General features: G+C 31.4%; 6 protein-coding genes and 1 pseudogene across 6 annotated transcripts; 6 read left to right on the top strand and 1 right to left on the bottom strand.

The window, feature by feature from the left end:
- Positions 1–4642: 4642 nt before the first annotated feature.
- LOC114188788 (uncharacterized) lies at positions 4643–8225 on the top strand. The gene is made up of 4 exons (XM_028077433.2): positions 4643–4906; positions 5209–5339; positions 7033–7137; positions 7458–8225. The coding sequence occupies exons 1-4, from the start codon at positions 4826–4828 to the stop codon at positions 7894–7896; spliced, it is 756 nt and encodes a 251-aa protein (XP_027933234.1). The 5' UTR covers positions 4643–4825; the 3' UTR covers positions 7897–8225.
- An 11295-nt stretch (positions 8226–19520) lies between these two features.
- LOC114187028 (uncharacterized) lies at positions 19521–21815 on the top strand. Its single transcript, XM_028075132.2, has 2 exons — positions 19521–20039; positions 20127–21815. The coding sequence occupies exons 1-2, from the start codon at positions 19999–20001 to the stop codon at positions 21361–21363; spliced, it is 1278 nt and encodes a 425-aa protein (XP_027930933.1). The 5' UTR covers positions 19521–19998; the 3' UTR covers positions 21364–21815.
- A 1744-nt stretch (positions 21816–23559) lies between these two features.
- Positions 23560–24765, bottom strand: LOC146885710 (zinc finger BED domain-containing protein RICESLEEPER 1-like; annotated as a pseudogene).
- A 19751-nt stretch (positions 24766–44516) lies between these two features.
- On the top strand, positions 44517–46461 carry LOC146885709 (uncharacterized). Its single transcript, XM_085675059.1, has 5 exons — positions 44517–45027; positions 45499–45565; positions 45661–45900; positions 45989–46112; positions 46216–46461. The coding sequence occupies exons 1-5, from the start codon at positions 44517–44519 to the stop codon at positions 46459–46461; spliced, it is 1188 nt and encodes a 395-aa protein (XP_085531185.1).
- Positions 46462–52283: 5822 nt separating this feature from the next.
- On the top strand, positions 52284–54096 carry LOC146885708 (uncharacterized). The gene is made up of 2 exons (XM_085675058.1): positions 52284–53130; positions 53492–54096. The coding sequence occupies exons 1-2, from the start codon at positions 52284–52286 to the stop codon at positions 54094–54096; spliced, it is 1452 nt and encodes a 483-aa protein (XP_085531184.1).
- A 3729-nt stretch (positions 54097–57825) lies between these two features.
- Positions 57826–58290, top strand: LOC146885707 (uncharacterized). Its single transcript, XM_085675057.1, has one exon. It carries the CDS (start codon positions 57826–57828, stop codon positions 58288–58290), a length of 465 nt encoding a protein of 154 aa, XP_085531183.1.
- A 9976-nt stretch (positions 58291–68266) lies between these two features.
- LOC114188423 (AT-hook motif nuclear-localized protein 17-like) lies at positions 68267–68806 on the top strand. Its single transcript, XM_028077010.2, has one exon. It carries the CDS (start codon positions 68267–68269, stop codon positions 68804–68806), a length of 540 nt encoding a protein of 179 aa, XP_027932811.1.
- The last annotated feature ends 3283 nt before the right edge of the window (positions 68807–72089 follow it).

Genomic DNA, 72089 nt, shown 5'->3' with positions numbered 1-72089 from the left:
TATTAGGTCTTGTTCGTACAAAAACAACATAAATAATAGAATCTGCCGGTAATGGGCCCCACAGTGGGCCCAACACCTGTCCAATGCGTCAAGCTGCAGCATCCCTATTACCATCACCACTGCCAGGAGTTCTCACATCTGCTTACATCAACAAAGTTGATGATCATCGCAAGGGTAGAGTCCACACATAACACACAAGCAAGTAAAAGGGTAAGCTAGCGAAAAGGTCATCATATCATGCATACAACATACCATTAACATTCAAACATACAAAGCAAACTCCCACATGTGAAGTACTCGTCCATATCAAAACCTAAGACTTGACTATCCGGATATGTATCTGAGGCACCACCACGTGGCAGTGGAATTACGTCCTAGCATTGAGGCGTCACCGTGAGGCCTTCACGAAATTATACCCTTACAGGAGGCACCACCACATGGCCTTCGTGGAATTACGCCCTGGCCCTAAGGCACCACCACGCCCCCCCCCCCCCCCCACGTGAAATTACGTCCGTTTGTCGAGGCACCACCAGGGGCTCCCCTTAAGGGGATCCATGGAATTACGTCCAACCGATGAGGCGCCACCAATATCTCTCATTACAAAAGACATGGAATTATGCCCTACCCATACTTTAAACATGTTCCACCCACCAACCAATAATTTCTCATAACAATAATATCATGTAAAATTAACAGTTCATACAACCCGTGCTTTTCAATTCATACCAAATCAACTAACATGCCCTTTCCATTTCGAATGGAACATATTAATCATGCCATCATCACACAACCCATCTCGTAAAGCATACGCGATCATATAATAAACCACACATCAGCGAAACACTCAACAACAACATCAAAACCTGTCCGCTGTCTCGCCCAAGCTAGTAGGGCTCGCTCAGGCGAGGGGGACCTTCTCGCTCAGGCGGATCCCATCTCGCCTAGGCGAGAACACCCCTCGCTCAAAAAGATCGTAAGTCGCCCAGGCGACAATTCGAGTGACAAAAGCCTAGACGAGCCTCTGATAATCTCGCCTAGGCGAGACTAGCTCGCTTGGGCGAGAAAACCAGCACCCGCCACTGTTTTCGCATACAGTAGCCAAACCTCAAACCAAAACATGCTTAAACTCGAACCAAAACGGACACAACACCAAACAATCCATACAGACACGAAAAGACGTCCAAAACAGCGGAAAAACACAAATAACAGAAGGTCCTAACTTCCCTTACCTGGGAAAAGACTAGCACGAGACCTTGATCTTAACAGCGGTGAATGGCAATACCAAGAGCGACCCTGGGTGTTGGAAAAGGATGAGAGACAGGGGGAAAAATGGGTTATCCAGCGAAACTGTAACAAAACTACGAGCGAGGTTGGAAAGAGACTTACGTAGAATACGGGAACGGGGTTGAGCGCTGTTCGATCGGGAAAATGTAACCCTAGCAGAGCTCCTTACGACAGCGGAGTGTGACGACACAACTCTAGGTCTGTTTCTGAAAATGAGACGAAAGTGGATTAGGGCAACACGAATTTGGTATTTATCCAATGGGCCAGCCTCTAGGCCCAACTGTTGTAGGGCAGCCCCTTCTTTTTAGGGCAGAAAAAGGAACCAGAAATTAATGGGCCTTACATATCTCAATTACTTGTCATTTTTATTTGTTTTGTTGTTAATGTATATCTTTATAAATAATTATAGATTATTATAGTTGACATTAGCCTTAGTGTTAACATTAATATTTATAGCATAAATATTATTATTATTGGTATCATTGGTATAATTATTATTATTTTTTATTATTATTACTATTCATAATGGTGTTATTATTATAAGTGTGTACGCACAGGTCGGTATACTAATTAAACCAAAAAGAAAATACAAACAACTTGGAAGAAGGAGTGTTGGAAAGAGAACAAATATAAGAGATAGAACAAGAGATGTTTAGATTCTTCTTAAGAAGGACTACACACGTGTCCTTAGGTTTTAGTCTCCAGATGGCAAGTGTTCAGAAGTCTCAGGTTTTCTACACAATTCAAGACAAATCAAGCTTAACTTTGTCTTTTTGTTTTCCAAATCAAATAAAATAACTAATTTTACACCCCTTATAACCACTGCATCTCTTAGGAAATTTGTTTAATATCTTATTAATGGAGTGATTTATGAAGAATGGTTGAAAATAAAGAATTTTTTGATTCAAAGAGTTACATTAAAGATTGAATACTTGGATTCAAGAGTTGCATTAACCCAAACAACATAGCATTGAGAACTAAGAGAGTTTTATTTTTGCAATACTCACCAGAATAATCGATTGATATCAAGTACTCCCTCTTTCATGGTCATATAAAATTAATTAGATTTCTCTTAAAGAAATTCGAATTAACTTAATCACATGCCCTTCTTTGTATCTAATGTAATAATTAGTTAATACCATTTGGATCCTTCCTAATGTTAATATCCTTTATTTCTTTTCTTGAAATAAAATTTCCTTAAAAAGAATCAATAATACAGGTTTAAGTATAGTCTTATTAACACCTTCTTTATAATCTTTATAAGCCACATTATTGAAGGCAAAAGTTCCTTGAATGTAGTAGGGTAATCCATTGTATTATTGTATTATTATGATGAGAGTCTCCAAAATTCTTAAATATACCATTTTATTATTAAATGCCTCTAATACCTAAAGATCATTAATATCCAAGACACGTATATTTTTAGTTAAAAAAGGTTCTTATAATACATTGAAGTTTATCACGTAGAACTTATGAGATAGTACATTATGATTCTTATTTCAAAAACACATCATAATTTCCTTTTTCTTTCTATTTTATAAAAGTTTCGTCAATGTTGTTTGTATTATATTTTCGCTTTATTTTCAAGAAAAAGAAAGGTTTAATTACTCGGATGGTACCCACTTTGGTATAAGTGTGTCAATCTGGTACCCGTTTTTAAAAAAGTGTCAATTGCATCCCAACCTTTGAAAAAGTGCTTCAATTAGGTCCCTTTCAGACGGAGTTGACTAACGTCGTTAGTCAACGTGCCACGTGTTAGTCTATGATTTTTTTGATTTTTTTTATTTTCTTTTTGATTTTTTCTGATTTTTTTTAAAAATTTTATTTAATTTGTTTTTTAAATATATTGAAAAAATAAAAATAAAAATGCCACGTGTCAGGTCCCTTTGTGACACTTGGCATTGCCATGCCACGTGTCAGTGTCATTATCAGATGTCATTGTGTTGATCTCGATTTAGTCCCCGTATATGTCTTTTGGTTTCAATTTAGTACCTACTTATATGTATTTGATTCAATCTTGACCTAATTTTTTTAATAATTAAAATACATTTTTTATAAAATTAAAAGTAATTAGGTATAAAATTTTTACAAAAATTAAGTATTTGATATTTATATTAAAATTTAGTGGTAAAAGTCATTTTTAATAAAAAAAATTAGTTTAACATTCAGATAAATAAAAATTTTGGTTTAAAATTAGTAAGAGACAATATTATTCTATTTTGGACAAAAAAAATAATTAACAGAACATGATTACTTAATAAAAAAGTAATTAATAAAGCAATATGTTAAAAAGTCATTTTTAATAAAAAATATTAGTAAAACATTTATACAAATAATAAATTTGGTCTGAAATTGAGAGAAACAATATAAATATTAGTACTTAATTTTTGTAAAAATATTTATACTTAATTAGTTTTAATCTTATTAAAAAATGGATTACAAAAATATTTTACTTATTAAAAAAATGGGACAAAATTGAATTAAATACATATAAGTAGGTACTAAATTAAAATAAAAAGACATATATAAAATAACTTTGTCAAGCAGTTTCTACACAATTCAAGACAAATCAAGCTTAACTTTGTCTTTTTATTTTCCAAATCAAATAAAATAACTAATTATATAAGTAGTTGTAGGATGATAAGAAAATAACATAAAAAAATAAAGATATTCTACATATTCAAATCAAATAAAATAACTAATTATATAAGTAGTTGTAGGATGATAAGAAGATATTCTACAAATCAAATCAAATAACTAATTATATATATATATATATATATATATATATATATATATATATATATATATATATATATGAAAATATATTAACATTTTACTCCATATTCTTTTAAAGCAAATAACATGTATACTACAAAGACAAATTAGTAAAGCTATATATGATTTCTTAAAGATACGTAAATAGATCAAGATAGAGTTTAACTTTCCTTAACTCTGATTATTAAACTTTTTCAAATTTATTCTATGCGAGATGGATAATTGAAAAAGTCAAATTCCGTCACCGACCTACTTATTGTTGCTTTTAAATATAATGTTAAAAGAAAATTGGTTTTATCATTTTTTTTCTCCCCTAAATGTTTTGTGAAATAAACTATTTAAACATGATTTTAGTAAAAAAAATTGTCTTTTATACAATTTGTTGGGGTGTTTGAATCTTAAAACAAAGATTGGGTTCAATTTTGTAACTGGAAAAAAATATGATTAATTACAACTGAGAAATGATTAAAACGAGTCAACTAGATTAATTGTAAAATATTATATAAAATTATTTCAATTGCGTGTTGTGTTCAAAACTTGGAGTTTTTGGTATTGAGATTTTCGTGTAAAATTTCAATCTTTTTACTGTTTTCTTTATCCCTTTGGAATCACAGAATCATTCCTCAGCATATTTTTTTTACCTTCTCTCTCCTCCTTCTATTCTATTACTCTTGATTTCCCTTTTTCAGGTTTCTCTATTGTATGGTTCTGCGTTTTAGCACACACCACTATATTCTCTTCTATACCTTGTGGATCTGTCACTATGACTTCCTCACTCGTGAAGATCATCCAAGGCGAACAGGTCCTCACCAACGATTTTCAGGACCTTACAATCAAAGATCTGGTATTTTCCCCTTCTTTCTAGCTAATGGGTATGCATATTTCTTCCTTCTTTCTAATGGGTATGTCTTATTTTGATTCAATTCATGTGTTTAATTTCTGTTTTGGTTGGGTGATTTTGGGATACCCAATTAGGTTTTCATGTTAAATTTTCAGAATTTGTTATTTGTGGGTCTTATTTGTTTTTAATCTATTGCTGATATTTTGTCGATGTTGTAATTTCCGGGGTTGGAAATGTCAGCATGAAATTTGTTTGATGATTTCTTGCTTCTTCTTTTTTTCTTTTTTTGTGTTGTTGATGTTCAGAGTGAGAAAGGGAGCGAGACAGTGATTCACGAGGTGGGTAATGGAAGTCATGGGGGAATCTGTGCTATTTGTCTGGATGAAATAGTGCTGCAGGAAACTGCTCTTGTAAAAGGTTGCGAACACGCTTACTGGTTTGTCTGAACGATCTCTTGCTGTTGCTTTAATAGTTGAGTTTGTGGAAAATGTGCATTCTTGAATCTTTATGTATGGTGTGTTCATTGTTCCAATTGCTTTGAATTGGTTGGAATTTTCAGTTCTCATTGTTGTTCAATGACATGGATTAGTGCCACTTTCCAAATGATGGTGGCGTCTATCTTCCTTGAACTAAATAGGAAAAAACAAAAATCCTCTAAAATGTTTGTACTTTGGATGTTATTTGTGTTTAACCTGATCATGTAGGACCGATTCATTTAAGTGGGGGTGGATTATGTCTGAGCTACAGAGATCATTTAATTCATGCGTGGACATTTTTTCTAATATCTTTTATGCTTTGGATTTGAGAATTGAAGTCAAGGGCAAGTTTGTGGCTGCATTACAGTTGATATATACTTTCGGTTGGTATGTAAATTGAGGGTGTGGAAAGATCCACAAATCCAATCCATAATCATATTGGTTCAAATCACTTTTAAGTCCATTTTAGTTGATTCGTTTTAATTTCAAATCCATAGGTTTGAATTTTAAATCCAATCCAACTAATTGGATTTGGAAATTAGTTGGATTTGGATTGGATGTTCGAATGCATATCTTTTTGCATCTTCATCCTATGAAATCAATTGGTCTAGAATTTTTTTTTGTTGGTTTTGTCTAAAACATTTTATTACTCTATCTGCAAAGTGCCTCTTTGGTTTGCACAACCTTGGGGAAATGTTAGTTCGGCCTTGCATAGTCAGTCATCTGTTACTTGGCTTTGGTTAACATGTCCCCAACTCTGCCTTGATTGGATTATCATCAACACGACTTTGGCCAATGCATTATCAAGTATGTCTTGATCAAATGCTGCTGATGTTTTGCTTCAGCAGCCTTATCAGCAGCTTCCCTTTTCTGTGCCCTCTTTGCCCTTCTGCCTGTGCTACTTTTCCCAATCTCTTTCTTCTTTGGCTCTCGTGATTAACTTGCTCCCGAATTCTGGAAGTTCGATCGGTTAACCGGCCGAGTTGGCCGGTTAATCGACCGAACTTCTGGGATTCAGAACCAAGTTCATCGCGAGAGTCGAAGAAGAAAAAGGTTGGGAAAAGTAGCATTGTAGAAAATTTTTGGCTATTTTGTTCTAAATGCTCCTTTTGGCTAATTACGGGTGCATTGTAGAAAATTTTGTTCTATTTTGATTTGGTAGTATTTCCTTTTCGTTCCATGCATTTTCTTTCACAGCAATGGAAACTAAGTGCACACTTGGAAATTATTGGCTGCCCCGTCAAGCTTCTGTTAATGATTGGGGAAAGCATCTCATAAAAAAGATGCTGTTTCTGGTGGAAATCTTTTTATGAAGTAACTCTTTATTGGACTTGAAATCATCACTGTTGTTTAATTATCTCTGGTCTAAATTCTTTGACATGACTGTTACCCATCATAGTTAATCATATGCGGTATGTAATTGCCTTTTTTAATACCCTGAAAGAAAATTAGAAACTTGGTATATCTTCATATAAAATAAGCGATGTTTTGTAAATTTGTTGAGTTTGCTGGTAAATGTTTTTGCTGACTAATATTGTATCAGTTGTTCTAGCTTGTGAAATTTAGATAACCATTATTTTTATCATCATCGTCATCATTTTGTCATGTTTGTTCTGCATATTTTGTTTATGGTTTTACTTTATTTTTGTGCAGTGTAACATGCATTCTTCGATGGGCTACGTACCGTGAGAAAGTTACTTGTCCTCAATGTAAACATCCATTCGAGTTTCTCAATATTCATCGCATGCTTGATGGCAGGTAATTATGGTACCTTTTTTCTTTTATTCCTTTTCTAATATAGAAAGAATTCATTCAAGTTTTGTATGGGAGTGGATACTCTCAACTATTGTTCAAGACTAGTATAACAAAATGCTAATATGGTTAAAAATTACTACCATCTCTTACTACATGAACCTAAATTACTCAAGATTATTGTAAAAAATTGTAAAAATAATGTAGCTTCCGCAACTACTTAATCTTTTAACATTGTAATTGTGAATTGTTGAATATTTACAATTTCTGTTTGACAATCATTCCTAGCCAAGCTGTTTCATGTTCTTACACTTGCACACTTGCAGCATTCAAGATTACATGTTTGAGGAGAGTGTTTGTCTGCTACTCCGGGCCTCATGGTTCAAACCTTTATCAGTTGAAGAACACGTGGTTCACGAAGATGCATACGAGGAACTAGGAGATTACTATCAGTACGAGTATGAGGACGAGGATGTGGACGATGATATGGATGAAGCTTATTATGGTGGTTCGTCTAGTTTTCGTATCGGCAACCGTCGATGGGGAGATAACGGCTACGTGAGGGCTGGCCGACAAGAAGCTCGGCCGGCTAACAGATCGAACTTCCAGGATTCAGGAGCAAGCTCTTCGAGAGAGCCAAAGAAGAAAGAGGTTGGGAAAAGTAGCACAGGCAGAAGGGCAAAGAGGGCACAGAAAAGGGAAGCTGCTGATAAGGCTGCTGAAGCAAAACATCAGCAGCATTTGGTAAGGCTGGGTAGGAAGTGATTTTATTTGTTATGTCAGGTTTACTTTGAACTCTCCTTCCCAGAACCTACATATTTTCTTTGTCATTAATTTATTTTCCTTGTACATTCTGTGTTCTGTACCATGAATATTGTACTAGATATTGGGAAGAAGGTGTTTTAGAATAATGGTTTGGTGGGGTGGTTGGATCATCAGTTCCAACCTCACTAAAACACTGAACAATTTAGGTTGTAGTTAATTGCTGCTATGCTTTCAATCCATGTCTAAATTGTACATAAATTCCCTCAACAATGTTTAATGTGTATCTTACCTCAAGGTTAAGAATGGGGTAAATGATCAAGTTGTTAAAATGTTTGGATTTGTACGATAAATTATTTCATAATTTGTACCACATTCAAAGCTTGAATTTAAAATGATCTTATTTTGAAGTATTTAATTTGATCTTTTAAATTTAAATTAATTTAACTTTTTAGATAAAACTTTTACTATTATTTAATGTAAAAAATTATTTAAATATTAAATAATTGTTAATAATTTAGAAATATAATGTCTTTTTAATTGATCTTCTTTTGTCAAAAAATTTCAATTAATATCAGTGAAGCCTTTTTTATTAATTATTATTTAGGTTGGTATTTCAATAGTCGTCATAGGTTAACATTTGAAAGCTTTTTAATAATTATCAGAAAATCTTTACATCGAAAAAAGTGTTAATAATTTCTAACAATAAAATAATTCTAATAATTTATATAAAAAGTTTATTGATATTAATAAAAAATTTCTAGTTGATACCAGAGTATTAATTTTTATAATGTTTCGATTACGTATTAAAATGAGAAGAAAATGTAAAGATACTGTTGATGAATTTGAATATAAGAAAAAATTTAATTATTATACAATTTCAAATAATTTAATTGATAAAAAAATTCTAGAATTTAGTTGCTTTTCAAATATTTTATTAAAATAATATATTTTATCGTAAAATATTTTAAATTATTTTAAAAATAAATTATTTTCTTAAATTTATATATATATATATATATATATATATAAATATAAATATAAATAGATAGAAAGAATAAATTTAAATTAATGATAATGGTTATACAAATGTCACAATTATATTCTTCTATTAAATTTCACATGATCATTGTCTTTAAAATATAATTATAAAAAATCAAATTTACACTAAATGAGGGAATACTTTATCACGTTTTACCAATTTACGGACTAAATTAAAACTTTTGTTCTTTTAAAAAGTTGATACGTAATTTACTGTGAATTGTATTTTACATATTTGTCCTCCTATATATGACAAATTATAAAGTGTATAGTCGAATTGAATTTGATTAAGATATATACAAATGTAATATGCATAATTGATTAATTGATTACTAATGCATGCATTATCTCATGAAATTAATTGATTATGCGTATATGCAAAATCAATCATACACCTATATTTATTACTATTAATACAATTTCGTTATTTAATGCAATTAATTTTTTATTACAACAATTTAAAACATTATAAATATTAAAATTTTAAATTAAATTATTCATTTCATAAATTTAAATATTGTAACATAATTTTTTTATTAAAAATTAATTACATTAGTTACATACAAATTAGTTATGTTTGAGGTATGTATTAGTCAATACTAAAAGTATTTTATTTAATTCTTAATTTAAACTAACCTTAAAACCTTTAATACTTTATTGATGATATTAAAAAAATAAATTAAAATTATATTGAAGTATAAACTTATAATAAAAGTTTAATCATTCTTTAAATTTATTTATCTTTATGAAATTTTACCTAACAAAATAAATTTAAATATTATTTTCACTTGGATAAATTAGTTACATTTTATAATTAATGATTCTAAAATTTTAATTAATGTTTCCTCTTAATAAAATTAAATAAAAAATATTTTTTTATAATTTACTGTATAGTTAATTAATTTAGACATTGTAACTTGTTATAGGCCAGTTTTAGGAAAATTTCAATATCTATTTATAAAATAAAATGAATTAAAAATAAAATTGGATTAAAAATTCTTTTGATGTTTTTTATCGAATGTGAGAAATTTTGTTTATTTACTATTGGTTTAACTCTGAAAGTGTTTGTTAAGAAAAGAATTGTATTTAAATTGGTTATTTATTTAGCCACCAATTAATGTGGTCAATGATTCCACATGCGAAAGATTTGACCGCATTAAAATAAGTGATGAATAGTACAAATTCTTGAGGTCAATTTTTTCTTGTGACAGAAGTAACATGGTCAATAATCAACAACATATCTTGTTATTCAAGTATCCCTTGTCGACTTCTCCTTAAACACCTTACATGTAAGAAGTGTTTTTTCAAGAAGAAAATTAAATTAAGATCAAGTTAATTTGCTTCCTGTAATTTTAAAAACAGAAATAAATTAATAATAACTCAATTTATTTTTTGTGACTTTCAAGACCATGATGAGAGTTTAATTCATTAATTTTCGAGAAAAAGTGTGGGTCGAGCTGATTTACTTTTCACAATAAATTCTTATAATTTGTATGTAACTTATTACTAAATGAATAGATATATACAATTAAGTTAATTGTGGTATGGATCGGTTCTCATTCTAGTTGTTTAAATTGCATAATGATAATAATTTAAGGGCAAATTTTCACATTAAAATTTAGCTCAATTTTTAATTGTTTCATTTCATTTTTCTTACATTTGTACTATTTTAAATTGTCAAAATAAATTTAAAAAAACACTTTCAAAAATAAAAAAAAATTAATAAAATAATAAAAACAAATTAAAACATGAGAAAAACTATAAAAAGAAAGAAATAAAATAAAAGAGTCCAAACGTGATTTTACACAACGTTCATGAGTTGATTATTTTTACAGGTTTAATCTTTGGTTGAGATTTGAATTTTCTAACATTACGTTTAACCTAACAATAATAATTGTGATTATATATACACACAATAAAATAGTAGTATACAGTATATGTAACAAATTATTGAAACTTGAAGTTCTCGTGAAGTAGGTAGGTATAATAATACTCTTAAAATGTAAGGAGAATTAAAACATGTATCTAACTCTATTATTACATGTAATATTATATACTAGTAAATAATAATTATATAACATGATATATATAATAAAAAATACATATATTTATTATGTCACAAAGCATACATAACAATTACATTATAATATAGCAATCTTGAATTACATCTTAATGAAATAATGTAATTTGTGCGGTTTAACATATTCTAGAAGACTTATATTAAGAATTTTCTAACAAAGATTAATACCTAACTCATTATAAACATATTGAAAAATTTATTTTCAATTTTTTGTTAAGAGTAATTCATACATTTATTATTATTATTTTTCTTATCTAAAGTTCACGTAGAATGTTTTTAATATATTAGCTATGTTGACACCTTAAAACATATTTATCATTTATTATTATATGAAAAATATTATTAAAAAATAAAAAATATAAACAATCATATGAGACCCAAGCCAAATTCATGAACGTGAAATATAACTCCAACTAAAAACATTTATTTTTATAGTGTTTTATTAAATAATTTAAAATTTAAATTACTTCTCTCATTCTGAATTATAATAATCGTTAGAGAGCCAAAGAAAATTTGAAAGAAGCACATGAAATATACCCCATAACAAATTATAAGTTGGTGTTAACATTCTAAAAAAGTTCAAGAAATTGAATGTTTTGTGATAAACTGATGACGTAATATTAGGGTTCCTAATATCTAAAAGACAAAATATGTAAAAGATGATTGTATTTTTCCTCCTTCTCATTATAGGTTAAGTCATACATGGCTCTTCTGAAAGGGTCTTTTAGGGAAAACACTAGTTTTATTGAAACCCTAAATTACTGGATATGAAAATCCTTTAACCAAGTTGGTCTGTTTACCTTTCTCTTGGGCCTAGATGTGTGTGGCCCAATATAATTCGCTCTTTCTCATTTAAGTGTGTGATCTTTGTAATACTTCATTTTGTTTCTGTATGTATTAATTAAGAACTCATTAATAGATATATATATAATTTTTTTTTTCTTTTGTGTGCTTTTGTTCTTTTAGTACTAAATCGCTCAGTGCTCTTACATTTTTATACTTGAACTTCTTGATTTGATACCAACATGCATCGAAGAATCTTCTTTTAGGTCAACAAGAAGTACATTTAAAAGGTTTTTGGACCATTTTATTAGAGTGGTGACAAGTCAATTGCTACTTCATGAGCCAACCAATTGGGCTTCCGAATTAGTAAGCTACATGAATTACGACCAAACCAAGGCAAGGAGGGAACCAATGATGCTTCGAAAGACACCAACTAATGAAGAGTGGGAGACAAGATTCATATGTGTGTTTCATTTGACAAAAATTAGCTTCATGTGTGAGTGTAATTTCGATGTTAGAACCTTACCTTGGAAGCTACATTAGAAGTGAAGTACCTTGTATGCTTCATTTACATTTCATATAAGAAACATTAGAATTTCATATAAGAAACCATATAACAAATATATATATCAATTTTTTATATGGTTATAAATAAACCATAGCACAATTTGTTATTTTATTTTATTAAAAAAGTAAACAAAATGGTGATATAATGAGATTTTGAAGCTTTTTTGAGAATTACTATTTTTAAAATAACACTTTACTTTATCTAGTTTAGCAAAAACCATGAGTAACACGTTCTTGATAAATTATGTACTTGTGATAATAACAATTATAAGTAATATGTCTTACAAGGATGGTAAACTCTAATCTAATGCTAAAATATACTCCCATAAATCCAATTCTTTTAATGGTAACTTGGTAGGTAAGTGTGACATTTCTATCACCACTTTACATCATTAAAAAGAGTTAATTAGAAATGAAGAAAAAAAAGAGATTTGATTGGTGTAACTTTTTTGTGGAGAAAAGAAAACTCCTCCGAGACACGACATTCGGACACTGTCGTTTTCATTTAGTATGGAATTTCAATTCACAAGAACATGTAAGTTGTGTGATTACGTAAAGTGATTGGTGTTCCCATTGAATTTTCAACAAAGTAGTTGGAATTGCTTTATTGCGACTTTTATCGAGACCTTATGCCTCGTGCTCCTTTTTCTCAACAAATTGAAATGGATAATAAAAATAAAAGAGAAAAGACCTTCACTCAAGAAATCTAAATGACTTACAAAATTTGAGCTTTATTTAAATATCAGGACCTTTTTTCATTTAAAAATATATACAATATCAACTTATATTATAAAATTTGACATTATATAATGTTTGTCATTTTCTTGTGACATTTCAAGTTATTTTACTTTTATTTTTTACATTATCAAATTATTAATTATACAAAAAAATTTAATTTGCATTGAGATTTTTTTTTTTAATTTCTCCATTCAATAATATTTAATGTAAAGTTTAATAAAACAATATTTTGTATATTTTGAAGCATTTATTTATTATACATTTTAATTACATAAAATAAATTTTTATTAATACCTTATACAAACTAGACTACTAGTTTGTTCTTTTAATTTTTTTTATATCAAATTTGATGACGTTGAGTCTGTTTAATAAGTTACCCACTTTACTAATGTATAAATTAATTTAATAATTTATAAAAATTGATTAGATCAAATTAAGTTTATTTCGCATACGAGATTATTTTAATTGTTTATTTAATTAATTTCAGCAGTTTCTTTAGCTTGTTTTCAACTTACAAGCTGTTTTATCATTTTTATTTAAGTTAATTATATTGTGTCTTTTATTTGTAATATTTTAACGATAATATTTAATTTAATTAATACCATATTGAATACACATTATAAAAAAAACATTAAAAGAGAGACTAAAATAATGTTAATTACACTCAACAAACAAAATAATTTAATTAATAACTCCACTCACATCTTTATTACACAGTGACAGCTCATCTGTAATCAAACACGTTAACTAAAATATAGCCGAAGATACTAAATTGAACCATTTAAAAAAATAAGGATATTAAATTGCACATTTCAACAACTCGGAGATCAAATTGAACATTCCAAAAATTCAGGACTAAATTGAACCAATTTAAAAAATTGAGGGACCAAATTAATAATTATACCTAAAATAAGAAAATAATGTAATCATTTTGCTTTTAAAACACTAATATTACTTTTATATAATACAAATTCATTTAATTGAATTATATTTTCGGTGAAAAAGAAAGAAATGCATAATAGAAAACGAAACAACAGTGATCGTTCTTTCCTTTCAAAACACTAGAATCGCTTTACTTGAAGAACATTAACCAAAACTGTCAAATCTTTTATCAGTATAATCATATATAAACTGTAAAAACTATTGTTTCATTACAATAATAATAATAATAATGACTTATTAATTATAAATAAATTTAAAATAAGTATATATATATATATAAATATGTACGTCAATTTTTATAGTAAATTTAAAACTATTATATTAATTTGATCTAAAAAATTTATTGATTCAAAACTATTATATTAATTTTCGAATTTTTGAATGTTCTCTATCTCTAGATTTTGAGTGATTCGCCTGTTTGAGTTAGAATTTTCGTTAACAAAGAATTATAGATAACTATTTATGTTTTCGATAATATCTTATAGGATAAATGATCTTGAGGGTAACTTATTCACAAGATATAGAATTCTATGCAGATATATATTATGTTTTGGTTAGAAAACAAATTGAATTTTGCTTGAGTGTTTGATTAATAGAGAACTGTTTTAAACGCTCTGAATGTCATACTCTGAACCATAGGTCTGTGTTGGTTTTGTTTCTTTTCATGGTGGCAGTTCTATTATGCGTTGCGTTATGCAAGGGTTGTTGCACATTGGTGCACCTGATGGCTATCAAGAGTGTGTTGATTATGACCGGATGAGTATGATTGATAATATGAATTGTGTGTTGCATGTTTGGGGTTCATTAGAACCTATTTCAAAATGTCAAAAATCAGTAGCATTGCGTTACTCGTATGACACCACGCGGGACAAGCCGAAAGGTGGCAGGGACCCAAAACAGTGGCAGAGGCCACTGGAATCACGTGGCACTTGGAGGAAGGGATGGTCTTACCAGGCGAAATTGGATAGACAGAGGTACTGTAAGACGCTTGTTGCCTGGCGGCATGTGGGTTCCGCCAGGCGGTCTGGATCGAGTGGAGGATTTTACACCACTTTGGATGAAACGATGCTTTGATGGGGCCCAGTTACAAGTGCAACTTGTATTGGGGTAACACGTGGCCACTCAAGGTTGTAGCTTGGTGGTTTTGGAAGCCTAGTGGAGTGTGCGAGATCGTGACTCATACGGATGGATTTTGAAAGATTTCCCTTCTTGGTGTTATCTGACGAGTTTGGTAATCTTGAGACAAATACGGATTGCGGATTGTAGCCATGACAAGTTTATTTCTGTGTGTGGACTATAGGTGCTAGCTTGTAGTCGAAGGGGCGAGTAGACACTCATGACAGCAATGATCAATCAATGTAATCATGCAAAGGTGTAGAATCAAGAGGTGTCTAGAGGAAGATGGGAATGTTGGGTTGACGGTTGGGTTTTGGTTAGAGTATTGGGTTTAAAATCATTATTTTATTGTGTATTGTATTCCTTTTTATTTGAGCTCACCCTATCTGTGTGTGTTTGGTGATGATCATGTAACTCGTTACATGAGAGTAGATGTTGATGCAGGTAAGCCCATGGATACTTAGAGCCGGAGAGGGGTCAACTTGAGGACTTTTTCATGGATTTATTTTCCTATGGATTTTCTTACTTACTTTGTAATCATTTTAAATTAACTGTTTGGATAATTGTAAGCGTTGAACGCATTCGTGGATTTGATCTTTTGGCGCATATAAACTAAAGTTTTAAATTTTCTCACGTTTTTGGGAAAGTACTTTATTAATAAATGTAGAATAATAGTATTTCTATTTTTTATTTTAAATAAGTAATATCTGGCTAATACGTAACAAAAGGTATACTAAATGGCACAAATCGATGTGTTATGTGTGGCATCATTGAGGAAAGTATTAGTCATTTGTTCTTTACTTGTAAAACTACATGGATTGTTTGGAATGAATGCCATAGATGGGTTGAAAATACTAGGGCTAGCAACAAAGATCCACGAAAACACTTCCGACAGTTTTACCTTATGGAATTAAATAGTAAACAAAACAATATATGAGGCATATGTGGATGACAATTGTGTGGATCCTATGGAGACAAAGAAACAAAGTTATTTTCAAGAACGAATTGGTAGACACCTTAGACACCTGTCGTGAAGGCTTCTTCATGTGTAGCTCAACAACAATAATGTTGCTCAACTGCAAATCTCATATTTTGAATCTTCACAGACTGAGTTAATGTGGCTTAGCATCAATTATGGGGCTCAACACCAACTTCTTAATTTCCTTTATTATACTTGCAAAAATAGCTCAAACATGTTAATTACCACTTTTTGTAACTTCTCTACTCTTCATTCTGTAACTAAAGGCAAATGGGTTTATTTTACTAAGTTTTATATCAAATTAATGCAAAATAGGTGTCTAAAAGATAAACAATTTTACTAAAACCAGACACTTGTCAATGAGACTAAGTTTGAATAGGTTTTGATGATAAAAAAATAAATGATGAAATAGACAAATATAATTAAATATATATGTTACATATAAGCTTAGATTGGTTAGAACAATATCTTAGATAAAGCTATGTGTACATGGAAAGGGTTAGTTAAGTGATAGACTTCACTAGACAAATGAACATGACCCCTAGACTACCCAAAAATGTGTGCATTATCTCATTGTGAATGTGAATGCATGAATGTATGTGTATTGTTCAGCTTTGCTAAGTACCACGCAACAAAGAACAAATTCATGCTTAGTGAAAGAAGCAAACATATGAAACGACAATGCTTAGAAGAATTTAGTTGAAAGCACTAATTAGAGAAGTGAAAGGCTAGATCAAATGACTAAGCCATCAGACGACTTAGGTCCTACACAAGTGTTAGATGACTTAGGTGAAGTTGAATGTGTTAGATGACTCAAGACAACTAGTCATAACATAAGGACTAGATGACTCAAATAGTGCAAGAGCAAGACGCACTATCAAACTACAAAGTTGAACAAATGAGTCAACCTAGAATAGCAAAATATTGGACTTTTATGAGGGAGTATATGATTCAAACCAAGCATCAGATGAGAAAAGAGATGAAGAATTAATAGTCAGATAAGAACATTAGACTCAACCATTAACCAGACTAAACAAATCTGATTGAACAAAGTGTTGGTCTCACAAGAGCATACAAAGACATCAAACGAGTATATGTGTCAAACGAGTATATGTGTTAAACGAGTCAAAGCAAACAAAAAACAAATAAAGATTCAATTGAGTTCTTATTTTTGAAAAAAAAAAAAACTCAATATGACCACCCCTTTCACTAAATTAGGGTTAACGTTGTTTAAAAATATTATGTGTCAAAATCTAGATCATTTTCTACTTGAGAGGTGTCACGTGTCAAAATTAAAAGGGTTTCAAGGTAAAAGTGGATCCATATTTTGATACGTGACAAACCTAAATTTTGACATATGACACTTGTAAATTTGATGTTCATGTCAATTTAACAAAAATGTGTTATGTTGAGTTTTTTATTTTTACAAAAATAAAGACTTAATAGAGTCAATAATAAATGTAAGAAATAAAAATGAATTAAAGATATAAATAATAAAAAAATTTATTAAGCATAATTTTAAACACCCTTATTAAACACTACATTTTGTTATCTCTCTTATTCTATAAATCTATAACTTTTTTTCTCTCAAGTTACAAATGAATGTTCATTAATTTTTCTTACACTCACTGAGCATTTGATGGATTCCTTTGTTTCCCTTACTACTTTGAAATGATTAGCTATGATTGAGGCTTTCTAGAGTTGGTCCAACGGTTCTTTGTGTTTTAGCTTTTGTTCTGTAATAACTCTACCATAACACTCTTCAATGTCTATCATAGATTTCATTTACACACTATTTCATAAAGGGAACCAAGAAAAAAAAGTGCCTAATTGAAAAGACATTATAGAAGCAATGAGAAGACATTTTTCTATGTTTTGATAATGGAAATTAGACCGGTTGGGTTTTGTGGGTCCTCAATGCCAATACTTAGTGAGTGGAGTCACTGAAATTGGAAGTTGCATTGTCAAGCAAAGGAAAAAAACACAAACCCTTCTGTCTCCCACCCCAAAAGAAAGATTAATAGCTCACAACAAAAAATCTTATTCCATTAAGGAAGGTTGACAACAAATATCACACATAAATCACACCATTCATTTTTCTATTAAATATAAAATCTTTAACGAATTTATATTTTCTCCAATGGTGGCCTTGATGGAAATAAGTTGAAAAGAAGACTTTTTTTTTTAAATAGTAGAATAAAATGTATTATTGTCTTCCGTTTATTTTTATCTGTCTTTTCATCTTGTTTCTCATTCTTTTTTACTTGAACATTTTTCACTTTCGTTATATTCTCACATGTTTTCAATCATTTCACTATTTTACTCTATCCCTACATTTCTTCCCTTTGTAACAAATACAACTTAATATTTTTTGTTAACCAATCTAGTAACTTCTTTGGTTAATTAGAAATATGAGAGATGAAAATATACAGTGATACTTGAGAGAATTGGATTAAATGAAATTTTAGAAGTATATTTTTAACTCTATTTCTTAATCATATTTATTTATGTCTTTTTTTTATAATTAAATACTTTTATTTTCTTTAACTTTTCATTCTAATTATTTATTTTTTATTGTGAAATTCGGAATAAAATTTATCTTTGTGTCTTTTTCTTTTTGTTTCTTCAAGTTTGTATTACGTCAATTAAATAAAGTAAAAATTATTAGAAAACAGAAAAGAAGGCACAAAAAATTAATATATAATTTTAGTTTTACTCGGTGAACCCTAGCATATAATAAAATTATCTTATTAGCATTCAATTTCATTTAGGGGTTCAAATATCCATGGTGATTTACTATTGTATTCATACCCAATTGTTGGTTAGTTAGGTAATATATCTTTCTGGAAGGTAATATTTCAACTTTCAATATATTTTTATATCCACTATTTAATTTTTCATTTTTTACTTTTCTACAGATATAAAATTTATTTTTTAATAATTATATTTTCTTTAAAATAAAGTTATCAAGTAATTGAGTAGAGATGTGTAACTCACCGAACAATAAACTAAATAAAACTTACTCATTTTTTAATTTAACCCATCAATGACATCCGTAGGTAGGTGGATGCAATAAGAAACCTTATTTTATCGGAGGGTGATAATTTGATACTAATACTCTCATTTTGATATTTATATAAATTAATATTTTATTTAAATAATAATATTTTATTAAAAAAATTGATATTAAATGATAGTTATTTGGAAACGATGGTGTCAAATAACTTTTTCCTATTTTATTTTATTTTTATCCTTTTATATAATTACTTCATGCCACTGTAGCAAGAACAGAATCAATGGAAGAAAAAGGGTGGTATCCAACCAACCCATTACGTCATCATAATTTTCCCTATTCATTTTCATGCTTTCATCCTTCATTTTTTCACCTACTACCACAACATGTCCATCAAAACAACACACTTCATTACAACACCTTAACTCTTTCTTTCTCTTACACTTTTCTTGCTGCTTTCTGTCTGAATTCTTGGATTCATATGACAAACATCTTCACCCTACAAGAACATCATCTTCCAGTGTATATTTAGAATCAGGTTTTAACAACTCTCTGTTGTTACTCGTTCAACTAGGTTAGAAAACTCTGTTCTAGTTCGGTTTAACCCTTTTTACATGCTTTCTCTCTTGCCGTGATTGGAAGCTTGTTATTGTAATGGAAAAGGTGTTTTGAATTTTGAAAACTCATTCAAAAGAGTAGTGGGAAATTGGATTAAGTACCCTTGTTGTAGGATCATTGATGAACTAAAATATCTATCTAAATTCTGCTTGTGTTATAGTTCATTGTTCTTGAGCCTTTTTCTGGCAAGTTATAGAACAAAGTTTGAAGTGGTACCAGCAGGTTAGAATGAATTCATTTGATCAGAGTCATCAAACTACCAGCTTCAGGTACAATCCAAACTCGAACACAATGAATCATGCAGATGATGATGCTGAGTTCTCAGGGATTCTTGATATCTATGTTCATCATGCTAGGAACATACATAACATATGCATCTATGATAATCAGGATGTGTATGCCAAGTTCTCTCTTACGTACAACCCAGATGACACTCTCTCCACTAGAATCATTAATGGAGGTGGAGAAAACCCAATTTTCAATGAAAACTTGAGGATGAAGATTACCCAGATGGATGCTGTTCTCAAGTGTGAGATTTGGATGTTTAGCAGGTCAAGAAATCATTTGGAAGACCAGCTTTTAGGATTTGCTTTGGTCCAGATTTCGCAAGTTGTTGGCAAAGGAAAGGTGACTGAAGATTATAGTCTTTCCTCCACTGATCTTTTCCATTGTCCTGCTGGAACTGTCCAATTAACAGTGTCTTTGGACACATGTTTTCCGACCAGTTCCAAGGTGAATTCTTTATCACAATCAGCTACTAATTCATCCATATCCTCAGAAGTTGTCTTGCTTGATTCAAAAATCTCTCAAGATATTGCAGACCCAGTTGAGTATTCAAGAATTGAATTTCCAGATGTAGGTGTTATGAAGGACAACCAGAAATTGGTTTCTGAGTACTTCAATTTGGACTCTTACGGTTCTTCTGCGTCAAGGCCTAATTCAGTAGGATTTCTACCATTTCTTCAACTTGGTGATTCTCCTCAAGGTAATGATTATGAAATGACTGTTACAGATTCAGATGAGAATCATGAGTCCATTCCTCCAAACGTGAGCACTCAGAATTCTGTGTTCCCAAGCTCTACTACTACAAGCTTAAGTGATGATAGAAACTCATCTGATTCAGTTGAGGACAAGAGTAACTTGAGGGGTGAGTCAAGAAATTCTTTCAATGTTTCAGTCAAGGTTGAAGGCTATCAGAACTCTGGTGCTAGTCCAGATACTCCAACTTCCAAGAAAGAAAGTGGAGCCAGAGATGATAAGGAATCAAAATTCCCATCAAGCAAGGAGAAAGAGATCAATAGTGAAAGGAATACAGAACCAGCAAGGTTTGGTCAGGTTTTTTCTGCTCCACTGAGGAACATCAATATGGAGGCTGAGCAATCAGTTATGCAGCAGCAAATAGTTGACATGTATATGAGAAGCATGCAACAATTCACAGAGTCTTTGGCAAAAATGAAGATCCCAATGGACCTTGATAAACCTGAAAGTGAAGGCCATGGTGACGTGATTCAAAATCATAACAACAGCAAGTTAGAAATAGATAAGAAAATGGATGGATCACGTGTATTTTATGGTAGCCGAGCTTTTTTCTAGTTATATCTTGAAGCAATGTATGCTTGACAGATAAGTATGACCTTTAAGTAAGGAAGAAAATCTATTTAGAGATCTCAATCAATTCATGAAGAGATTTCAGTATCTTAATATATTAGTTTCTGGTTTTTGACACCCCAAATTCACAGATCAACTTATATCTTGATGCAACAGCCACATGAATAGTTTTCTCATAGGAAGACACGAGATTTTAGTTTATTGTAACATGGGGTACCCCATTTTCTCTAAATTCTTACTTTGAGTTAATCCTGTGTTGTTTAACCACCCCTTTACATTCTTCTATTTCAGTTCATCACTGTACTGCATAAAAGTGATTTCTTTTTCTGTAATGTATTATTCATAGGAATGCTTTTGTCAATTTCCTGTGATATTGAAATGGTGCAGAATCTTGAGATGTGTGGTTTCACCATATAGTAAAAGTTAGCAATTCATTATGAGATGATAGCAGTAGTAAATTTTTAGCTGAAGTGAAATGCAAGAAATCCTCCATTGTCATAACTAATAATGGTTTAGAGTTGAAACTAAGTTCATCATTTTATTTCCTTCATGCATAATTAACATTTTGAGTGAATTGAAAGGCTTTGATAAAAATGTACATTAGTGGTTGATATTAATTAGAACTAAATTGGCACGCATGCATGGTATTCTACATGTCTCAATCTCCTTTCTGTCATGAGGCTGGCATCACCATGCTCAAGTCATATATATAGCTACAAAAATCGTACCTGCTTTTTGAAAGTTTTGTTGGGAAGGGTTTGAACCTTATTTTGCAATGGTTGGTATACCTTGTTAGAGAAAACCTTGTTGTAACCCATAACCAATCTGATAATGGCAGCTATTATTAAGCTCTTTTTTTTTTTTTCTCAGCAAATTCTAGAATTGAACAATTTCAAGTGTTATTTTATCGACAGCCTCAAATACGGGTCCCAAGTGCTTGAGAAATTAGAGCCGAAAACTTATATATTACATTGTAGTTCTGGTGGGTGGTGGTGGGGCAATTTAGGCCAATTTTGTCAACATATTATGCAACAAATCCGAAAGGTGTGAAAGAAATGCATTTGAGGAAAGGATGACCAGAGAAAGGGAACCAATATGAGGAATTCCAAGAGTAAAGTTTCTGGAAAAAGTTATTCTATGACACAGAAGAATACCAAAAATGAAATTGAATGGATTTTCTATATATTAAAGTTAACTTTATATATACAAATTATTCTTTTTATAGGGAAAGTATGATGTCTAAAACTACATCATAAGTCTTTTATTGAAGGAGAAAAGGGACTAAAGATTTATGCAGCTGGACCCTGGTTCCTTGTGGAAAGCATCATCAGTATTACATTTATGCAGTGCGTAATGAGTGGATGATAGTTAACTTCATTAATAGCAGTTTGAAAAAGATTTTGAGTGGATTCAACTTCCTGACCACATATAAGCTACAAACAAATAAACCAAACTGAGATTACCATCAGTTGAAATTGTCATATGAAAAAGTCTACAGTTTATAAATGGCTTGGTGAGGTATAACATTGGACCGATGGGAAGGGAATTCGCATTAAGGTGAGATGAGGCATTGCAAACATCAGAATAGGCTTTTTGAAGGAAAGGACACCGTCGATAACATGAATCCAAAATAGTAGGGATGGCAAACTGGCCAGCCCTGCCTGTTTTGACCCGTCCCGCCTCGCGGATTGACCCAAATTTGTGATGAGTAAAATATTTTTTTTTTGTTGAGTAAAGTAAATTTTTTTTTATTTTTTCATAATAATTTATATTCATTTTCCATCGAAATAATACCAATTAGTTTATCTAATCAAAGACAAGAAAAATAACAACGAAGATTATAGCTAAAGTACAATAGCAACATGTAGAGTTGTCAAAACGGGTCACCCGATCCAACCCGGTTCGGCCCACGACAGGTTGGCCACTTAGTGGGTCAACCCAACCCACCTTACTTATTAGCGAGCCAAAAAAATTAGAACCCGACCCGACCCACCACGGGTTGGCTCACTGACTCACTTAACTAAAAAAAAGCATACAATTTTTTTTTTCTTGAATCCCAAGAAAACTAAATTATAATTCCAATTAAAATCTAAATAAACTTCAATACAATCCAAATAAAATCCCAAATTATGTTAAACTCCAAATACAAACCAAAATTACAAAAATATAAACTACTATCTAACATCAAATCATTCTTGTCACTTATCAAACTATAGTATTAGAGTCTTGAATGGATAAATCCACAACATTTTCATCTCTTGAAGCATCTTCTTTATCCCCATCTACAATAAAACAAGAAAAAAGAATGTTAACTAATAATATTAAAAGATTAAGTATTAAATAATTAAATTAATTTTATAGTACTAACAATAATGTTACCTGTTAGTTCAAAACCATGCAACCAATTTTGTGTTAAAATGAGTGTCTCAACATTCTCTAGAAGAATGGAAGAATGATATTTGGTTAGCACACGAGAACTAAGACTAAAGGCAGACTCACTAGTAACGATAGTGATTGAAATGCTAAGCATGTCACAAGCCATCTTAGACAAGTTTGGATAACGATCTCGACGATCCCTCCAATAGCTCAATACATCCAACTTATCAAAAAAATTTGGATCAAGATTACCTTCATCTAAATAAAGATCCAATTCAGACCTTCTAATGTCATTAACATGTTGGCTCAAATAATCAACATATTCCTAAGACAATATGAAAAATATTTAATATGTCATTCATAAGTAAGAAATAAAATAAAGCATGTTGTGTTTAAGGAGAAATTTAAGAATTAAAAAGTCACATCAAATGCATCCATCACTCGCTCATCATTCGTAAAAGAAGAAAGTTGTGGTCGAGGAGAAACTTGAGAACTTGAACTCTTTAACTCCTTTGGATTTAAATTAACCTATTCTTTAGACAACTTATACATATTATCCTTTAAAACATTAATCTTTTCTTCACAAGTAGAAGGATCAATCTTTAAATAACAAAATCAAATTGCTTTAAACTTCATCCATGGATCAAGAATAGCCCCAATAGAAAAAAATATCACAATAATGATCCCAATACTTACTAAACTTGTTCATCATACTCAATGACATATCTTTAATCGTCAAATCATCACTTTTTGCATTTTCCTGCAACAAACATTCAATTTTCCAAACTTGCATGAAGTAACAATTTAAAGTTGGATAAGAAGAACCTGAAATCAAATTAATCATTACATAAAATGGCTTCAAGAACTAACATTTTTCAGCCCTTTTCCACTCATCATTTGATGGACGATGAATATAATTTCTATCACGGATAGCCAAGCTTGCAAAGGCACGCCGATATCTAATTGCATTCTCAAGCATAAGGTAGGTAGAATTCCATCTAGTAGCAACATCCATTCTCAAACCTACTTTGGTATCAATACCCCTCACTTGAATAACACATTCTTTAAATGCAATTTTTCTTGCCTTTGATCCTCTTACATACTTGATACTCTATCTAATCTTATGTAAAGCATCAGAAGCCACCCTTAATCCCTCTTGCACAATAATATTCAAGACATGTGCACTACACCTTACATGAAAGTAATCACCATTACATATCAAACTATTTTGCAAATTCATTTGCTCACATAAAATTTTTTGCAACACCTCATTGGCACTAGCATTGTCTAATATGATAGAAAAAATCTTCCTATCTATTCCCCAATCAAGCAACAAAGCAAAATTTTTTTGTGCCAAATCATGACCAGTATGTGAGGTTCCATTTTACAAAAGGCAATAATCTTACTCTTCAACCTCCAACTCAGATAAAAAAAATGAGCAGTCAAACAAATAAACCCTTCTTGATTTATAAAAGTCCAACAATCAGATGTCAAACAATTTCGGCTATGAGATTTACGCATTGCGAGTTTCACCCTCTCTTTGTGTTCATAAAATTTCTTTGAAATATTAGACACAATTGTATTCCTACTTGGAACTCTTACTTTTGGATTTAGATATACAAGCAATTCTTTAATCCACTTATATTCAACAAAATTATATGGAAGCCCATGTTGAATAATAGCCATTGAAATAAGGTCATCTAGAACTTTTTGGTCAATTTCCCTAGATCTTAATTTCCCAGTATGATCAATTATCATTTTCCCCACGTCATTGTGTTTTAATTTCTTTAGGACCATACACTTTGACAAATGACATAACATTGTTGAGGTCCCTATATTTGAACCACCAGAAACATACTCTGCACCACATGCATTATATTTTGCTTTTTCTTTACCTTCTTTTATTTATGTTTTTGTAAATGATCCTAAACCTTTAAAGTAGTTCCCTTAGGTCTCTTACTTTCTCTATCAAAATTTCTACCCTCATTATCAATCTCTTCTACGATTGGTGGCAAAGAATCATTCATATTATCATTAACATGTTGATCATCTACTATTTCAAAATTCATTTTGTTCTGTAATCACCACAAACATAAACTATATAAACAAATAACCAAAAATGTCAAGTAGCATAACTTTAAAACAATATATAAGGGAGCAATTTTGAGCGTGATTGGTGCAAGGCACTTACAAGATATTCTTCGATGCCACTTATATAACAACTACATAAACCTGCACATTGAAAAAAGAACACATGAAAAATGTGGTGTTTTTGTTTGGTTATTTTTTAATAATAAAAGAAATATAGTTATTATTAATTTGTTTTGTTATTACTTTTTTATTCGTAAGATTTAAAAATTAAAATGTAGTTCAATAAATCAACTTCATAAATATTAGAACATCTCCATCAAAAAGTTGTTTCATAATTTCTACTGTACTCAGATAAGTGGAGAATTAAATTTTAGACCATCGAAGATAATATAAAATAAAAATTCACAAACTATACCATGTTTATGACAAATATAATACTAAAAACAAAATTTTGGAGGGTATTAATAAGTTTGAATATTCTCCACGTAACTTAACAACTTCATCTCATTAAAATATAACCTTTGAGTGTAAGGATTGATTGCAATATTGATAAGCCTGAATTAGTATTTTTGGCCCCAATCACCACATTTTCAATAGTATTTTTTTTTATCATGAAACAGGGGCTACAAAAATTGAAACGAACACACAGACTAGAAACCAATGTGTTAGGAAAAGTTGTTTTGAAAGGGGTGTTAGACAATTAAAAATATTTTTCAGGTTTCAAAATAAATTAGGAAGTGAAAGTGAGGGAGAAAGATGAAAGATAGAAATTAGAAACGTGAAAATGATGAACAAACAAGTAATGTGAAGTCTGGAAGCAGAAGTTTCAAGACGACAATAGCAAATAAAAGATGCAGTGGTGAATTAAAGAGAATAACATTTAAGTTTAATGTTTTATTTTTTTAATATTATATATATATATATATATATATATATATTAAATTAATATTTGAAATTTATTGGTGGGTTGGTGAGCCAATTCGGCTCATCACGGGTTTAACCTGAATGAGCCGGGTTCTTAGTGGGTTGGGTTCATATTTAACTCGTACTGAAATTTGTAATTTTTTTCAACCCAACCCGGCCTGAACCCGGGATGAGCCGGGTTGGCTCACGGGTTATAACCCATTTTGACAACTCTAGTAACATGTCACCTTACAAGACAGGTACCTAAAAATGCATAAAAAGATATTTCATATTCAAGAACTAAAATCATTATCTTATATACAATTATTATACATAAACATAATAATAATAATAATAATAATAATAATAATAATAATAATAATAATAAAAGGAACTTAAAGAAACAAAGTGATGAATGATGTGAGAACTAAAAAAATGAGAACATATAATTTTGTAAGTGGGCCAGCACGCCCCGCCCCACCTTTAGCCCGCACGGGCTACGGGGCGGGCCATTGCGAGCTGGCGTGTTCAACATCCTAGCTCGCCCCGCGTTTTTTTGTACGACTTGCGGGCCAACCCACTTGGTCCGCCCCAAATTGCCATCCCTACAAAATAACATTGAAAGAAAAATCTTTTATAGAAGCATGTAAATTGGAGCTGACATCATTAGACAAACCAAAGGTGTTTCAAAGAGTTAAAGAATGGAAATGTATTTAAATTTTTCTTGACTTCAACTCCTAAGCGATATGCATATGGGACTATTAGGCCTACTGAAACAAGCCCCCAATTACAGGCTTGGGGAACGATACCTCGTTTTTGAAACCACTTTTCCATTCCCATAAATGATGTCAATGTTCAAACCTTATGTCCATTGAGATATTACCGTTACGGTCAATCACCACATTCGAGTTATTGCCTACTTTAGCGCTTGTAGCTTTGTCACTTCTTAAAATGTGTTTTGAAAGGTTGAAGGAGGAAGGTGTACTTAAATTGGCCTTGGCTTCAACTCCTAAGCAATGTGGGACTAGTGAGAGTATCAAAATAGTGAATCGCGATGTCAAGACGAGTACAAGAATTTGAATATATTTAGGTCTTAATAATATACTCGAGGCCGATTTAGAATAAGAAAATCTAATTTTGTTTTGTCCTTCTTGACAAGATCCATTACTCCACTACCCCTAAATAAAAGGTAGATTTCTATTGTTTCTAAGTCTATAAATATAACTGTACACCAAGAGAAACATGGAATGCTTCTAGCCAAAGCTTCTTAGTATCTTTGGCAAAAGAACATTTTGACTCATACCGTGGACCATAACCCACGAACATAGGGTTAAGTCTTTGTGCTATAGTGGTCATTCGACCCCAATTAAATAAGTCTTCATGCTAAATAGCTCTCATGCTAGAGTAGTCAATTGACCACCAATTAAATAAGCCTTTGTGCTAAACAACCTCTTTGTTAACTGGCCTATCGGTCTACGTCCCAATTTATTCACATCCTAGTCCTCTGAATAAATATTTCTTGGACCCTTAACTCCTCTGTAATTCGAGTATCTTTAGGCTTTTCATCTTGAAAGCTTGAGTCTAGGATGTTGTGGTCCATTTGAGATAGCAAGTATCATCCTTAAGGGTGAGGTTGGACATATTTGGAATTCCTTATTTTGTTTCATCGTGCTTGACAAAACTCACTACCACTAAATAAGAGAGTAAATTTCAATACTTTCTAGGTCCATAAATATACCTCCGTACCATTATATAGGAGAGATACATGTTCACTAGTGCAAATTATTAAGTTTGTGAATTTAAGTTTGTTCAGAAGAAATCTGTTGTTGACTAACATACTTATAAATATAGTTTTACATTTGTTACTTTTCTAACAGACTTAAATTAGAGTTTTTACATTTGTTGCTTTTCTAACAAACTTTAAATAGTGTTATTTTTACATCTATTACTTTTCTAGCAGACTTAAATTAGTATTTTTGCATATATTACTTTTCTAACAGATTTTTTAAAAAATGTTTTATCCTACCCAAAAATATGATTCACTTACGCTTCCACTTGTTGAACCCTTTTCATTTTCTAGCCTTTTCACTACAAACATAGAGGAACAGTAATAATCTATAACATGGTACTCCAAAGCAGAAGGAAGGACAAGTTGTATTTGACAATTATGAAAAAATTTGGCATAATTAAATTTTAAGTCCTTGATAAAATTATAAAATTATAGTTATAAAATTTTAAAATTCTAAAGTTCTAAAGTTCTAAAGTTCTAAAATTCCAAAGTTCCAAAGTTCTAAAATTCTACAATTATAAATTTATAAAATCATAAAATTATAAAAATTTAATAGAGACTTATCAATTAAAAGTTTTAAAATTTATTAGAAACTTAAAACTTAAATAAGAAAAAAAAGTCCAAACTGGCACTTGTCATAGTACAAGCAAAAAGAAAATAGTGAAGATAGTAGTCAAACAAATATTGAAATGTAGTCCAAACTGTTACTTGTCATGAAATTTTATTTGGTATTTTAATTTGAAATGTATATAATTATAATTTCTTTCGAAATATTTGATATTGAACATATAAGAACACCCATATTTTAATATTAAATATTTTATAATATTATGTTTTCTTTACCTTAATTTTTTATTACTTTATTAAAAAATAATTAATTAATATTGGCATAGTAAGAAAATAGGTATGGATACGAGTACGAGTATATATCCATTACCTAATGGGTGTGGGGACATGACAAAAATATGATACATTTTGTGTTTAGGTATGAGAATGTGGATGAATTTTTTCTTTGGAATGGATATGAGATAGTGAAACCCGTCTTTGCCCCATCTTATTACCATCCCTAAACATAAATGTTTATTTAAGTCCACTAGTTGAATATTTGAAATTGTGTGGGATGATGTTCAACTATTTGATTTTTTTTAATGAAACTTTCATAATGCATGAGATATAATTGTGTACAATCAATGATTTCCTTGCCTATAACAATTTGTCAAGGTACAGTGTCAATAGTCATAAAACATTCTATATGTGAAGAAAACATTACATCTCATTAACTAAAACAATAAAGGAAGAGAATATATCTTTAGCATTAGAGATTTTTCCAATTTAATAATCCATATCGGAGGTTGAAAAAAGCATTTAATGGATAACAAAAGAATGTTGATGCACCAATTTCATTGACTAACCTTAAAATTTATGAAAAAGTTAATAAAATACATCGTGTTTTGGGGAAAACAGCGAAGAAGTCATTTTTGACAAAGAAACCGGTCTTTTTTTATCTTCCATATTGGTCAAATTTAGAGGTTAGACACTACATAGATGTAATGCATGTAGAGAAAAATGTGTATGATAACTTGATTGACACACTTCTTAACATTTAAGGAAGGACAAAGGATAGGGTAGATGCTCATTTGGATTTCATTGAAAAGAAGATACAAGAAGATTTGACACCAAAGAAGGTTGGTAAGCGTAGTTTCCCCAACATGATACATTTCCAAAGAGAAAATAAATTTTTGTGAATGTCTAAAGAGTGTCAAGGTACCAGAAGGATACTCTTCAAATATTAACAACATAGTTTTAGTACATGACTTGAAGCTAGTTGGCATGAAGTCTCATGATTGTCATATCTTAGTGCAACTATTCATGAAATTTTTCTCAAAAATGCTAAACAAATTATAACTCATTTGTGTTCATTCTTCTCTTCAATTTGTAGTAAAGTCATTGATCCTCTGAAGTTAGATGAACTTCAACACAAGATTGTTATTATCTTGTGCCAATTGGAGATGTTTTTCCCCCTTTCGTTTTGACATCATGATACATTTACTAGTTCATTTTGTAGAAGAAATTAGATTTAGTGGGCTAGTGTACTTAAGATGAATGTATCATATTGACGTTATATGAAATTTTTGAAAGGGTATGTGAATGGAGTATTTGAGTTTATTGATGGATTACCAACAACCAAAATTCTATTAGTAATTTGAGTTTACTGACAAATTTCACGATCCATTAGTAATTATTGATGACCTCAAATTCATTGAAATTTTCTAATGGAATAGACCATCAGATGCATTATCAACAAAAATATCCATTGGTAATACAAATTCTAATTTATATCAATAGATCTTATTGACTGATTGGTTTACGACATAAATATTCTTAAATTTCAAATTTATGGTTTATCGATGGATTTATTTCCATCAATAAAAATATTTCAGTAGTTACAAAAATTCTTGTAGTGATGGTTCAAACAGAAAGACAATAGTGAAGATAGTAGTCAAGAAATGACAAAGGATAGGCCTCCTATGAAATTTGTTTGGTACATTCCAATTGTACCTAGGCTTCAATATTTTTCTTGAGAAGCCAAAAAATGCTAAAAATCATAGATGAACCAAAGATGAGAGAGGATATGATAGACTAGTTCATCATCTAATTGATTCTATGCAATTGAAAAACATTGATGCTTTAGTTCCTATGTCAACAAATGATGTATAAATAATGGCACAAACATATCAATCTTTCTTAGCGTAGCTTAGACACCTGGTTGGTCTTATTTTTGACCTCTTAGTGCACACTTTTATAGCTTACATTAATTTATTTTTAAGTATTCATTCTTTGTAGTTCAGACATACTTAACTTGTTTTCTATGTAAGAACAATATTCACAAACAAAGCCCTAAACCCATAAACAAACGATTTGTATCTTGGACACTCCTATAAGTGCATTAGTAGAGGTTGTTAGCACCATACGTTCACACTCAATAGAATTTTTGTGGGATGCTCTTAAATTTGGTTGGAATAATGGCCTTCCATTGTGCATACACATGTCATATGTGTTACAATTTGTGATGGAGAACGAAAAACTGAATATCATAATTATTCAGTTATGGATGATGTGAGTCTCTAAACCATTTTGTAATATTAATTATTGTATATAGTTAAATGCTTATGTTATATAAATTATTTGATTTTAGGTATATGTTTGGAATGACTTAGAATGGGGGATTAGGTGATGTGTACAAATTCATGGACACCCAACTCCTTCATGTAGTAGGCAATGTGAAACCCAAAATCCAAACATACATCACCAACTAATGAATAAGGGCAACAAATATATCTCACACCTTATATTAATGAGTAAGTGTAGTTTGTTGTCTTCTAATTATAATCCATCATTTTCAATATTAATGATAATTATTTTCAATGTAGACATGTGATTTCCCTTATTGATTACAGTAGTTTATGCACATATCTGAAATAAATAGTTGATTGGTAAGAACATCAAATTTATGTACTTTCATTTTTATATAAGCAAATCCTAACTAGTATCATTTTCTCGATGCATATACTGGATATAACATGTTGAAGGGCAAATCGACTAGAAGATCACACAAGCTAACATGGTTGTTACTCAAAATTAACTATTTTCGTCCGATTATATAACATAACATGTGTAAGGAATACTTGGCAAAATATTTTATAACTTTGTTTAGCAAAGTAGCTAGATAACTTGTTATTTTCTTTTTATATGTAAATACACATTCTTACAACTGTAAAGTCGATTATATACATGTAATTGTTCACTATTTTGGTCATGGTTATTTCTGGATGTGTTTTTACTTTTGTTTGTGGTTGTTTTTTGTCAAAATCGTTTAATTTAGTGCAGAATAACTAAAATAAAACAAATATTAAAAAATAATCCGAAAGAACTATGATTAAGTACAATATTGTAATTTATCATAGGTTATGATTCTTACAATAATCATACCTTATACATCATCATAGACTACGATTATGATTCCTAACAAAACTACGGTCTATGTGAGTCTATAGTCTAATTAAAATATTTGAATACTAATACACTATGTTTTCTGAGAAAACCATAGTCTCTTAGTATTCTAATAAACTATGATTTCTATTAAGAACCATAGTATATATTTCATGGTATATATATATATATATATATATATGTTATATGATATTATAATCTTAATATACTACGTGTTTGGAAAAGCTATAGTCTATTAGAAGTCAAATAGACTACAGACTATGAATCGTAGTCTTTGGTAAAGTATAGAGTACGGTTAGAAAATATAATCTAAAATGGTTGTCTTAGATACAGCATAATAAACTCTGTTTTCTAAACCGTAACTTAAAACTTAAAATAACCGTAATGGAAGACATTCGCTACAGTAGTGAGATATACTGATTAAGACATTAAATTTAATTAATTAATAAATATTAATAAATACATCATAATAACAAATAGTAATAGGACCGTTCAGTTAAAAATCATAATGACTTTAGTAATTAATTTTAATGCAGTAATTAATACTTTAAGAAATTTAATAATTATATAACAATACAGTTATAACATTTATATATATATATATATATATATATATATATATTGTCAAATTATTATTATAATTCTCAAATTTTTTATTTTTCTTAACATTTGTTTCATTATTAAATAAATTCATATAAATTCACATAACAATGCACGTTTAATTGAATTCCATTCACCACACGTATTACTTTTATTGAATATTATTTTACCATTGAATCTTATTCAGATAATCATTGATTTTATATTTCGATTAACAGCAGGTCCAGGTTCTTTAAAGAAAAAGTCTCAATTTTTTTTACTACTAATCTATGATACACAGATACGATACATCTATCGAATACGACACGTATCTGACACGTCGATACGTTTATTTTTAAAATAATAGGATATGATACGTGATAGATATATGATATGTGATATATGAATATTAAAAAATGTACAATAATTCTTACAAACAAAAAAAAAATGATTGTTAATGTGTGAATCCAAATTTCCTAATTAGAGACCAATTATTTTGGTAGCCAAAACTTGGTAGCTAATATTAGTGACCAATTTAAAAATTAATTCATAATTGAAACTATTTTAATTATCAATTTAGAGACCAATTATAATTTTTTTGTGAACTATTTTAGTTCTCAATTGGGTCACTATATAGTGATTAATTATTTTTTCACTAAAATATGTCACTATTCAAAAAATTTATTGTATTGTACTACGACTTTATAAATTAGATACTTTATTGATAAGGTATCGGTATCAGACACGATACGTGTCGGACACGGATACGTGACCCAAGTTGAAGTATTGGTGCATCATAGCTACTAATATTTATTTATTAAATTAATTATAAAATTACGCTTAAGAAAAAAAAAGTTTTAAAATCTTTCTTCAACTAATATATTTTTTTAAATTAATTATAAAAATTACGCTTAAGAAAATTGAGACCTCAAAAAAAATGTATTACTAATATAGCTTTATTAAATTAATTATAAATTTATGTTTGAGAATAACATTTAATTAATTATTATTAATGTCTGTTAATTTTTATTGGTATTAAAAATGATAATTAATGAGTTAAAATCTTTATTTACTAAATTATAATTTTTATTTACGAATGCAAGAATGATTATTTTTTTTTGTTGTCTTATAATCTATCTGAATTTAATTTTCTTCTTTTATCTTCTTATCTTTATATGACATGTCTTGTCTTTCATTACTTCTTTGTCTTCAAAGAGTTATTTTTTTTAAGGTTTTGACATATTACATTCCTTGATTCCTATATTCTATGTGTACCAATTTTTTCATCCTCATTTCTGGTTAATATATTTTTTCTTTGTATTTGTGTTGCTGTTGTTTCTACTTTGTTTTGGTTGTATTAGAATTTGAAAAGCATTTCTTTTTCCTAGTTTTATTTTTGGATACTTTTTGATTTACAAGTTTCAAGAATTTTTTGCATATATCTCGACAAGAAACTCTAATTTTTCTACAAAACTATTAATTAGATTATGGTTTAATCTTTTGGTGGATAATAGATTAGTTGAAGCATAATTCAAAGTTGAATTTTTTGTATAAAGATAATTAAAATTTAGGGAAAAAAACACTTATTATCGAGTTGAGAAGAACAATATTTTTTTAAACTTATTTTGATTATTAATCTTAAAATAAATTCTACAGGTTTGTGAAAAAAATTGAAACGAGAGGGAAAAAGAAACTTGAAACTTAAAGATACTATTAAGTCTACTATCAAGTACTTTCTTGATAACCAAAATTAGGTTTTATTTTTTTAACTCATTCGTGTTATATAATTATATTTAGTAATGTTTTATATATTATAATTATTTATTTCAAATAAAAAATATATAGATATTTAAACTAGAAAATTTGAATCAACCTATTAAAAACTCAAAAGAAGAGAAGAATTAAGACTTTAATTGTATAAGAAAAAGAAGTTATGAATAAATTTATAAAAATAGATAAAAAAAATGAATTAGAAAATATTAGTAAGTTAACAATGTATCAAAAAAGATTAAATGCATTAATCTTATGATCTATTAAGAAATAAATGTTAAATAAAATTAATTATGACAATATAATAAATAATTTTGAATAAAAAAAAATTAAAAATAAATCTTAAATAAATGATCTATTTTTTAAGTTTGATTTAGAAACCAAACTCTTTAGCTTCCGTGAACATGTGTATCGGTTTTTTTACACACCTACGTGAGACTCAACAGTAAATGACTATCAGTGCATACACTTTCTCTTTGAAAAATAAAATTGCAGTTCGAATTGAATTTGAGATAAATTACTGCACTAAAAATACTTCAAATATAATTAACCAGTCAAGCGTTACTTTGATATAATTAAACAGAACATAAAACACTTACACATTAAAAAAAAAAGAATAATAATCAACACTGTTCACTTAATTATGTTAAGTATATTTACAACATAATTCTTTATTAAGATTAAATTACTATAAATTTCAATAAATTGTCTGAAATCCAACGTAAAATTATAACTTTTCTCCTACAAAACTGACCAAACCGTAAATTCTTCTTTTTGTCTGCATCAAAGAGACTCACTTGAAAACCCTTTTTTTGCCACTCTCTTTCTATCCATGAAACCACCTTCATAAGCCCCTGATTTAGTTCTGAACACGGTTTAGAGAAGCACTTCCATTACCACCACACTATAAATCCCCCCTCATACCAAGCTTTTAACCATCCCATTTGAACCTTTTCACAAACATTTGGTGTTCTTGTTTTGTTTCACAAACTCACCAATGACTCCACCTGCAAGAAAGCCAAGCCATGGCTCAAAAAAGAAGTCAAGGTCCACCTCTCCAATGGAAGAATCCCCTGAGTCTTGTGTGAATGTGTACACCTTTAACGTGGCTCCCAACAGTGATATCATGGAGTGTATCTCTGACATTGCTAGCAGGGAGCAGGTTAGTGTTACTGTGATGAGTGCGAGTGGGAAAATCAACAAGGTGAGTCTCCAATCTTCAAGCAATGGTGAACCCGATGTGATGCTCCATGGACCACTCACCTTGGTCTCCCTCACAGGCTCCTACTTATACAAGAATGAGTACACCCTTCACCCTGGAGCCACCCCTCCCCTCCCCTTGTCCTTTGGGATCAACCTCTCCACCATGGGAGGCAATGTCTTTTGCGGCGTTGTTGGTGGTAGACTCATTGCTGGTGACAATGTTAAGCTCACAGTCTCCACCTATACCAACCCTAACATTTTGAAGTACTCTGCTGAAACTCATGAAGACGGTCATAATCATAATCATCATAATGAAAATCACAAGAATAAAAATTCTGGTAATGAGCAATGATTAATTAATTAATATATATATTTTTCTTTTATTTTTCTCTTCTTATCCCATCGTACGTATATCCTATAAGCCTGTTAATTTTATTTTTTCTTTAGGTGTATCTAAAGTGTTGATTAAACTTTTTGATGTAGATACAAAAAGTTTATCGGTACTTGATATATATCTAGAAAGAAAATAAAATTGATAGATTTATCACATGTATGATGTAATAAGAAGAAAAAAAAAGCAACAATTGCATAATAGGTGAACATAAAGTCAAATATATGTGTATTGTTGTTCTTACTAGTATAAGAGAAGTAGTTTGATGGAGTTCAACCTAATAAGAAGGCATAAGAAGTGTGTTATAACACACTTCACCACCTTGTGTTTTTTTTTTTTTTTCTTTTAGTGAAAAGTTAAGGAAGTATGCTTGTTTAAATTTATCTATTTTTAATGAATCTCTTGTTTAATTGGTGGATGTATTTTCTTCATCAATTTATTTTTTGTTCATTTAATTTTTTTTATCAAAGTTGTTAATAAAGATGATTTGATTTATTGATGTAATTAACATAATCACAATCTCAATTTTTATAAAAGCTCATTGATTCGTTTCAAGAAATTTAATAAAAAAGACTAAATTATATCAGTTTTTTAAAAATTGGGACTAAATTGAAACTTAAAAAAATGGAGGACCAATTTAAAACTTTTGAACAAAAATAGGGACAAAAAAAATAATTAAACCTAAATTTTATTGATGACAATAATTTAAATTATAGGAAAATCTTAATTCAAAATTTTCTTTCTTTTATAATATAATTTTTTTATCACTATTAGTTATTTATATTTTTTACACTTTTAATCTTTTATCTCAATTAATTAACTAATTCATTCAAATTTATTGTTAAAAATAATTTTAATTATTGAAAATATTTATTTTAATTTTTTTATAGAATAAAATTTTACTACTACTAATTAATTAATAAGGTTAAAATTTATTCATAAAAATAATTTTACTTATAAAAAAATATTTAATTTAAATTTTCTTTCTTTTATAATATAATATTTTTATTATTGTCAATTATTGATAGTTTATTATTATTTTAATTTTTTTAATTAATTAATTAATTTAATTTTAAGGTTAAAATACCTTTTTGGTCCCACTTTTCGTCAAAGTTTTTCAAATAAGTCTTAATTTTGGTTTTATGTTCAAATAGGTCCCAATTTTCGTCAATTTTGTTCAATTGGGTCTTTTTTTGCTAACATCGTTTAAATCATTAACGGTCATGAACAGTGACTGCCACGTGTCACTTCGTGGTTTTTTTGAATCTTTTTTATTTTTATTTTTGTTTTTTTATAGTTTTATTGAAATTTTTTTAATGTACACGTGTCAACCCAGTAACGTATCACGTGTCACTTCGTGGTTTTTTTTAATTTTTTTAATTTTTTTTTTAAATGTCCACATGTCAACCTAGTAGCGTATCACATGTCAAAGTCAATGTTCTATATTCAATTTGGTTTCTATATTTGTTATTTTTGTTCAATTAGATCCCTATATATTAAAATTCACATCATTATAACTTTGATATAAAAATTAAATTTGGTTTTAATTTGGAGAGGGACCAAATTGGTTAATGTTAACAAAAATTGGGACCTAATTGAACAAAAATAACAAATATAGGGACCAAATTGAATATAGAACATTAACTTTGACACGTGGCACGCTATAGGGTTGACACGTGGATATTTTAAAAAAATATAAAAAATATTTAAAAAAATAAAATAAAAATTCAAAAAAACCACGAAGTGACACGTGGTAGGCTATTGGATTGACACATGTACATTTAAAAAAAATTTTAAAAAAATTTAAAAAAAATTTAAAAAAAAATTTAAAAAAAATTTAGAAAACAAATAAAAATAAAAAAAATTCAAAAAAACCAATGAGTTACACGTGGCAGTCACTGTTCATGGCCGTTAATAATTTAAATGATGTTAGCGAAAAAGGATCCAATTGAACAAAATTGACGAAAATTGGGACCTATTTGAATACAAAACCAAAATTAGGACTTATTTGAAAATCCTTGACGAAAATTGGGACCAAAAAGGTATTTTAACCTAATTTTAATTAAGAAAATTAATTTTAATGATAGATAAATGTTTATACCAAATTCACTCTTAGTTATTAATTTTTTATTTTGTGTTAATTAATTAATTTATTAATTCTTTTAAATCTTTTTATTAAAAATAATTTTAGTTATAAAAAAAATTATTTTATTTTATTTTTTATTTTTTAATATAAATTTTTATTACTATTAATTACTAATATTTTATTATCTTTTAACTTTTATTTTAATTAATTAATTAATTAATTAATTTAAATTTTATTCATTAAAATAATTTTGGTTCTTGAAAAACATTTGTTTCAAATTTTCTTTCTTTTATAATATAAGATTTGTATCTATTAATTATTAATACTTTATTATTATTTTGTAATTAATTACTTAATTCATTTAAATTTTATTGATAAAAATAATTTTAATTATAGATAAATTTTTATTCAAATTTTTTTATAGTATAAGATTTTATCACTCTTAGTACTAATTTTTTTTGTTGCTCTTTTAATTTTTGTGTTAATTCATAATTTAATTATTTTTAATAAAAATAATTTTAGTTATAGAGACATTTGTTTTAAATATTCTTTTTTTATAATGTAAGATTTTTGTTTCTATTAATTATTACACACTTATTTTTATTTTTATCTCTCTTCTTATCTATGTCTCTAGAGATGGCAAATAAATCTATTTTGGTGGGTATTGTTTGAATCCGTTCCTGTTTTGACGGAGAATCTCCGCATTGACTGGGCATGGGGAATCTCCGACCTTTTTCAATTGGGTATGGGGATGTATATATCCCTGCCATAATACCCGTGCCGCCATATCTTCGTTATCGTTTAAATTGTTACAATTAATTAAATAACCCTATATATATATATATATATATGTTTTTATTTCTTCTAATTATTTGGTTTGTCATGAAACTCATTCACATCTTCAATATATTTTCTTATCTTATCATAACGTTTATGTAATTATGTTAAAATGATGTATGTCAATTAAAAAAAAATTATGTCTCACATTTGAATATTTCTATTATTTTTTAATATTTTTATTTATTGTTTATTTTCCTTTTACATGAAAATTTTAATACTCTCAATTTAAGTGTTTAATAGCATAAGCATTTCATTTACTAGGTAATATAAAATAAAATTCTTTACTTATTATTATTAATTTTTGTTTTATTTGAAGAACTGTTTTGTTTCGCTAAAACAATTTTCGTTATTTCTCAACCATTGAGTATATATGTTGATATTTGAAAATTTTTCTTAGATCTCTAAGGTATTTTTCATCTTATCATACCCTTAATTATACATTTGTTTTTCTTTGTGCGATTTCTTTCAATAGTCTCTTAAATTATTTCAAAGACACACATATGTTAATTTTTTAATATTTTTATTTGTTGTTTATTTTCATCATGTAGAATATTATTTGATAATTTTATCTAATTATTTTTTATTTTCTAACTCATTATCAATCATACTGTAATTTTTCATATAATTGTATAAATAACTTTTATTTACTACAATATAAAAATTTAATGTAATCGCCATGAATATTTTTTTATCACCATCTAACATATATTGAAGTTCAAAAGATAGAAGATCTATGTCAAAATTTTATTATTATGTTTATTATTTGTTCTTTGCGTCATTTTGACTAAGTGGTGTATTATAACTTTTATCAGTGTATAAAAAAGAGATTCATTAGGATTTAAAAAATTGAAGTAAACAAACATTAAAAATATATTTTAATTTGAATATTTGTTTTCCCTTTATATTTTCTTAAAAATATTTTTAAATTTTATCAGCTAGGTTTCATTAATGTTTACAAATTTAATAAATATTTTTTTCTCATGAAATTTTGTTTGGTATTCTAATATAAGATTAATGTAAACAATTATAATTAATTTCAAAGCATTTGATATCGAAGAAACAACCATCCTCCTAATATTGAATATTTGATAATATTATGTTTCCTTTACCGTAATTTTTTTTTATTTTATAAAAATTAATTAAAATTAATATTGAAGTAGTAAGAAAATGGGTACGGGTATGGGTATGAGATTATACCCGTTACCCAGTGGGGATAGGGATGAGACAAAAGTTTGATACCCATTGGGTTTGGGTATGGGGATATGGATTATTATTTTCTACGGGGATGGGAATGGGAGCGAAACCCGTTCCCGCCTCACCCCGTTGTCATCCCTATACGTCTCTAATAAATCATATTTCCAAGATATCATAATTAGTTTTAAATGGTGTCATAAAATATCTAATTTATAATATGTTTAAAAATATATTAAAAATCCTAATTTGGTCAAATTAAAATGTTGGCCCAATGGAAAAATTGATGAACCTTGAAAAACCTTAGTTGTCTACTCCTTTCCCAAACCTTACGTTGTCACTTAAATGAAAACTTGCGGCAACTATTCTTTGTGTATCCCACGATCATTGGCGACGACATCGACCTATACCAGAGGCCTTCCTAACGTTGATGTAGCATTGCTACATTGCTACTTCTCTCATTCGTGCAAGAACCAGAAACACACTGGTCCCCCATGCACGCCTCCTTCATCCATGCGATTAAGTCATTGTAGGTTTCCTTCACACTGTGGTAGTCGTTGCAGGCCACCATGCTTCCTTGGGTTGCGGTGGTTCCTTCCCACCTCGCTTGCTACTTCTGAGACATCTTCTCCTCCATTTGAAACTATGTTGTCGGCAATCGCTTAATCTGTTTCTTTTGTTTCTCCCGTCTTCTCTTCTTTGACGCATGATATTACTGACAAATTATGCCTTTCAATAATTACCGACAGATATATCATTCGGTAATTACTACCTATCGTTAGGTAATAATTATATATATATATATATATATATATATATATATATATATATATATATATATATATATATATATTACTACTATTGTTAACCTAAGACTTCAATTATCTCTTATGGCCACCCATTCAAGATCACCTTCCATGCGAAAAACAAGACAAATAGGAGTGTTTTAATTTTTTAGAATTACCTCTTAAGACTTAATTCTCCATACAATATTTATTAAAATTAAATTGAATTTGTTGAGAGATGACTTTGGATCTGATAACTTAATTTTATTTTTATCCAATCGACAATCAAGAAGCTCTCATTAACTTGTATTAGACATTCTACTCTTTTAGTTTGACTAAAAACAACATTATATTTAGTAGCATGTTTCAAAAGTGGGAAATATATCTTCTCCAACTTGTAAAGTATATTTAAGTTTATCACTATATTTGTAACATTAGGTCTTCTAAGTTAAATTAGACTAGAGGTAATAGTGCAAAAATCACTTTTTTGTAACGACTTTTTATACCGATTATAATCCACTTGCTATAATAAGTAATGCAGTGGCAAATTGTAAACAAGATAACACATTTTACATTAGTTGTAGTTATAACTAGTATAAAAAGTGGGTTGGTGGCATTTTTGTAATAAAGAAGAAAATTTTATGTACTAGTTCTAGCATAGCCCATATAGAAAGTGGGCGTATAGACATTTTTATAATAAAGAAGAAAACTTTCTATATCGATTCTAGTTACAAACGATATAGAAAGTAGATTTTATTTTATATTATTTATAAAAACACTAACAGATGTTTCTCAAAGCATTCTCTCTCGTTTAGGGTTTCTTCTTGCATGCAGGTCAGAACAGTCGCTCCTCATTGCATCTCGGTCAGGTCATCGCTTAGATTTTGAACGTCACCGGAGCCGATGACATCATCTTCTTCCCATCGTGAAGAGAGGCAGTGGTGCTCCTCCATTCTTCCTCATCGATGCCACCATAATGCAACTAGGGGCTTTCGAACTGCTGCCTTTGATCTCCTATGAGTGTTTAAGGTAGCAGGATTGGTTGAGATGCTCATGTGTGAGTCGAAGTGGTAGCATCTACGGTGATTAACGGAGAAACTTCCGATGACAAAGACAAGAGGAGTGGTGCTAATTCCAGTTGTAAAACCTTGTAAATTCTTTTTTCCTAAATAATCCTAAATTTCCAAGCCTTTTGTTTTCAAAAAGAGAAGCAGAAACCCTTTATTCCTTTCTCTTAACTCCATCTCCTTTATCTCCATATTTGAACCTCTATTCCTCATGCTTTGTTTGTTTGTTTGTTTGTTTATAGAATTGAGATCGTAGAATCGTTCCTCACAACAAAGCCATTGATTCATACTGATTAGTTTCTTGTTTGGGGTTGAGGTTGAACTTTCACGAGTTCGAAGGTGCCTTGGAGGTTCTTAGAGTTCAAGTCTATCTTCAAAGGTGAGGGAAGTTAAACCTTACTTTTTGCATGATGATTTTGTTTGAATGTCTAGTTCTGTATTGATGTTGTGCTTAGTAGCTCAAAATGATCGGTTGATGTTGTTCTTTGTGGGTGTTAGATGAAAAATCCATAATTTCATGTTTAGGTATGTATGGGTTAGAAAAATTTTGGGGTTTTGTTCAATGCATGTGATTTAAGATAAATTTAATGGACATTGAGTTTGTAACGAGGAATTAGAAATGTTTCTAACTTAAATAAGGCTTAAAATGGGTTTTAGGTTCATTTGACGCTGTCAAATTGCAAAATTCGAGTTTCTGCATTATGAAGACTTGTTAGACGATCCCAATATCTCGCTGGGCAAGTTGGGCTTTCTAACTTTAAGTCATCAAGGAAAATTTTGAATTCTTGCTTCATTAACTGACAGATCGAGCTGAAATTTTTACAGTAGGTCCTAGACACATGATGCTTTGTTTATATCTATGTGATCTTTGTTTGAAAGTGTATAGTGAAAGTAGTTTTTTTTCTTGTAATGTTCCCGTAGATTAGGTTGTTGGCAACTTTGACCTTTGTCATTTGTTTAGTGCATAACTTTTTCTATAGGTACCCAATTGGATTGATTCTTTTTGCATTGAATTCTTGATTCAATTATCTTTCATTTGAATGTTAGAACATAATTTTTGGAGTTTTGTATAAGTTGCAGTTTTATTTTTTAAAGCCGCCAACCAATTTGCATATGCGTTGTTAAGTTATTGTGTAAATTACTTTGGGGTTTTGCGAATGTGTGGGGATGATATGAACTTTTGCAATACAATGATGTATGAAATTGTGAATTGAGAAGGATTAATGTATTTTAATGGGAAAATCCTTTTAAAGTATGTGTGCTTTGGTATGCATTGATGTAGAGACTTAGAATTTGGGAAGTTTATCCTTACCAAAACCGACGTCAGCGCAAATAGTTGCCAACATCTGCAACCATCACCATTAGTGCCGCTATTAGAGATGTCCCCGATAGTGGCACAATAGATGGTGGTGATGTGGGCCAAGGTGGTGAGTTGGGTGGTGAAAAATAGGATGGTGTTGCTGAGTTTGATTTGGATAAGGTGGCTGGAGATGAAGGTCAGTCACAAAAAGGAACTCAGCTACATGGTTGTGTTCAGGGTGAATGTGAGTTAGATAAGGTGGGAGAGGCTGAACCTCAACCTGTTGAACCTGAACCTTTGCAACCTGAAGCTGATGGGGAAGATAAAGTTGGTTTAGATAATCTTGGTACAACTGAAGGATTAGTTGAGGGTGGTGATAGATTTGCTCATGTGGAGAGTTGGAGTGATTCTGGACTTGATGGAAGTATTGATGAGAGTGTTCATTGTCATCATGATGAAGGATTAATAGATGTCTTAATTGATTCGGATATAGAGCACGAACCTCATAAATGGCAGGGTAGTGTACATGTTGAGGTGGGAAGCATTGGAGAGGAATTGGGTGGCCCATCTACGACTAACATGGGTTATGATACAGCAAGTGAGGAGAGTGACATCCCGCATGTGATAGAAGATAGAGGGTTGTCAGATGATGAGTGACATTCAGAGGAATTGGACAGTGATCAACCTATTCATGAAGGTGATCTTGATGAAACAGATAAGGGTGAAAAGGGTTATGGGAAATTTGAAACATTTTTAATGCCCAAATCCAAGAGTGAATATAAGTGGGAGGTTGGTACATATTTCGTTGAGAAGCCAGAATTTGTGGAAGCCATTAGAACCTATGCTTTGGAAAATGGGAGATGTCTCAAAATTTTGAAAAGTGATAAAAGAAGAATTAGAGTTAAATGTGTTGGTGCAAATGGAAAATGTTCGTGGTATGCATACTGTGGGTATATGAAATTAGTGAACACGTGGCAATTGAGGAAAATCAGAGAATTTAATATTCATTTAATTAATTCTAAATGGCTAAGTAAGATATTGGAGAAGACAGTTAGATCTAATCCAAATACCAAGGTTGTGGACATTCGAGAAAAGGTTAGCAATAAGTATAACATAGGTATTTCTAGGTGTATGGCTTATAGGGTAAAGGCAATGGCCGTAGAGAATGTTGATGGGTCATTTGCAGAACAATACAAGAGGTTGTATGATTATGCACATGAACTTCTTAGAACTAATACAGTCAAACTAAAGGTCCATGAGAATGAAGGTTAACCTATCTTTCAAAGGTTTTATGCATGTTTCAAAGCATGCAAAGACAGTTTCATGTCGTGCAGGCCCATTATTGGACTAGATGGATGCTTTTTAAAAGGGGAGTATGGAGGAGAGTTATTAACTGCTGTTGGAAGAGACAAAAATGATCAAATGTTACCTATTGCTTATGTTGTGGTGGAGGTCGAAAATAAGGATTCTTAGACCTGGTTTTTGGAGTTCCTTACTGAGGACATTGGTGGGACACAATTATGTACAAGATGTACTTGGATTTTAGACCAACAAAAGGTACAATCACATGTTCAGTAATCTGTTATATCTAAATTTATAAATAATTTCCCTACTAACATTTATTTTGTGTCATTCAAACGTCAGGAGTTGTTACTAGCTATACAACATCTACTCCCTGGAGTAGATCAAAGATTTTGTGTTAGGCACCTTTACGCCAATTTCAGGAAAAAAATTCCAGGTAAAAATTTGAACATCAAAGATGTGAACAAAGATGCCTTTAAATACTTGCTGGCAATTCTACCAAGGTATGTTTTGAACACTATCATTGTTTGTACTTTTGGTTAACACCTAGGATAGTAATCATGTAATTATTGTGGAGCAGGTTTTGGTCATGCTTTAGATTCACAACCATTACCCAATGTGACACATTGGTTAACAACATTTCTGAAGCATTTAACAGTGTTCTAGTGAAATCTAGGGGCAGGCCAATAATTACAATGTTGGAGGAAATAAGGCTATACATGATGCATATATGGGCTAAAAACAGAAAGAAAGTTGCATCATATGAAGGGAACATCTATCCCAAAATCCTGACAAGATATCGCTTAGAAACACAGTTGATAAGGCACTGGATTCCTAGGTAAATTTCCTTGTGCTATAGTTCCATTTTCATTGTACAAACAAGTTCTATATAACTACTTATATGATGTTCTTCCAAAACTTTGCAGTTGGTCATCAGATAAAATTTTTGAAGTGAGGCATGCATCACATGTTGGGGACAAGTTTGTGGTGAACATGCAAGAAGTGGAGCATCACTGGGATACCATGCTGTCATGCCTTAGCAACCATGAGGTTTCTAAACATAAATAGAGAAGATTTCATCTCCAATTGGTATAAGAAGTCCACGTATAAAGAGACATATGCATCCATCATATACCCAATCAATGGCCAAAAGGTGTGGGAGGTTACACCCTATCCAGATACTTTGCCTCCTCCCAAAAGAGCATTGCCAGGTAGACTAAAAAAGAAGAGAAGATTGCAAGAATGGGAGCTAAGAAAAGATGAGACACAAATGAGCAAAGCAAGGTTACGCAAGAGGTGTCATATATGTAGGGAACTTGGCCATAATAGGAGACATTGCCCCCAGGCACCATCACAACAACCAACCCCTGCACCTCAACCTTCTACTCAGTCATCCTAGCCACCATCACAACAACCAACCAATGCACCTTTACCTTCTACTCAGTCATCCCAGCCACCATCACAACAACTAACCCCTAGACCTCAGGCTTCTACTCAGCCATCACAACAGCCAACCCCTGCACCATCACAACCACATTCACAAGCTGCACAACCTACTACTCCAGCATCACAACCACATTCTAACCATCACACCAAGGCATAACTCGTGGTGCTTCTACTCAATCAAGTGTGCAGACTATTGCAGCACCAAGGGCTTCTGCTTAACATTCTCAGCAAGGAACACATGGGCGTGGAAAAGCAATGATGAGGCCAAAACTGAATGCAAGGAGGGGACGCATATGGAAACCATGACTACATGTGCTTTCTGTATTATAAAATTTTGTAGCTTTGGTCTATAATTAGCTTTTTGAAAGACAATTTATGTACTATTGGACTAATATATTTTGTCATTATGTGTAATTGGTTATTGGGGGACCACTTTTTTGTGCATTTCAGTTCTGTAATAGTGGTCCACTTCCTTCACACATGTTAAACATTTACTGTTGAAACACTTTATTTATATATCCAATTCTTGTCCAATTTAATTTCACCTTTTGCATATGAAATTTAAGTTTCAGTACAGGTGCATTAAAGCCAGTGCATTAAAGTTGTGGTGCCAAATCTTGTAAAATAAATACTGATACCATTCATTCACTTTCGAAACCTTACATAAACAACAAAAACTACTGCATTAAAGATGTGCTGCAACAGAATCTACCCCTGCGCATTATAATAACACCTCTGGTAGGTCACACACTAATTCTAATTCAACAACAAAAACACACTAATCATGTTCACTACAACGCAAACACAAACCACACTAATCAACACCTTAATCCTTTTTTCTAATGACTTAATACATATTTTGATATCAGCAACCACTTCTTGGGCCATTACGCAACTCCTTCTCATTTCTTGGGAATTGAGACTACCACCAGCTAACGCTTCATTTGTGTCACTCCTAACAGCATTTTCTTCAATCTTCACATTGCCACCAACCTTTTCTTCATTCTTCACATCCCCACAACATTTATCTTCAATCACAATCGTGCTTGCAGAACCCCCTTCTTCGATCCCATACTCAACAAACCAGCTGAAGTAATTGCACCCACCACACTCTTCACCTCCACTCTGATGCAAATATACCATTAATGTTTGTCTTTATCAAAAAACACAAAAACATTACACAAAAACAATACACAAATTACAAATTAACATTACCTTAAAGTTTGGACAACCCCAAAATCTTTCCCCTTTGTTCTTGGCTGTTTTCGCAGTTCTCAACATTGCCTTATCCCCACAATAACAATTGGGCATGACATTGATGCTTCTACACCTACCACCATTGCAAAAATTGACGCTACGCTTATGCTTTCCTCTAACATTTGGACTTGAAAGGACCCACAATTGGCTGGATTCATGAGGGAAGATAGGAGAAAATGAAAAGAAATTTAGGGATTCCAAATCCAACATTGTTGTTGGCTTAAATAACAATATTTTTGCACGCCATTCCACATGTAATTGACATGTTTCAGTAACAAAAGTCCACCTCAACAACCACAAACAACATTTATCCAAACTTAATAGAAAGGGCAAACGTGATACGTTTTAACAAAAAAGGGACCACATTGAGACTTTTAAAAATTGGGGTACCAAATTGAGATTTTGACACTAAAATGGGGACCAAGGACATGATTAAACCTTGTGGTTATAAATGACATTGGATTTCTCGAAACCGATGTAAATCTTAATTGTCATATATCCTCTTAGAAGCTTATACATTAGTCAATATTAATCCGACATAAAATTACCCAACATGTTTATGAATGTAAGTGTAAACATTATTTTTCATTTCACGTCTATATTAAATGTAAAAGGTCATGGTATTTTACATCTCTTGCATTCACATTGGTGATGTAATTTGACCTTAAATCTGAAGTAAAATGTTTCTTTTGTACTTGAAATCTTTTTCTCAATAGGAGTTATATGTTTTTCATTATTCAAATAATTAATCATATTTAATAAAAAATGTTTTTTTGCATATTAATACTAAAATTAATCATTCTTATTATAGTTATATTGTTTACAAGAAAATAATTAAATATCAACTAATTTTAGAAATAAAAGATAATTAATTATTATAATGATAAATTTAAATATTAATTTGTAAATTAAAATTATAAATATGTAAAATAGATTTTATTATAAATAAAAATTTACAACTAATTTAAAAATTAAAGTTTAAATTAATCTTTCATATTAATTATAAAAATGTTTGTTACGTGTCTAAATTAGTCTCTAATATATTTACAAAATTATTCATGTATTTTATTTTGGTAATTTTGTACGTAAAATCGTATTATTAAAATGTGTTGGATTGAAATTTTACCATTAAGTACTATAAATATGATAACAAAAATATAATTATAAAGTATAATGACCAACATTATTCATTTTAATTGGGGGATATATTCATATTACCTTTTTACTTTTCAACTACCACATTGTTTTCTCATTTCTATATTCTCTTTTCACATAGCTGACTTTTTTTGTATTTTTGGGTCCTTTTGACCAGTTAGTTATTTGTAAAATTGGATCGTTTGAATTTTGTTTTTTGTGAAACAGGGTTAAGTCGTCATGAGGGAGGACGACATTAAAGGTGCAATCATCCTCCCCCCAGCCGGTTTCATTTTTTTTTAAGAAAACAAAGTCGTTAAGTGCAAGCACAATTTCTGGAAATCTGAGGTTGAAGTCGTCTTCACAGTTGACGACTTCACTTTTAGGTTTTTTTTTGAACAATAAGTGGTAAAAAAAATGGAATAAAAATAAAAATAAACATTAATATATTTTAACATTGATTAAAAATTAAAGTACAATAATTAAGTTAGTAGAAATTAATAAGACAATCGTCTATGTCCTTCAGTTTCACATGTTGGTCATCTTCTGGGTTTGTTAGGTCGTCTTGGTGGTTGTTGTTGTTGTGGTTGATCATCATCATCATCATCATCCTCATCTTGATGACTTTAGGGATTCTACGGATGGTGAACCGTTATTTGTGGTGATTGGGAAGGCATTGGTGGAGGATAGAATGACATTGATGATGTAGATCCTAGATAATGGGCAAATGGTGGTGTCATGGTTGTGGTGCCAGACATATGTGATGGACCAGCACCATAACTTGACTGATGCGGGAAGAAACCATATGAGGAAGGGATGTGTTGGAATGAGGTGTTTGATGGGTTGCCAAATTGAGGATGTGAATGTCCAAACATTTGACCCTGACCCATACGCGACTGTCTCAAAAATTGGTGGGGATGATGTATAAAATCTGGAGAAGACCTAACATGGCCAGTGTAGGGTTGTGAAGCAGGCTGGGAAGGTTCTTGTGACATATCATACTGTAAAATAAATAGTAGGGTTATTGCCATGAATAAGTATGTATGATAAACAGATGCACAACATTGTAGTAAAAATAACCTCATCGCCAGAAGATTTTGTGGATGGAGATATATAGCAAATAGTGTGGTTTATGTACCACTGCATATATGGTGTTTGATCATTCAAATGGCCGTTTTCGCTAAACGGTGTACCTTGAATGATCCAATTTTGTCGATCATTCCAAATTGCAATCCACTGGTGATGATGTGCTACCCAATCTTTGTCATTTCTCCCCCTCAAGTTATCCCTGTGAACTTGATCCAAGTTAACCTGGTTAGGTGGAATTTTTTGTCTTAAACCAAATTGACACATGACCCTATCTGCCTGATGGATTTCTATTGTCGCAAAGCAAATTATTGGGACTGTTACTCTGGACATCAGAGGGATGTCAACCACAATCAATCGACTAACTTCGTTTTGAATGTAAGGCCTCCACAAGAATTGAAACAAAATTGTAGACATTAGTTTCAAATGTTAAAAAACAAAAATCTTTCAATTACCTTCACTATTACCTGTCTTGTACGTATTTGATCAAATCTCAACCAAAATTCACTAACTGAAATTGAAGTTGGATTTATTCGTTGCGTTAGGTTCATCCACCTAAAAAAAGTGTACCAATTTCAAGTTAGTTAAATTACAAGAAAAAAAATTAATTTAAAAGTTAGCTTTTACCTTCTACAGACGAGGAAACCATCCCCATCAACCATCTCCTCATCACTTAAAGACTGAAGTTGTGGAGCTATAAAAGTAATCATCTCCCAAGCCCAACATTGTAACTGAATCATGCATCCACCAATATTTTCTTGGCTTAGGTGAATGCCATTATCTAGGCCACAATATAGACAGGCCAAAACTGCATCCGCCAACTATAATTCCCGACCGCATTCAAGTCAGCTAACTTAAGTAGATACATGACATGTACCCTAGCTGTAGACATGTCTGGCATTAAAATGCTTCCAATCAATGTTAGAATGTACGCTCTCGCATATTGAGAAATAACATTATTGTTTGCATTCGGTGGAAGCTATTGGAAAGTATTATTTAACCAAGATACTTTAATTGAGTTCCCTCTTATCATCGTCGGTGGTGGAATTACCCCTAGATGTTCATGGAAGGTGGAGAATATGTCTTCAACCATAGTGGGACCAATGAACAGATCTCCGTCTATCGGTAGACCAAGGAGGACGACTACATCCTCTAGTGTCATAGTGGTCTCTCCATGTGGGAAGTGGAATGTGTGAGTTTCTGATCTCCACCTTTCTAATAAGGAAGTGATGAGGAAGTGGTTGACATCCATGTCTGGAATATACAAGGCGTGTCCGAATCCAACCTGTTGAATTAAATTTATCACACGTGGATCAATTATGTCTTGGTTGTTTAGTACCCAAACTTTAGCTCTTCTCGGTCTAAGAACTCGTTCCTTCCCTTCCCATAAGTCATGAGTGATATGTTCGTTTGTGTCATGCTAAACGTGACAAGAAATCATATTTCAAAGAGAAAATAAATTAACAAAAGTTAGAAGATAAGTTTGGAAATTAATTGCAAAAAAACAAATTAAATGTTAAATAACGGTAAGTGAAAGACATGAACCTTGAAAGTAGAAGCAACAAAACAAGTGTTGAAGTCTTGAATCCTCTCCCAATGCGCAAGTGGAAACTATTTTCTGTCAATGCAAGTACAATGCAGCAAACCAAATTGATGAATTTGAACCAATGCTAGCATTTTATTGACGTGAATGCACAATCCAGTTGTCCTCAATCAATTATTATTCAATGCATTGATTTTTTCGTTGAATGTGGTTATAAGGGCAGTCAAATAAAGCTTAAAAGCTGCCAAAGGTGGCACCAATTTAGACCACTGCATGCAATGTTTATACTGTGCATGGCATAGGGAGTAGGAGAAATTTCTTAATTCCCCTATTTACCTGAATCCCGTGGTGCAGTGCAGGCTTTCACAGTCAAAGAAAATAAATGTGCGTGCGTGATGGTGTCAGTGATTTAGGAAGGAAAGTTGCCATCAATGCGGATGACACCCAATTAGAAGTCGTCATCAATGCGGACGACAACCAATTGATGTCGCTAGGACAGGTGACAATTTCATTTAATTACCACACCAAAGACATCCTGACATGCACCAGTTTCAATTAATGAAGTGTTGGTATTAATAGTACCTTTTGTGCATTAAATATGGGTTTAGTGAAATTTTTATGACAAAGTCGTTGACATTAATAGCGGTTTCTGTATCTATTTATACCATTAACACCTAATTTACTAACATGCGAGTCTCATTCAAAATTTTCTTAGCTTAATATTATTATTCATCTCTTCACCAAATTTGCACACAATGGCCGATCAATTGAGTCAATATCCTGATATGTTGTCTGATTTTAGTGAAGATGAGTTGGTTACCAACCAATACACAATCCCTACAACGGATCATAGTGGCTCATCAAGTCACACCTCATTTGAAGCTTCAACTCCAGTTAGTGAAAATTCACTATGTATCGGCATGTCTTTTGACACAAAAGAGTCCACAATGTCATATATCAAGCAATACCATATCGATAATGGTTATAGATTTGTGGTTGTTGAGAGCAAATCTGATAAATTTATATGTCGATGTGTCGACTACAAAAAAGGTTGCCCGTGGCGTTTACGAGCTTCTTATAGCAAGCGGAGTTTCAATTGGGAAATTAGAAAGATTGACGGATCACACATGTGTTTGTCAACCATGCAACCTGTAGATCATTTCAATCTTGATTCCAACCAAATTGGTTCTATTGTGATGAACTCTATAAAGGAAAATCCTTCCATACCTATCAAAAGTTTGATAGCTGAAATAAAAAATCGTTTTAGATATTCAGTTTCATATGACAAAGCTTGGAATGGTAAGCAAAAAGCACTTGCTAAGGAGTTTGGAGATTGGGAAGAGTCTTACAATGAACTTCCCAGGTGGTATCAAGTCGTACAAGAAAGTAATCTCGGCACAATAATTCAATGCACTGAAGCTCATGTACTTGTAAGTGGCCAACCTAACCCTTCTTGCTATATTATGGAACGCGTATTTTGGTATTTTGGACCATGCATCCAAGGGTTTAATTATTGCAAGCTAGTTGTCCAAGTAGATGGCACATTTCTCACAGGAAGATATCAATGGACATTGCTAACAGCACTAGCTCAAGATGGGTCACGTAATATATTCCCTTTGGCCTTCGCGATAGTGGAAGGAGAAACAAAGGAGCCTTAATATGGTTTTTTCAACTCTTAAGGGAGCACGTTACACCACAATCAAACCTCTGCTTGATAACAGATAGGGGGAAAGACATATTAGTGGCTCTACAATTTGAAGAAGTACAATGGGAAGTAGATGGACTGCAATCAGTATAGTGCATACGTCATATTTCTTCGAATTTCAACAAAAAATTCAAGAATCACGAGTTGAAAAGCCGGTTAAAGAATATGGGTAATAAAATTTTTCTTTCATTCACCATATTACCTATTCATCGAAAGTATTCAATAATTAAACTAACTAATATAATTGCATTTTTACAGCTTACGAGGTCAAACAACCCATATTGGATGCTAAATTGACGACATTGAGATCTCATTCACCAGAAGTGGCATCTTCGATCGACATGATACCACTACAAAAGTGGACTCAGGCCTACGATTGGGGTAGTAGATTTGGACACATGACAACAAACCTGGCAGAATGTATGAATGCTATTTTAAAAAGAGCCCGTTCATTACCAATTTGTGCTCTAATTAAGGCAATATTTGAAAGGACCAGAACATGGTTTGTTGAGATAGGGGTTAAGGCAAACTCCATGTTACAAGCAGGCCACCAGTATCCCGAGGAAATTAATGCTATAATTAGAAAGAATCAACAACAAGCGGGAATGTGTCAAGTGCGTCGATACTCAAGAGAAAATAATGAATTTCAAGTTCAAGAGATGTTTTCTCCACATGATCACCGCCTACCAATGTCTTTTACAGTTAAATTAAATGATTGGTGGTGTGATTGTGGTCATTTTCAAGCTCTTCGACTACCTTGTCATCACGTAATAGTTGTCTGCTCTTTCTTGCATATAGACCTAACCCCATACATCCATCCAGTTTATAGCCTTTACAACATCAACAAAGCATATGAAATATAGTTTCATCCAGTTAGTAATAAAGAATATTGGTCCATATACACTGGCCCAAATTTTATTCCAGATCCAAACATGCGCCGTAGGGTAAGGGAGAGACCACCAACTAATAGGATCGATCCATAATGAGATGGATGAACCAAATCTCAACAGACAAAGTAAATGTTCATATTATAGAAATGAATGACATCATAGGGGCAATTGTCTCTATCGTCAGTAATTTATTGTTTTATCCAATTTTCTAGTTCATTTTTATTATGTCATTTTTAGGCTAGAAATTTTTAATATGTCATTTTTATTATGTAATTTATATTATGTTATTTGTATTATCTAATGTATTTTATTAAATTAATTTATTGTACCAATCAAAAATAATTACAAAAAAAAATAAATTTAATCTCTAGTGTTAACAAACTTTTGTAAAATATATATATATATATATATATATATATATATATATATATATATATATATATATATATATATATATATAAACTACAAGGTTAAAAAAAACTTAAAAGTGAAAATTTTGAAAAAATAAAATAAAACTGTTAAGTTAAAAAAAAAAACTAAAAGTGAAACCGGACTCCCTACGGCGACTTTGACCTCAGATTTTTAGAAATTATGTTTGCACCTGACAACTTTATTTCTTTTTAAAAAAAGAAATTGGCTTTGTCCTCCCGTGACAACTTAACCCTGTTTAAAAACAAATATTTTTTCAAACAACACAATTTTACGAATAACTTGTCAAAAGGACCTACACATATAGAGATGGCAAATAAACCCGTGCCCGTGGGTATCACCCGAACCCGTCCCCGTTTTGACGGGGAATCCCCGCTTTGACTGGGTATGGGTATGGGTATGGGTAATACCCGAAATTTTCAACTGGGGATGGGGATGGGGATGGGGATATATATATACCCGCCCAAATACCCGTCCCCGCTTAAATTACTAAACTATTTATAATTTATTAAATAATCTAAAAAATATATATAAATAAATAATATATTTACACATAAAATATAATATAATATAATATAATATAATATAATATAATATAGTATATATACATATAAATAAAATATACTTTTATATATATATATATATATATATATATATATATATATATATATATATTTACACATATACATATAATATAATATAATATAATATAATATAATATAATATAATATAATATAATATAATATAATATAATATACATATAATATATATACATAATAATATAATATAATATATATAATATATACGTATAAAACAAATTAATCATTTAACTAGTGAGATCTTTTATAAACAAATTTATAACATTACAAATTTATAAAAATTTAAAAGAAATATATATATATATATATATATATATATATATATATATATATATATATAAAAGCATAAAATATCTACTCATATACATATAATATATATACATAATAATATAATATATATTATTATATTTATATTATTATATAATATAATATAATATATACTTAAAATAAATATATATCTATAAATATATATATATATATATATATATATATATATATATATATATATATATATATATATATAAACATAAGATATCCACACATATAATATATATACATAGTAATAATAATATAATATATAATATAATATAATATATATAAATAATTATATATATATATATAAACATAAGATATCCACACATATAATATATATATACATAATAATATAATATATAATATAATATAATATAATATAATATATATATATATATATATATATATATATAACATATTTCTCATTCTCTTTGTTTTTTGTTATACACTTTGTTTACTCTCTCAATTGTCTGGTTTGTTTTTCAAGATTTAATTTTGAAGGTAATTTTTCTTCTTCTTATTACATAATTTTTACTCTTTGTACATGGTTATGTTCAAATAGGTGTTCCTCAATTTCATTCTATGAAATAATTTTTAGGTTACACATTTGATTATCTTTATTTATTTATTTATTTTCATGAAAATGTTTGACTCTTATTTTGTAGCTCTTCTTTTTGTTACTTTGGTTATACACTTTTTTACTCTCTTTTAATTGTTTGGCTTGTTCTTTAAGGTTTAAGCAGATCTTCAAGGTACTTTTCCTTTTATCATAATCTTAATTATACATTTTTTTTTTCCGTTATGTTATGTTCAAATGGATATTCTCAAATTTCGGTCACACATTTAATTATCTTTACTCCTTTATGATAATTTTATTTATTATTTATTTTTTGTTTCATGATAATGTTTAATTCTCAATTTTAAGTGCTCAATTGCATAAATCCTTAATTTAATTCAAGATCAAAAGATGAAGAATCTATGTTTAAATTTGAATTATTATTAATTTAATTTTGTTATTTGTGTTATTTCGTTTAAGTGGTATAATATAAATTTTTAATAGTATAAAAAATATTTGAAATATTTTTAAACTTGATTATTGGTTTTCCTTTTATATTTTGTTAAAAAAGAAATTAACCTTTTTACTTTGTTTGATTTGTTTTTGTTACGTATGTTAGTTTCTAGAGAAAATGAGCACAGGAGATCAAGATTTGCAGGTACCAAGTCCACCACAGTGTTCACAACAACCAACTCCCTTTCAAAGTTCCAATAATGACAGTCAATCTCCATTGAATCCATCTACGCAAACACCTTCAGAAGTTCATGATGAAATACATTCAACAACACAAGTAGAGCCTGAGAAAGGGAAATTGAAAAGTGTTGTGTGGGAACACTTTGAAAAGATAAAAGTTGATGGAAAATACAAAGCTAAATGTAACTATTGCAAGAAACTGCTTGGTGGAGAAACAAAGAATGGAACAAAGCACTTGCACCATCATACAAACATATGTATTCAAAAGAAGGCTTTAGCAAAAGGAAAAGGGGGACAAAAAACACTTTTTTCTAAGATTTCAAGTGGCAAAAAGGAATTGGCTTGTGGAGCTTATAATGAAGAAAATGCCAAGAGGGAACTTGCAACAATGATTATATTGCATGAATATCCATTGTCAATAGTGGACCATATTGGTTTTATTAGATTCGTGACAACAATTCAACCATTATTTCAACTTCCTTCACGAAATACGATAAAGAAAGAGATATTCGGCATCTATGAACATGAAAAACAAGTTGTTATGAAGTTGATAGATACAAATAAAGGAAGAATAGCAATTACATCGGATATGTGGACTGCAAGCATTCAATTATTATATCATATCTAATTTTTCATTTTTTTTCTATGTGTAGGTGGATCGAATGCAAATGAAACCACTGATCATTTGTAAAATTAATAAATATTTTGGTTATTATAAAATTTTAGTAATGTGTAATTTTTTAGCTTTTATATAATTATTTGAATTTTATTTAGTTGTTATTTGATACTTTAATTTGAGATTTATACTATTATAATATTTTTCTTAATATTTGACATCATGAAAATCAAAAAGAGTATGTTATTTTAATATTGAATATTTTGATAGTATCATGATTCCGTTGGTGTGATTTTTAAATTTTTTTTATAAAAAATATTTAATTGATATATGGAACAATAAAAAAATGGGTATGGGTATGGGTATAAGAAAATACTCGTTACTCGGTGGGGATGGGGATGGGTCAAAAGTTGTATACCCGTTGGGTTTGGGATGAGGATGGGGATGAATTTTTATTATGGGGATGGGGATGGGATCATGAGCCTGACGAGTCGTCCATGAAGCTATTCGCCTTCAATGTACCTCCAAACATCGACATCATGGGATTCATCTTCGACATTGCTCACAAGGACAACGTTAATGTCACTGTCCTCAATGCCTCTGGCACAATTAACAGTCTAATCCTACACAACTCCACCATAGGTGTCACTGATATCATCATGCATGGCCCTTCCACCTTACTCTCCCTTTCTGGTTCCTACTTCTACAACACCCATAACCCCACCCTTCACCCTCCGTTTCCCTTATGTTTTGGTATAAACATTTTTACCTCTCAGGATAAAATCCTTGGTGGGGTTATCGGCGGTGACGCTGTCAGCCTCACCATCTCCACCTTTAAGAACCCTAGGTTTTTAAACTACACTTATCAGGTTGAAGAAAGGCATAACAATGATAACATCACATCTGGTGATTTCAATGAGCGTGACAACTTGTTTAGGTTGAACAGAGTTCATTGGTGGTGAGCGATGTGGAGATGGTGACATAAGACAACAACAACAAATAAGTGAACTCAATGAACATATATCTTAATGTGTTTTCTAGATTTGGTTGTTATAGTGTGTCACAGGGGTGGAAGAAGCCTAGGGTTCTTTGCAACTCTCCATTTGCTTGTTTTTCTAGGCTGCAAAGTTGTATCTATTATCAATAAATTTCTTCCATTATTATATTCCTCTTTGTTTAATCTAATTTGTATTCATGTTATTTGTGGTTATAAGAGAATTATCATTTAATAAAGATTGAATTAATAAAGATCTTCTATCGAGGTACATGATATCTTGTAAAATTATAAATTGAGTTGATAAAAGAAATTCCTAAAATTGTTCTTAAGGGCATATGTAAATAAATATTTATATTATCTCCAAATTAATTTTATTTATTTAAATTATTAATAAGAATATCGAATTCACAACCTTTTCTTTTTCTTTTTTCTCATTTTTACTAGAACACCTTATCATTCCATTTAGTTTTTCTTTAATATGATGAGTTCATGTAAAACCAAAGGTCTTCCATGGTGGAGTTTAGAATTTTAGTTTTTGTGTTCAAATTTTTTTTGCTTTTTGGGAATGTTAACAGAGGCTTGAAGTGATTTTTTGTAAATATACTCCAGATTGGGGAGCATAAAGAGAAACCACAAAGAGATTAACCTTAAAGATGTTTTTATATTTTTTTATTATTGAATCTTTACTTCTCCATCAATGTGCATGTGTTTCTGAGAAAGAAATGATTGAATTCTCCTCTCTTTTTCCTTCTTTTACATGCCTTTTTAATTATCCACCAAAGTTCCATGCTTTTTATTAAATTTCTAATATTTTAAAATTTCAAATGCTCTTCAATTAATACCTTATGTATTACTTGTTCATTTTTTATCAATAAAAAAATAAGACCCATTTATTATATCTAATACTCTATTTGGATTTTAATCTGTAACAATTTTGAAAAGAATTAATTTTTTTATGTCTTTCTAAAATTTTAATAATATATTTATTATTTCTGCTGTTATATACACTCAGCTCTTACGATAATTTTTACATAATTTACATACATGCACACATTGTAAGTAAATAGAAAACTGTACCATTATTATTTTATTAGAATTACAAGAAAATCTGTAAAAGTCTTCAAAAAATATAAAACATATACATGAAGTAAAATTATTCAAATAATATATTGAGACTGAGATAAATACATTCATAATAAGATAACTGTTTGTTCCTATATCTCGCATTTAGGCATTTAGTATGTTTTAGATGGACTAATTAATGTTCTATATTTTTTTATATATATTTCTGCACATTAGTTATCCAAAATTTTATGAGCAAATATTTATTACTTATTTAATAAGCACATAAAAGTACTTATTTTATTTCTTTCCATTAATTCTTTTTTAATGATTTATATTCTATTAAATAATTAAAAAATATTATAATTTTTATTTTGATAGTAAAAGGTTCACAACAGCATAAATATTTTGCTTTTGATATATATATAACCAATAACAGAAATTTTATTGTGATACTTTTAGTTTTACATGTAATTAAATTTGGGAAAAGATGAATTAATGCAAGTTATTTGAAGAGATGTTTGTAACTTACAAATACATTAAGTTTTATTTTAACTGAAACTCATTAACTTAATAAGGTGAAGGGTATAACAGAAAATACTTTTAATTTTTAATTGAGTTTGAATTTTGTTTCAATTAAAATCCCACTCAGCAAGAAAGTGAGGTGTAATAGCTGCAAACATATTAAACTTTAAGTGGGTGGTGCATTGACTTTTAATTAGTTTTAAATTTTAAATTTTATTGAATTCATGATAGTACAGCGCACCAAACAATTTAGAATAAATAACGATCCACGGTTTTGTTAGATAATAACGATTTTGTTGTGGCACGATCATGGGAATTTCAACCAGAAATAATGTATAAAACAAAAAAATCTTATAATGTTTAATTAAATATTGATTTTAACTACAATAGTAACAGTTTTACACATCCTGTTCTTATAGTTTGTACTTTTCATTCCTTTTTATCTCTCATTGCATCTCTACGAGATTATAAATTTCATACATATGTTTTTACAATTTGTTTTAAATAAAATCCTGATGATAAAAATAATATGTTCTCATTTTAAAAGTATTTTTATTAATAACTAAAATATGAATATTATAATTATTTAATTAAAATAAAAATTATAAAAATATCTTTTAAAAGAAAATTAAGATCTTATAAAATAATAACCCTCGTAATAACGAAGCGAAATTTAAAAGGTAAGAAGTTTAAAAGAAATTAAATATATAAGATAATAAAGAAAAGTCAAATATTATTATATTTCATTAAAATGTGAGCTTCAAATTCCAACGAAGTTTGGCATTACGGTTCATGAGTGTGTCAATAAATTTTGAGTTTATTAATTCATTTTTTTCTAAAATATATGAGTTTGCCAAGATCTTTGGTACGAAGGTGGTGATAAAAATGTTGTTTCATCTAGGAGATGTCATGGTGATTACTTTTTGTAAGAATATTAAAAGATATACTATTAAATAGATACACACAACACTTGAGTCATATTAAAAGACTAAATTATTTGTCTCACTATGAATCATATCAAACTTTTTAACAACACTACTGAATTTTCCAAACTAAGCCATAGGAAACTATTCCAAGCCTTATAAAGATTTGCAGAGACGACATACCAATCCAGAAGACTCCACTTGATCAACAAAACTTGGAGGTTGTTCCATATTAATTTCTTCCTACAAATCTTTAATGAGAAAATCATTTTTGACATCTAGTTGGTAAGAGTTCATTGTTGAAGAACAACCATGGTTATAAATAAGTGAACATAAGCCATCTTTGTCACTAGAGAAAAGGTATCACCATAATCCAAACCAAAAATATGTGTGTAAAGCCGTAAGATGAGCTTTGAGAAAATCAATAATACCATCAGGACCAATTTTTAAGGAAAAGACTCACTTGCAACCAACAACATATTTCTCATACGGTAATGAGAAAAACTCTCAACTTCCACTATTTTAAAGAGCATCGATTTCACCAAACATGGTTTGATGCGTACCAGGATGAGTTAAGGCATCGACTATAAAATTGGAAGTGACATAGTAGAAATAAATGAAAGGTAGGTATATAAAGATGTAGATAATCAATGGTAACTCAAAGCATTCTAATAAGAAGATGGATTACAAGTAGAGTGTATATCTTTACTAAGAACAATTAGAAGTTCAGACTCAATTGCCAAAGCTTGAAGGGACAAATGATTGTGCACTAGAAGTGAGTCATCCGATGAATGATGAGTTGTAGAGGTGGACTAGACACAACATGAGGATCTCAAATAACAAAAAATATTAATTGTGATAAATGAAGAAACACACGAAGAATAACGATACATAAAGTAAAAAAGAAGACTCATTGAATGTGACAGCTGAAATAAAATAACAATTAAAAGAATGAAAGAAACATTTATTTCCTTTTTGGTGATCTACGTAGTGAATCCTAAAAAAAACATTTGTGTGACCTAGGATAATCATCAATAAAAGTAATAAAATACTGAAATCCTAAATTATACTTAACACGACTAAGTCTCCAAATGTCATAATAAACTAAGACAAAGGGGATGAAGCACGTTGTGAGACACTTGGAGGAAATGAACTACAACTATGTTAGCCTAATTCACATGACTCACACGACAAATTAGATGAATTGGATAAACTAGGAACAAATTGTTGCATTTTGGCAAGACTAGGATGATCCTATGGAGCATAAAAGAGATATGTAGAATCAATAATTGTGCCAACATGTGTAGAAGGTCATAGATGATAAAGACCTTTGCTAAATGAAATAACACAATCAAAAGAACGGGTGAGATGACTTATGGATAATAAGTTAAATGGAGACTTGGAGACAAAAAGAACATAACCAATGAACAAAGAAGGAAAAATAGTAATAGTACCAACACCATGGGATAAGACCTTAGATCCATTAGCCATGGTAACTGAAGGTAAACAATCCGTAGGAGATAGAGAAGAAAACAAAGATTTGTTACCCATAATATGGTTGGTGGCACTTGAGTTAAGAACCAAGGTCTAAGGGAAGTATAGTGAGTTAGGCCAACAAAAGATGTACATGTGTGTTCAATTGATGAAGTAGGATCAACATTAGATAATTGTGAGGGAGGATCAATTTGGACCATTGCAGTAGATCGAGGAAGACGAGCATGTAAGACATAATACATCCAACACCACACACACGACTTGAGTGCTTTGGCTTTCCAATGGTTGTTGTGAGTATATCGTCCCAACCATGGCCAACAAAACCAATCTTGAGGGTGTTGCTCAACTAACTCATCTTGCACCATATAAGCAAGATTAATCATAAACCCTCTGCATATGAACTATAGGTGTCAAATAGGGTTTGTACTTACTACTTTTTCATATATGATTTGAGCTAATTATGATGTCATGTGTCCATCAGACTTAGTTCGAGCAGCCTTCCACATCTAATATCTAGGAATTGCAAGTACTAGGTCAAGGGACTTAAGTCCTAAAGCCTTTGCACAATACTTTCTCAATCGTTTCTCTAAGAATGCACAACCACCTCAAGAGTACCTGTAGTGCATCATTAACCATATGAATTTCCTGGGCTGCTATTCTTTTTTCCTATCACACATAACATAATTTAATGATAATAATTCACAAATGTATGACTAGTGTCACTATAAACAAATTTAAGAAACAAACCTTTTAATCCTCAGACTCTCTAGGTACACGAAATTGCATCCATTCCTCCTTAGTTATTTTGTACTTATTACAAGGAGTGTCATGTTATTTGTCTCCAAACACATATAGACGTGCAAACCTTGCCTTGAAGTCCCCAAATCTGGTGTCTGTGTGAGATAACACCTTCTTTATAATTCCCTTCAAAATGTCAAAATTTTGTTGTTGAAAACAGAAAATATGTTATGTATTAGGTAACATAATAAACACTATAGTTGTTTTAAGTAAACATACCAGAATATTCTGCTATAGGAGGTTCTTCTCGACCTCTGAAATGTCATCCCAAGATGTAATCGCAATAACCAAAACATTTGTCAAAGCTAAAAAAAAGAATGCAAAAAACAACCAAAACATATGCAATTAAAAGACAAGAGCAATGCAAAATTAACAAACATTTTATCCAACCAAGTCGTCGTCGTCGTTGCTAAGGAGAGGACGCTTTCCCTTGTGCACAATAAAGAATGTTGTTGTCATCGTCGTGCACAATGAAAAATGTCGCTATCGTTGCTTCAAAACGAACCTGCACAAAAACAAATAGTGAAAAATGAAACAGAATCACAAGCAAAGCACCCAAACAACCTGCATTTGAGTTAAATGAAGCAAAAATCAATTTATTTTGTGCTCACACACGTCGTCGTAGCCACTAGTTCGTTAGAGAAGAAAAGCGCAAAAGAATAGTGAAAGAAAAATGGTCTAGCACTATGTAATAAAGCACATTTGACGTCAGACCAAGACAAGGTCGACATCAAATAACCATTTCACAGCGATATATGGGAGATGGTGACATACATTAACGTGATGTAGAGAGGGGAACGATGTCAAATAGCCCTATGACATTTTTTCTAGGTCAAGCTGACGTCAATTTTGGCATTTTAATTGCAAAAATGCCACACTCATTTTTTACGTTCACCTTTTATTGGACTGACATTAAATAGGTGATGTTATAGGTCCATTTTCCACTAGTGTTAGCTGAATTTTGGTAGATAATATTGTTTAATTGTTTTTGGATATGTAGTAAAAAAATATATATGCAATTTTGTAAAAGGGTTAGAACACTCCAAGTACTCTAAAATTAAAGGTGTCAATTTGGCCATTGGTCCAAAAGCAAGCCCAATCCCATTCTTCATTAAGTCCCTTTTTCTGGAGCCTCAAATTGAGGGGGACAAAAAAAAGCTACAACCCCTGAAGCCCATCTCAAGTGGGTTAGGCCTAGTAAAAATACGACTTTGAGTCAGACTAAAAGATTAACACCGACGACCTAGATGGGTCATGCGAGCCCGACGACCCGGCATGCTGTGCATGCCTAACGACCCAAATGGGCTGTGCTTGCTTGATAACCATGACGGTTCAGGCTAGCTCAATAACCAGGACGTGCTGGGCAGGTTCGACCACTCGATCAGGTCGAGTAGACTCGACGATCCAAACAAGCCAAATGGGTCCGCCGACCTGGACGAGCCCGAAGATCTGGACGGGTTGGGCGAGGCCAATGACTTGGACGAGTCGTTTGTGCCCAAAACCTAAACCGGCTCTGCAAGCTCGACGACTCGAACGAGCCAGACATGCATGACGATTAGAACGGGTCATGCGGACCCGATGACCTAGAAGCGCCAGAAGAGCCTAGTGACTCAAACGGGCCATGCCCGACAAACCGTACTGACAAGGCAGGCCCAATGACCCTAAAAAGGCGGACGAGCCAAACTAACTAATCAGACGGGTCGTACCCTGACAGAACGGGTGGGCCAAACGAGCCAATTGGTCGACCACTCGAACGGGGTGGCGGACCTAACGTTTCGGACGGGCTCTATTGGCCCGACGACTTAGACGGGTAGTGGCCAACGAACCGTAGAGACCAAGCAAGCCCGACGACCTTGATGGGCCGATAACTCGATGACCTGGACAGGTCGATGGGGCTCGAGGACCTGTTGGGTCAGGCTAGCTCGTCGACATGGACGAGCTTGTCTCGACCTTATGACCTAAAAGGTTCAACTCGGCCAAGCCCAACTCAAAGATGGTCTAACCTGAAATGACGACCAAGGTAGGTCGGATCGACGTCCTAGATGTGTCGACCTTGAGTCGATGACGAAAAGTTTAATAATATATTTTAAGAAATAATATATTTTTCATGTTTAAGAAGAAAGCACTTGGACTGGCCATGGCTCACATGGCTTTTGTGGGGTTTTTGGCCTTATGAACTTCTATAATTTGAGCTTTTTTTATCCTGTGAGCTTTTTTGACCCTAGCACACGTGGACCCAGGCCTAATCTGGTATACTGGACCAAATTGTTAGCTCTATCTACAATCAATATATATTTCTTTGTTGATAGGAGTTGAAGTATTTATACTTTGAGATTTTTGTAAATAATTGGAATATATAGAAAGTAGAGGATATTTATGAATTTCTTGTCAGGTTTTACAGAGGGGGTTTCACTTAAGAGAACAAACCAATGAGATCTGAGCCTAACCACATAAGACACTGACACCACTCTCAACCCAAAACCTTAAGGCAATGGGTTTATGGGTCTTTATTTTTATATAGTGCTCTACTCTCTCATTTCTGGTCAATGTGAGACTTAGACTCACACTTGTATTCCTAACAATCCCTTCAACCACATTGGTACACTCCCCCTCCAGCGGAAGCTGCCCAACCACGAGTACTCCTTTTCTGCCCTTTTCTGTACCGCCGTTCTTTTCTTAACGGGACACGCTTACCTGACCCACACTGTCAGGAAGACTTTCGATACTAGGACCATACTGGTATTGCACTCGTCTGAGCCGGTATTAACCATCGGCTCTGATACCACTTGTCAGGTTTTACAGAGGGGGTTTCACTGGAGAGAACAACACCAATGAGATCTGAGCCTAACCACATAAGACACTTACACCACTCTCAACCCAAAACCTTAAGGCAATGGGTTTATGGGTCTTTATTCTTATATAGTGCTCTACTTTCTCATTTCTAGTCAATGTGGGACTTAGACTCACACTTGTATTCCAAACATTTCTTGTATTAATCATTGCCCTTAGTTTCTTTCTAATGAGGTCATATTACAAATTGCATTTAGCAAGCTCCACTAGTGCAGTAAGGGCTTTTGGCCCCGGTTGTTTTTTATATTCTGCCCCGGTTCCAAAACCGAGGCATATTAGGGTGAGGCCAAAAGGGATGGCTTTTGGCCTTGGGTGTGAACCGAAGCCATAGAACTACTCTTCTACCTCGTTTCTACTGTGAACCGAAGTCATTGTGTCAACGGTGGCTCACCCGCGCAACGGTGGCTCTTCGAGGCATTACCGTTCGCCAACAAATCATCCTCTACAATCAACAACTTCTCTACGACGATCTAAACGTTCAGGGATGCTTCATCCATAACTGCTCGCGCATCATCGTCCAAATTCACGCCGATGCCCCATCTCCTACAGCATCGTCGGAGCACGACTCTGATTTTTCCACCGGGCGCGACCTTAACTTGCCTCCAACGCCATCGTCGGAGCGCCACTCAGAATTCCCTCTGCCGCAACGTCAGGTGCGTGACCTAAACTTGCTTCCATCGCCACCTCTGTTGTGTGACTTAAACTTGCCGCCATCGCCGGCACCTCTGCATGACCTAATCATGCCGGTATCGCCGCCAGTGCGCGACTTAAGCCTCCCGCCATTACGAGCGCCGGTGCTTGACTTGAATTTGCTTTCGGCGGTTAGGTTGGCGAACTGGCACCCTATCTTGTCCCTCTGGTACCGCACCAGCTTGCTCGTCACGTTCGCCACCTCCTCGCTCCACCGCAGCGGCTCAACGCCCACCGCCGCGCTCGCCTCATTGTGCACCTCCAAGAAATCTCTCGTCGAGGTTCAGTTGCAGGAAGAGAGAGAGGAAGGAGTTGCAGATTCGCGGCGCGGGGAAGTAGAAGGGTTCGCGAAATTGAAACCCTAAATAAACTCTATGGCTTCGGTTCCTCTAACAACCGAAGCCATATACCCCTTTTTGGCACCGGGTCTTGTTGGACCGAGGCCAAACACCTAATGACTACTTCAGTTATTTAAAAATGCAAACCCTTTTTGGCTTTGGATCTTGTTGGACCGAGGCCTATAGCACTCTTTGGCACCGGTTTTGCGCGAACCGAGGCCTATAGCTGTCTTTGGCTTCGGGTGTTAGCTGAACCGAGGCATAAAACTTGGCTGGAATTGCAAACATGCCACCGCGCCATTATATGCTTCGGTTCCTGGCCAACCGAGGCATATAAGGCGAGGTAAAAAGGAAATTCTGCACTAGTGCTCACATCATTCATCATTATTACTCATCTTTCATTTTTTTAATTAATTTGAAAATTTTAACATATTTTTCTTAACATTTATTCTGTTATTAAACAAAATTCATATAAAATTCACAAAACAAAAAGTGTTTCAACGAATTCTCAATTTCGTTTTTCATTGAGTGTATCATTGAATTTAATTTTTTACATTCTAACATTTCGTTTTTGTGTATATAAAATACCAAGTGTCTCCGATCGCAGAAAGTCTTGCTCAAGATGGATATTCTACTAAACAGAAGTCCCTTCTGATATTTCAAATATATTTCAAGTTTAGAAATTTACTTCGATATTGGCTACGCCAATAATCAATGATTTTGACATGCTTTTGACCAAATTAAATCAATGTATACGATAATAAAGAATAAATAAAACAATGACTAGAATATCATTTAATAGGACAAATAATTTCCACTTAAACATTATTTAAATCATAAATTTCAATAAATGATTTTAATACATTTGTCCCATCCAACTTTAAATTATATTAACCATTTCTGAATAAAACTATTCAAGATTTAAAATCTTTTGTTGCATTATTAATTAAAGTAACCCATTTTCAAAATCACATTATGCCACACTCTTTCATCTCATGCACCATTCTCCAAAGGTTCCTTCAGTTCAAACTCAACTCTCGAAAGAGTTCACCGCCACGTACCACAAAGTAAAATGATATTCTGATATCAACAATTTTTTTACGTCTTTCTTTTATTCCTTTAAAAATATAAAAACTAATTTTTGTTAGGACCATTTTTACTGTTATAATAACGTTAAGTAACATTTTATTTTCCACTATATATAAATCCTCTGACAGACATAACAACCCCACCGAACACTACCATCACCAACTAGCCTCTGATGAAGCCATCCAGAAGGAAGCCCGTGGGTAGGCCTCCAGGCTCAAGGAACAAGTCAGGCTTCAGCCCTCAACCAGTGCCCCAATCTCTGGAGCCCTCCATGAAGGTGTTTTCTTTTAGGGTACCCCCAAATAGGGACATCATGGACTTCATCTTGAACATTGCTCATAATGGTCATGTGAGTGTGGCCATCATTAGTGCCTCTGGCACAGTTAACAATGTGACCCTTCACAACTCAACCATGCAACATGGTCCCTTCACTTTGCTCTCCCTTTCTGGTTCCTACTTATACAACAACCTCTATACCCTTTACCCTGGAGCCACCCCTCCCTTTCCCCTATCTTTCACCATCAACCTCTCAACCCCTAATGGCCACATTTTCGGAGGTCTCATTACTGGCACCGTCATCGCCCGTGAAAATGTTAAACTCACCGTCTCCACCTTCAAGAACACTGGTATCCTCAAGTTTCCTCGAGATCTTGACAACAACCAAAACAATGACGACAACAACAACATAGGAACTATGACGACAAATGCATGAACTCAAGGAAAACGTATCTCAACGTTTTGTTTTGTTGTAGTGTGTCGTAGGAGTGGAATAAGACGACGGTTCTCTATAATTTATTCGCGTCTGTTGCTTTGTTGGATGATGAGTTATGCATCACTGTTTGTATCAGTTTAATTATCTGTTCTAAATGATGCTCTTTTTTTTTAATTCATTTAATTCTCTTTATGTGATTTTTGTGTACATAGAACTGTTAAATCTGAAAACCAAGGATCTTCTGTAGAGGTGCAAGTGAAGAATTTTTTGTTGAAGGTTAGTTATGGTATTAGTGATGGAAACATATAGTGTTTTTGATGGAAGAATCGAGAGATGCAATGAATGATAACGGAAGATATGGTAATCATAAATATCATTGTAACTCCGATTGTTACAATTTGCATCATCAGGTAAAATCGAAATTTTAAAAATCGTAACATCTTGTTATTATAACGTGTATTTCCGATTCAAACTCCATGTGCACCATCGTGATACATAAAATCGATGAAAATCATCCAATCAAATCGATAAATTATTAAGAATACTGATTTTTTTCTAAATTATCTGTTTGCACCGTGCTCATTTTCTTGAGTGAATAAATTCAGTTTAAACAAATAAATTAATATAATTAAAATTCACCTTTTTTTTTTAAGCTATACCAACCATTCATTTTCTTGGCGAATAAAGTATAAATTAAAACAAAATATAAATACAATTACAAATTAGGATGTTTCGAGATGCGCGCCTTTCACCTTCTTACAATCCTTGTTAAAATTCAATGATTTAAGATTTTATGAGTGTTTCACCTTACTCTATGTACTCTATTTGTTACATGCCATGTATGGTTTCTTGAAAAAGAAATGTTTTATAAGACTTTCTTGAGAAACTAAATTAGTATATATTTAATTTTGAGAAGAATTATAAATATTTGAAAATAATAATATATTTAACTAAAATATTTATACTAACGAACTCTATGTAAAAGGCAGTTTAGAAATTGTAGTTCCACGTACGTGAATTTCGTTGATTAATCGTTACCTTTTTTTCTACTTTTTAGTTAATTTTAAATATCTTTAATGTGTTTTTCGCCTTTGAGAAAATTTCCGGTTTCTGGAAAATCAAAGGTTCTATGGTGGTTTTCAGAAGTTTTGTCAAGGGCCTCAGAGCTCAATATCGTAGGCTTGTCCCTTTGATGTTGACTTATATTGAAAGGCTTTTCTTCCTGCACCTCCAAATCTGGTTGTGATGTGATGACCGTTATATTCTTAAATATATATATATATATATATATATATATATATATATATATATATATATATATATATATATATATATATATATAAATTATAATCAGATTATGATAACCGATGAGGACATATTACGAAATCCGTTGGATACAATTTAGTAACATCGGTTCTAAAAATTTGGTAACACCAGTCCTGAAAATCGATAACACCGGATCTTGAAAATCGGTAATACTTTAGAACAACAATTATGTTATTGATTTAGAACTAGAATTAAATAGTTTGAAAACATAATTTAATTTCAGAAATAGCATACTTTAATACCATAAATAACATAGTTTAATAAAATAAACTTTATGAGATATTACAACCATGATGAAATACTATAATTTAAGAAGATAAAGATTAATGTCGACCATGAACATTTCAATCTTCTCGACTACTCTCTGCATGTTCTTCACAGGTCTCATGACCCATTTGCAATGCCTCTTGAGTCCTATCTCATGCGACAACGCCCTCACTAACATCCTGACAACCAACCATCCTCTGTAAAATGATCGCAAAGTGTCTTATTGAACCTTGCAAGGATAACAAGTCAAAACATAAAAATGTTATCTTATGAAAGTGTTAGAATGATAATGTAAATCAAGTTACTCACTCGTAGACTGCCTAATGACTTTATTCTTCTGGGTACCTGTACATCATCTGGGATGTTACAATGACATCGGGTACATGTGAACTAGTGTTGCAACTCCCCATGCATATCCATCACATGTCGTAAGATCTCTTAACAACAATAGGTATGAGACACTAATGTATGTTGCACTCTTGTCCGCAAAAATTGTGCATCCAATAACAACTCAATCAGTTGTGCCACATCACCAATAGTATCCAGAGGGACATTTAGACAAAATTATCCCATTACAAGTAGAAGAGAGCAGACACATTATGTTTTCTTCCCTCACCTTATTGAGAGCCTTCTTTATGAGTAGAACTTCTTCTATCATTTTGTTCAGATCTATGAATTGTATGAGCACTGTGAATTCTTGCCATACATGCAAAAGAAAACTCATAATTAAAATATGCTAGACAAAAACAACAAAAAAAGAATTAAAATTACAAGTCCAAATCGAATTTCGAAAACTGGTACACCTACATCATACAAATCGGTAACACTAGTTTTTGCAAATCGGTAACACTAGATTCGTAAAATCAGTGATTCCTTAAATATTTCAAAAAATTGGGGGTGCATGAAGACATCTTGGGGTGCAAAAAGAAATCCCCATAAAAAATATATTAATTGTAAAACACTTGTGTTGCTCTAACCCTTATACACAAAAGGAAAAAGACAAAAATACAAGAAAAAAGTATGTAGCCTCTATATAATAAATAGAAATGGATTGAATTTTGAATGATCCAATCCACATCTATTTTACATCTAAATAATTGGATTTGATTTTTTATCCAAATATATTTTTTCCAAAGAATTAGTTTGGATTTTTTCAAAATTCATATCCAAATATTTGGATTAAGTTCAAAATCTGAAATCCATTTTTTATAAAAGAAATTTAAATTGAATTTTCTAAAACTTGTGTCATTAAAGCCAACAAGATCGAATTTTGAAGAATTTTGATCAGGGCAAACTCAGGAGAATTTCACCACAGGACCGACTCAGATGACTTTAGATCGTGGTCGACTTGGCCGAATTTTGGTCGGAGCCAACTTGGTGGAATTCAAGCAAATTTTAGCTAGGTTCAACTCGGCCGAATTCAAACAAATTTCGGTCGGGGTTGACTAGGCTGAATATGTCAAAATTTCCATCAAGCCCAACTCGGTAAAATTTGGCCACATACGACTAAATTTCGACTAGGGACGACGTGACCTAATACGACTAAATTTGGGCCAGGGTAAACTCGGAAAAAACTTCGGTTGTGTTGGACATGACTGGATTCAACCGAATGTCGGCTAGGGCCGACTTAGCCTAATATGGATAAAAATTTTGGTCAGAGTCGACTCGATCGAATAGGGCAAAATTTGGA

The sequence above is a fragment of the Vigna unguiculata genome, chromosome 6 (genome assembly GCF_037176805.1).
Source record: "Vigna unguiculata cultivar grain cowpea cultivar isolate G323 ecotype 2 chromosome 6, ASM3717680v1, whole genome shotgun sequence".
Lineage (NCBI taxonomy): Eukaryota > Viridiplantae > Streptophyta > Magnoliopsida > Fabales > Fabaceae > Vigna > Vigna unguiculata.
The sequence above is the reverse complement of the archived record's forward strand: the minus strand, read 5'-3'. Positions and strand labels throughout refer to the sequence as shown.

Coding starts and splice junctions, on each gene's coding strand:
- LOC114188788 (XM_028077433.2), top strand. CDS start 4,826: ATGACTTCCTCACTCGTGAAGATCATCCAAGGCGAACAGGTCCTCACC. Junction 4,907..5,208: donor ACCTTACAATCAAAGATCTG/GTATTTTCCCCT, acceptor GTTGATGTTCAG/AGTGAGAAAGGGAGCGAGAC. Junction 5,340..7,032: donor GGTTGCGAACACGCTTACTG/GTTTGTCTGAAC, acceptor ATTTTTGTGCAG/TGTAACATGCATTCTTCGAT.
- LOC114187028 (XM_028075132.2), top strand. CDS start 19,999: ATGAATTCATTTGATCAGAGTCATCAAACTACCAGCTTCAG. Junction 20,040..20,126: donor CATCAAACTACCAGCTTCAG/GTACAATCCAAA, acceptor TCATCATGCTAG/GAACATACATAACATATGCA.
- LOC146885709 (XM_085675059.1), top strand. CDS start 44,517: ATGCCCAAATCCAAGAGTGAATATAAGTGGGAGGTTGGTACATATTTC. Junction 45,028..45,498: donor AAAGGTCCATGAGAATGAAG/GTTAACCTATCT, acceptor AAAAAATTCCAG/GTAAAAATTTGAACATCAAA. Junction 46,113..46,215: donor CATGCCTTAGCAACCATGAG/GTTTCTAAACAT, acceptor AATGGCCAAAAG/GTGTGGGAGGTTACACCCTA.
- LOC146885708 (XM_085675058.1), top strand. CDS start 52,284: ATGGCCGATCAATTGAGTCAATATCCTGATATGTTGTCTGATTTTAGT. Junction 53,131..53,491: donor ACTAGCTCAAGATGGGTCAC/GTAATATATTCC, acceptor GCATTTTTACAG/CTTACGAGGTCAAACAACCC.
- LOC146885707 (XM_085675057.1), top strand. CDS start 57,826: ATGAAGCTATTCGCCTTCAATGTACCTCCAAACATCGACATCATGGGA.
- LOC114188423 (XM_028077010.2), top strand. CDS start 68,267: ATGAAGCCATCCAGAAGGAAGCCCGTGGGTAGGCCTCCAGGCTCAAGG.